The 60,948-nt window shown below is 49.1% G+C and overlaps 4 protein-coding genes across 5 annotated transcripts; 3 read left to right on the forward strand and 1 right to left on the reverse strand.

The window, feature by feature from the left end:
* Positions 1–23,430: 23,430 nt before the first annotated feature.
* Positions 23,431–26,356, reverse strand: LOC120686641 (signal peptidase complex subunit 3B-like). Of its 2 annotated transcripts, XR_005680290.1 has the most exons (7): positions 26,033–26,356; positions 25,794–25,841; positions 25,640–25,702; positions 25,190–25,243; positions 24,491–24,577; positions 23,645–23,943; positions 23,431–23,474 (listed from the first exon to the last, which is right to left on the reverse strand). XR_005680290.1 is itself a non-coding variant. In XM_039968852.1 (6 exons), exons 1-6 carry the CDS (start codon positions 26,156–26,158, stop codon positions 23,818–23,820), a joined length of 504 nt encoding a protein of 167 aa, XP_039824786.1. In that variant the 5' UTR covers positions 26,159–26,356; the 3' UTR covers positions 23,625–23,817. The 2 variants fall into 2 exon arrangements, 1 of the variants encoding a protein (XP_039824786.1); XM_039968852.1 differs by lacking the exon at positions 23,431–23,474 and having other exon boundaries at positions 23,625–23,943.
* A 2,761-nt stretch (positions 26,357–29,117) lies between these two features.
* LOC120686652 (protein PHOX1-like) lies at positions 29,118–33,992 on the forward strand. Its single transcript, XM_039968866.1, has 3 exons — positions 29,118–31,583; positions 32,012–32,228; positions 33,586–33,992. The coding sequence occupies exons 1-2, from the start codon at positions 29,660–29,662 to the stop codon at positions 32,158–32,160; spliced, it is 2,073 nt and encodes a 690-aa protein (XP_039824800.1). The 5' UTR covers positions 29,118–29,659; the 3' UTR covers positions 32,161–32,228; positions 33,586–33,992.
* Positions 33,993–49,659: 15,667 nt separating this feature from the next.
* LOC120686658 (bifunctional purine biosynthesis protein PurH-like) lies at positions 49,660–54,623 on the forward strand. The gene is made up of 12 exons (XM_039968876.1): positions 49,660–49,886; positions 49,957–50,047; positions 51,527–51,608; positions 51,802–51,898; positions 51,979–52,081; positions 52,206–52,336; positions 52,513–52,690; positions 52,771–52,928; positions 53,176–53,385; positions 53,468–53,815; positions 53,921–54,047; positions 54,140–54,623. The coding sequence occupies exons 1-10, from the start codon at positions 49,776–49,778 to the stop codon at positions 53,768–53,770; spliced, it is 1,464 nt and encodes a 487-aa protein (XP_039824810.1). The 5' UTR covers positions 49,660–49,775; the 3' UTR covers positions 53,771–53,815; positions 53,921–54,047; positions 54,140–54,623.
* A 393-nt stretch (positions 54,624–55,016) lies between these two features.
* Positions 55,017–56,800, forward strand: LOC120686666. The gene is made up of 3 exons (XM_039968882.1): positions 55,017–55,310; positions 55,461–55,565; positions 55,686–56,800. Exons 2-3 carry the CDS (start codon positions 55,469–55,471, stop codon positions 55,910–55,912), a joined length of 324 nt encoding a protein of 107 aa, XP_039824816.1. The 5' UTR covers positions 55,017–55,310; positions 55,461–55,468; the 3' UTR covers positions 55,913–56,800.
* Positions 56,801–60,948: the final 4,148 nt, after the last annotated feature.

Below are 60,948 nucleotides of genomic sequence, written 5' to 3' on the forward strand. Positions count from 1 at the left end.
GTCCACAGCTGCAGCAGCAGCAGCTCGTAGAGCCGAGGCCCTAGAGGCCGAGCGCGCTGTGTTCCGTATGGACACTGTTGTGCGTCTGGAGCCAGGTGTGCTGCTCCAGAACTTGACCAAGGCCAATGCGGCGAAGGTCAAGAGGCTCAGGTGGAGTGTTCAGGAGGAGGACTGGTTCCCCGTGACCCGTGACAGCCGAGTCGACCGTAGGTTCTGGACGCTTCTTCAGGCCAGTTTCTACGAGACCTACCAGAGGCGGGGTCACAGGATCTTCCCGCACAGAGTGCTTGACTGGGTGTCTCTGAGGACAGCCGCAGGGGGAGCAGATGTCAGAGAGCACTTCGCTCACTTCAGGGGCCTGCCCAGGTTACTCTAGATTGAGCAGAACAGATATATTGAGGACTGGGTCAGAATCTTCTATGCCACGGCCTGGATTGCTCCCGAGCGTCGAGCAGTACACTTTGTTTATGGAGGCCAGGTCTTTGGTTTGTCGAGAGCGACGATAGCAGGGATTCTCGGAGTTGACTTAGTTGACGTCTCCCTGCACGAGATGGTTTACGGAGATGCAGATCCACCGCGCAGAGCGATGATTGGCGGGATTGCACCTTCTCATGAGGCGATCTCTCAGTGTTTCCGCCAGCCGTTCCCTGCCTCCTACGCCAGAGTTCCCAGCCTGCTAACCCCAGAGGCATACGCAGTACACATGGCACTCCGGAGGACTTTGCTACCAAGGAGTGGCTACCCAGAGGGGTTTACAGGACTGCAGCAGCTCCTGCTTCTACACATCCTCACTCACGAGCCGTTTGACATAGTTGACTTTATTCTGGCTGAGATAGAGGATGTGATCACAGACGGGATGGGTGTGGTGCGACAGTTTCCCTTTGCACACTGGATCAGCTATATATGTTCTATGATTGTGCCAGCAGAGTCACCCATCAGCGCTCCCTACCGTCACGACGAGGCTCCCCGGTTCCCAGTTTACCGACCGACAGCTCCACAGGACCGGAGGAGGGGCAGACAGGCAGAGAGAGCTGCCATGGCACAGTTGTCACCAGAGGCACAGGCCCGTGTAGCACAGGAGGACGAGGCACTGCTTGCCGCCGAGGCACAGCTTCCCGGAGGAGAGGATGAGATACACTGGTCTGAGCTTGAGTCAGACTCCTCCGAGGACGTAGAGTACTTCCCTGCAGCAGCCCCAGCTAGTCACGACCACGAGGCAGGGGGGTCTAGAGAGCTAGCTCCAGAGTCACCAGCAGCTGCTACAGTCTCTGAGTCTCAGGTGACTCAGCCGTCCGAGCTCACTTCACTACTACAGCAGCTCGTGACCCAGCAGAGGGAGGACAGACTTGCTCAGGAGGAGGCCAGGAGAGCCCATGAGGCTCAGATTGCTGCTATTCAGAGAGAGGCAGCTCGAGAGCGTGCAGCGACAGAGGAGCGTTTTGTCGGTCTCATTGACAGAGTTTCACAGAGGACAGACGCTCAGTTCCAGCAGATGCAGCAGGGCATGATGGCGATGTTCGGGATGATCTCACAGCTTTACTCTCACACCGGACTCGCCCCGCAGCAGCCAGGACAGCCAGGCCTTCAGGGTGTTGGAGCACCTCAGCTTGCTGTCACACCAGCTCATCCTCCTCTAGCGCCTACTGCAGCCCCAGCTACTACAGCGACACCGGAGACCACGTTCTCGATGTCAGCACTCTTTGGGTCTGCCGGTCGTCCGCTCTTTTCACCACTGCCGGCGACCACACTCTTTCAGGACTCACCGTCAGCGGTTCAGTCGGTCGCCCTCCCTTCCTCACTTCAGGCAGCACCTTCAGGGGGAGGAGCAGTAGAGGAGTCCCTGCTTCCACAGTCGACGCAGCCGGCAGCCTCAGCAGTCACCTCTTCAGATATTGATACTTCTTCTGCTGACCCGGTTACGACTTCTACGGATCCTCTACCAGGCAGTGCCAGCACGAGAGCCTCCACGACAGTTACTCCCCCAGTGAGCTCAGACCCAGACCAGCAGCTTCCGTCTGTCACCGAGGGTGAGAGTTCTCCGTCCGACGACGACGACCCGGACCGCTTCGTCGCCGTACCACGACAGCACGACCCGTAGCTCGCCTTTTGGTGCTTTGATGCCAAAGGGGGAGAGGTGTTAGGGGGAGCACCAGAGTTAGGGGGAGGGTAGAGCTAGAGAGAGCTCGTAGTTATCAGGACTTTGATATTCTTTGTATCACATTTGGTGTTAGTTCATGGATATGTACATTTGTCGCTTGAGTATGCCGTGCTTTGAGACATATCTATGAATTTCGTTTGAGCCGTTGAGCTCTTTGGTCCTTCTTTTCGAGTTCGCTTGTGTTTATCCTGTTTTATCTCTCTCGCTCTCTCGTTATTTATGGTTATGTTGTCATCAATCACCAAAAAGGGGGAGATTGTAAGCATCTAGGCCCTCAAGGTATGTTTCGGTGATTAATGACAACCATTATTGTGACTAATGAGTTTGTGCAGCTTAATAGATCATTATCGCTCATTTGGTCATATGTCAAAAGAGGCCCCTCAATTTCATTATTCAAAAAGGCGATCTCGGTATTCAACTCAATTTTATGTCAAGACTAAGGATCTTTCTAGTCCTAAGTGTCATAAGGTTGAGAAGGACACTTAGGTTAGTATAGGTTTTATAGTTTTGTAGTGATCGCACTATTAAGAGGGGTTAAGGCTAAGTAACTTGAGCATGGACATGATCATTTGAAAATGGATGCACACTATGGTCACTCAGGTTTCTAGAAGTTCAAATAAGTGGTTCTCAAACTATATCTCAAGAATATTTGGATTTCATTCAAGACTCAAATCAGAAAAGACAAAATCAGAAAAAGTCTATACACCGGTTTAACCGACGCTCTCAATTTTCTATACGTCGGTTAAACGAAGTCAGCAGAGTCTGGACAAATTCAATACACCGGTTAAACCGACGTGTTTGAATTTAACGTCGGTGCATTGGTCCAGAGTTGGTTTTTCCAGGGAAATTCAAGTTCTATTCACCGGATTAACCGACGCTGTTTGAATCAAGACGTCGGTGCAATTGACCAGTGAGATGGTTTTTCAGAGGAATTTAAAAGTTGTACTCACCGGTTAAACCGACGATAGGTTTGAGTTAACGTCGGTACAGTTGTCCAGAGACTTGGTTTTTCAGCTGATCAGTGGACAACTACACTCACCGGTTAAACCGATGATACGTCGGTCAATCTGCCCAAGTTGTAACGGCTAGTTTTCAGAAGAGGCAGTTTACATTCACCGGTTAAACCGACGATGACAAATGGAGGGACGTCGGATTAACCGGCGCTACGCAGTTTTCTGGCAGCTTTTCTCCAACGGCTCTATTTGTGTGAGCTGCCTATATATACCCCTCCAATGGGTCATTTCGCCCACTCTTGACACCAGGCAACATCCATACACTCAATCTATAGTCAAGAGCCACATTGAGCTTCATCATTCACATACTTGTGCATTCAATCAATCAAGAAGCAAGATTAAGGACTTGAGTAGAGAGAAGCTAGTGTGCATCCGTTCTTGGTGATCGGTTCTTGCTCAAGTGAAGGCCTTAGCTTGTTACTCTTGGTGATTGGCATCACCTAGGCGATCTTGGTGATCGAGGTGTTTCTCGCGGAGCTTGCCAAGGATTGTGGGAGCCCGGAGAAGAAGATTGTACGTGGCTTGATCTCCACCACGCCGGGATGGTGAACGGAGACTCTTAGTGAGCGCCCTCGTCTCGGTGACTTGGGAGGTGACAATACTCTTTGTGAGTGTCACAACGTGGATTAGGGGTGTGTGCCAACACATCGATACCACGGGAAAAAATCCGGTTGTCTCTTGTCCATTCCTCTTATTCAAGCATTTTCTTTCATGCAATTTACTCATGTGCTTGACTTAGAGATCATAACTTAGCTCTACCTTGCTAGGCTTTACTTTGTTTTAGCTCTCTTAGCTTGTGTTAGAAGCTTAGTTATCCGGTTGGTGAATTGGTGCCCTACTAGCATTGCATAGGTTAAGGTTGCTTTACTTTGTTTTAGAATTTGAAAAAGGCCCAATTCACCCCCCCTCTTGGTCCATCGATCCTTACACCCCGCGAGCACAACTCAGCAGCAGATGATCTCTCTGCAAGAGTATCTACCTGGGTATCCGTGCCCGAGGGTGTCTTCGAAAGACGGCTGCTGAGACCTACCCCCTAGCCTGCCGAGCTGGGTGAAGGGGATCAAGCTAGCACCTCGAAGCCAGCGGTCCCGGCAGCACTCCACCTGTGGTGCCCAACCTGGGCCGTGTGCCCTGTTGAGGATCCTAGTGACCTCGCAGAGCCACCCCCACCTACTCAGGGAGCTCCCGATGCACGGATCTCCGAGATCCGGGACTACCTGAAAGATAACATCCTCCCTGATGACGATGTGTCCGCTGAGCGCATAGTCCGATTGGCTAAACGCTACGCGGTGGTAGAAGGGGATCTCTACTGCCGTGGTGCCAACGGTGTCCTCATACGGTGCATTTCCCAGGGAGAGGGCCGCGAGTTGCTCGCGGAGATCCATGGAGGCGAGTGCGGAAGTCATTCCTCCTCTCGCACGCTTGTTGGCAAGGCCTTTCGGCATGGTTTCTACTGGCCAACAGCACTCCAGGATGCGACTGAGCTGGTAAGGTCCTGCAAAGCATGCCAATTCCATGCAAAGCAAATACACACCCCGGCTCAAGCTCTGCAGATGATTCCGCCCTCATGGCCATTCGCTGTGTGGGGTGTGGATATCCTGGGGCCATTCACCCGGGCTGTCGGCGGGTACCGGTTCCTCTATGTCGCCATCGACAAGTTCACCAAGTGGCCGGAAGTTACCCCCTGTGGTGAATATCACTAATGAATCAGCAGTCGCATTCCTCAGGTCCATTGTGTGCAGATTTGGCGTCCCAAACCGCATCATCGCGGATAACGGGACCCAATTCAAAAGCAGACTCTTCCAAGAGTACTGTGAGGACATCGGCATCCAGCTATGCTTTGCGTCCATAGCACACCCCCGCAGCAATGGACAGGTTGAGAGAGCGAATGCAGAGATCCTCAGGGGACTCAAGACCCGCACCTACAACTGCTTGAAGAAGCATGGTGCCAAATGGGTTGACGAGCCTCCATGCGTACTATGGGGCAACCGGACCACACCCAGTCGAGCCACCGGGGAGACTCCATTCTTCCTGGTCTACGGGGCTGAAGCATGCCTTCCCCCAGAAATTCACCTGGGCTCACCACGGGTCCAGGCCTTTGACGAATCCATGCAGGAACAGCTGCGGCGTGACGACGTGGACTTCGTTGATGAGCGAAGGTGGCGAGCAGCAATCCGAAATGCACGCTACAACCAGTGCTCCGGCGCTATCATCAACAGTTCGTGCACAGTAGGGAGCTCCGAGCTGGCGACCTCGTCCTCAGACGGATCCTGAGCCGAGCAGGGCTCCACAAACTTTCCCCCAACTGGGAGGGGCCCTTCAGGGTTACAGAGGTATGTCGGCCCGGATGCGTTCGCCTCGCCACAGAAGATGGAGTGCCGCTGCCCAACCCATGGAACATAGAGCATCTGCGTAAGTTCTACACATAGGCAGAGCCGGAAAATAAACTTTTCCTTTGTAATAAGATAGAGTTACCGTGCGGCCCAGAGCGGTTGGGGGCCACCCTCGTAAACCCGACCTCTGGCATCCATCGCACCGTCGGCTAACGCGCGGCTCAGAACGGTAGAGGTCCGACCTCGTAAACCCGGCCTCTGGCATCCGTCACGCAAGCCATGTACATCAAGATTGCAAAGGAAATAATTTCTCCCAGTTCTGTCTTTGTGTCAAAATTTAAATTCGCATTCCGATTCTCAAGTTTTACTTTTCTAACCCCCACGGGGACCTCTACCCTTGTTGCTACAACTAAGATCTGAATTGAGTTGCTGGACTGCCGTACAGATCCGGACCCTCTTGCTGCTGGAGAGGAGTCCAGACCCCTAGGGACCTACTCTGGAGAGCGGGTGCTTGTTTCCTGGGGTGGTCCGGAGTCCTGTGTAGCCGCTTAGCTGGTTCCGTACCCAAAAGCCTACACACTCCACCACCCTGTAACGAGTACTCTAGTACCTGGAACCGGGTAATTAAGGGCCCAGACCCCGTTCCAGCTCAAGAGTTGGTTTCCTAAGTCCAACACGGCATGCCCAGTCCTATATCTCAAAGGATCGAGTACACCAAAGTGACCTTGCCCGCTGCTGCGAGAGGCCTGGGACGATGAAGCCAGGTCCGGGAAGATCGTGCTGTTTCCTGGAATGGTCCGGAGCCCTGTGTAGCGCCTTAGCCTGGTCCCGTACCCTAAGCCTACACACTCTACCACTCTGTAACAAGCACTGAGCAACCTGGACCTGCGCATCTAGAGCCCCGGACCTTGTACCAGCCTGGCACTAGTCAGGGATGAGTCCCGCGGGCCTGCTACTAAGCTGTAAATTTGAAGTGGTACACAGGTTAAGTCCTGACTGGTGGTAGCCAGCCTCAAACCATTGAGCCTACCTACCAGGGGGTCCTAGCATCCGCTTCAAACCCTTTATGCAGATCAAGGTCCAGTCTCAATGGTAGACAGACTCAAAACAACTGAGTCTATCTCCCAGGGGGCCCGGAGCATCCGCTTCGTCCCAGACATCATGAATGGATTCTACATGCGTCAAACAGCTAAGTTGCAGTATCATTACTACTGTATAAGTGAATTTGATTTTTCTCCCTGTAGTTCTGTATGCTACACAGGGAACAAGGCGCTTGCTCGTCTTACAAACTATGCAACCCTATGCCCAAGGAGGTCCGGAGTATCTTCTACGGCTCAGGTGGCAGACAGGTCCAAGCAACTGAACCTATCCGCCAGGGGGCCAGGGCGCCGGGGTGCTGCATACCGCAAATCAACAACTGACAAACAGCTAAGTTGAAGTTTCTTCTATTTCAAAAATTTCAACTAATACAGTGTTTGTTACATAGTGCAAAAAGAAAAAGATACAATGCCCAGCTCAAGGGTCCGCAGCTTCCCGTTTGAAGTAGGCGGCAACGAAGTCGACGACCTCTCGCACGCTGTCCCGAGCGGCGGCCTCCGTCTCCGCTACAGGGCCATTAACCACGGGCGCCAGCGACATGGCCGGGTCATGGCTCCGGAGGCAGGTCAGGATGTGCTCTGCCACCATCCAGATCAGCTCGCGACCCTCGGCTTCAAGCTGACCAGAGAGGACTGGCTCCAGACGATGGAGCCTATCCGAAGCAGAACTCAGCACTGGGAGGGCGTCAGCTATCGAAGCTGGCGGCTCCGCTACCTGGATTGGGCTCATCCCAAATGGCACCAGTGCGAGGCTCGCTTCGGCCGCCCAGTCAGCGATCCGCTGGGCTCCCGCGCGCTGGTCCTCCTGGTGCTTCCGGACCGCCTCCTGGACCGCCTCTCGCACCCGGGTGTCCAGAGCCGCCTTGGCCACCTCCACCTCGCGGGACCTTTCCTCGAGCCCGCAGGACCTCTCCTCGAGCTCGGCCTCCCTCTGCTCCGCCCGGTCCTTCAACTTCTTGAGCGAGTCTCGCTGGCGCCCAAGTTCCTTCTCTATGCCGGTGGCGTGGGCCTCCCGCTTGGCGAGGGATTTCCGGCCCTCCTCCAAAACCGCCTCATCAGCAGTCAGCTGGCTGGCTCTCTCCTGCAGTTGCTCACGCCATCCCTGCAGAGTCGCAGAGAAGACATCGAGCTCCTGCCTCCGGACCTCGAGGTCCTGGCTGCGAGTCTCCAGCTCGGACTGCTGAGCCGCGAGACGAGTCTCGAGGTCGGACCGCTGAGCCGCGAAGCCAACAACCTCCAGGGTGAAATCCTGCTCCCGCTGCACCAGGGATTTCTCTCAATTTGACACTGCGAACTCCCGGTCAAACACCTTCTTAAGGTTGGCTCAGTAGGCCTCTTGGTCCGCCTTGAGCTTCGACCGAGTTTCTGCAGCGCGGGAGGCTTCAGCCTTCGTGTGCGCTTCCAGGCGGGTGTGCCAGTCTGAGAGGCGCTGGCGCTCGCTCTCTAGAGCAGACCACTCCCGCCGGAAGGCCGTCTCGGCGGAGGAGGTTGCCACTTCGATCGACCGCCGGACCTGAAACATCACCTGGGGGAGGGGAGTCACATCCTCCTCCAGGAGTTGGAGCTGCAGGAGCCGCCTGCCAAAGACCACCTCCAACTCCTCCTCTACAACAGGACCGGAGCTGGAGGTGGGGGCTTCTGCTGCAGCACTTGTCTCCGCCGCCTCCGCTGCCGCCGCGTCAGATGCGGCTCTGCCCAGCACCGGCGCCTCTGCCGCCGACGCGTCGGGTGCGGCTGCGCCCAGCACCGGCGCCTCCGCCGCCGCCGCGTCGGGTGCGGCTGCGCCCAGCACCAGCGCCTCCGCCGCCGCCGCGTCGGGTGCAGCGGCGCCCAGCGCCGGCGCCTCCGCCGCCGCCTCGTCGGGTGCGGCTGCGGCCAGAACCGGCATCTCAGCCACCGCGGCGTCGGGTGCGGATGCCCCCAGCGCCTGCGCCTCAGCCATCGTTACGTCGGGTACGGCAGCACCCAGCATCGGCGCCCCCACCGCCGCTGTGTCTGCTGCCTCTGCCGCAGGTGCCTCCGCCGCCGCAGCGTTCTGTGCTGCTGAGTCTGGAAATAACGCACCTGTCAGCATCACGTCGCGCACCACCGGGCTGGTATAGGTCGCTGTACCTGAGGGTCCCGCACCCGCCGTCGCCGTTGCCGTCGATGCCGAGGCCGCGGACGCCTGGGTACCAGCCGACGAACCGGCGATGGTGGAAGAACTGCTGGGGCGACGACCCCTGGCAACAAAGTGGAGAAGCCTTTAGCAAAAAGCATAGCACCTGGCACAAGGGAATAGAGCAGGATAATACTAACCCAGAAGTACCGGGCACCCAGCGTCCTCGGAGGCCCGGCCTCTTCTCCTGCAGCTGCTGCTGTTGCTGCTGCTGCTCCTGCAGCTGCGATGCAGGCGCAACCCGGGCTTGCTCCTCCTGCTGCTGTCCCCGTGGCTGCGGCACGGGCGCGACCCAGGGTTGCACCTGTTGCTGCTGTGGCCGCTCCCGCGCCCGCTGCAGCTGCTCCTGCGGCTGCTGCTGCTGCTGCTGTTGCCGCTGGCGGGAGGAATTCCTCGGCGGCGATGGTGGTGGTGCAGTCGCCCCAGAGGACCCGCGAGGACCGGCAGCCCGGGAGCTACCCTAGCCCGCGCCCTCGGAGGTCCTCTGGCGCTTCGCGGCGGGCTCCGAGACCAGGTTCCCGTCGCCCCTGAGTAGCCTGCGCCGGCCTCCATCCCCCGACGGCGCACCAGAGCTGCTCTGTGCCTGGCTGGAACCGGCTGTGGCGGCGCTGCTGGCCGCGGCCTGCTTCCCCTTCGTGGTGGCGCCGGACCCCGCGGCGCTCAGTGTAGCTTGATCCCCGGACGCGCCAGGGATCCGGAGCCCGCGGTTCGAGTCGCCTCCGGTCTGGCGTGGGGCCAGTCCCCCATCGTCCAGAGTTGGCAGGGTAGCCAGCACCGCCACCCTCGCGGAGTCCTCACAGAGGGGGACTATTCTCTGAGGGAGGATCAGGTTCTCTGGGATGAAGGCGTCTCCCGTCACATTCCGCACCAGGACCTCCAAGGCTTCCTGGGTCAGGTCGCTCCCCTCCCCGCGGTGGGTCCTGCTGCAGTCGTTGAGGCCAGTGAAGTTCCACGCAGGATGCGGCCGCTGCTTCAGGGGAGCGATCCGGCGCTTCAGGAAATCTCCAAGCACGTGCCATGAGGTGAGGCCGCTCTCCGCCAGCGACCTGATCTTGCCCAGCACAGAGTCGAATTCCGGCTGCAGGGACGGCTTGGCCCTCCAGGTTGCGCGGTCGGAGGCGGGCCCCTCGGTCGGCAGGGCCAGGCGCTCGTTGGCTTCGGTGGTGGCGATCACCCAACCCCTGCGCCACTCCTCCCACTTTCCGCTAGCAAGGCCGGGAATGTAAGGAGTCAGCAGGTCACTCCTTATCTGGAAATAGTACCCCCCCCCCACTTCATCCTTGCTCTTTCCGGACCTCACCAGAATGAAGAAGTAGCGGAAGAGGATGACGCAGGGCCGCACTCCCACGAACATCTCGCACAAGTGCACGAAGATGGACGTCAGGAGGAGGGAGTGGGGCGTCAGGTGCTGAAGTTGGAGGCCGAAGTCTTCCAATAGCAGCAGCAGCAGGAACGAAGAAATCGGCAGTCCCACGCCGGTGGAGATGTGCGAGGTGAATAGCACAAACTCCCCGGCGCGGAGGTTGCCAAGGGGAATCGAGCCTGCTCGAACCCCCCAGCCGGTCTCCTGAGCACTCCATCCAAGCAGGCGGCGCACTGTGTTCAACTCTCCCTCGGTCTGGAAGCAGCGGGGATGAGAAGGGACGCCATCTCTCGGTGGAGTGAGGAGCAGCCTGCGTAGGGGAGAAAGGGGAAAGGAAAGATCGAAGGCAAAGGGGTGCAAAGGTTGGAAGGAAGAAGGCGAATGCGGGAAAGTAACCGCGGAATGCGGTTCGCCCCATTATAAAGCCTGACTCAACCGGCACACCCCGGAACCGTCGCCGGAACCCAAGCGACGCCCGCGCCTGGTGTTAACTGCCCAGTCCATGACATGGGGGCCCAGGCCCACCTGTCGGGGTGAGCGGGTAACCAACAAGGGTGCGAAAAGACGGGATCTGAACCGTCGCCCGCGCGCGCGGAGCGAGGCGGAAGCTGAGCTGACGTGCGCGTATTAAGCGCTGGCGTGGCCGAGCTTTTCGGGAACTGCGCCGGTGGTAAATGATCTGTTTACTCCGGCTGCAACAATGCCGAGCGTCGCGCGCGTGACTAGGTGAACCACTGTGCGTGGGGGCCATGAGTCAATAAGCCGTTGAGATGTGATGAGGCAGCAAACAACCCGATGGATGGTCAAAGCCGGTCAAGACCCCTGCAGTAAGAAGCTTCAAGCTATGCAGAGCCAAATTGCAGTAGTGGCCCCACCTACGAGTTCGTACCTCCCCCAAGGTGGGCCCGGGGGCCACTGTCGGTACCCTGTAGTAGGGATACCCACTCTTACTACAGCAAGGCAGGACCCGCGTAGTTATCCGTAACTGCGCGCAAAGGACGGAGTAGCCAGGCCCCACGGGTCAGGCTCTTTCCTCACCAGGCCTCTAAGGAAGGGAAGCTCCGAGCTGACAGCCGAGGCCTCGGACCCCCCATAGGGGTCCGGAGACGCCACGTGTCTCTAAGGAAGGGAAGCTCCGAGCTGACAGCCGAGGCCTCGGACCCCCCATAGGGGTCCGGGACCTCCTGCGTCCATCCGGACCCCCCTTACCGCGTGGGGGTCCGGAGCCGCCACGTGTCCCGGAGGCACGGGCGCGGACTCGTGTGCGAGTCCTCCGCTAGGAGACTCGCCCACCCACCGCATTTAATGCGGTGGTTAAGGCGTGCTCTATCGCCGCGGCACACGGGACAGCCTTTGTCAGGCCTCACTGTGCACCGCATATTACCAAGGTACACAGTGCAGCCGCCTGAGCCGCACCCGTGCAGAGCACGTCTGCAACATTAAATGGATACGACGGCACGACATTTTTCCATCATGCCGCCTACGCCGCAAGCTACACAGCCCGTTCAGCTACGTGGCAGGCGACGCCACTAGCTACGTCTGGCATCGTCCCGACAAGACAGCGCCTGGACATGATGAACGAGGGACTCCAGGAGCAGGCAAGGGATTCCAGGAGAGAGATCCCCGTTGCCTGCAACGCCATGATGTATGAACAGTATGTTATTTTATACTACATCGTTGGACCCACTTGTCGGGGACCCAACAACCATGTACGCGCCTCCCTTGAGATATAAAAGGGAGGCGCTCGCTGCGCACTACAGGCTCTCCAGACACACAAGCTCTCGCGAACTCTCTCACTCTCGTGGGAGGGCAATACAACACACAGTGGACGTAGGGTATTACGCTCCGGCGGCCCGAACCACTCTAAATCTTGCTGTGTTCATCGTGTTCTTGAGTGAGATCGAACTAAGACTAGCTAACCCCCGAGTTCACATCCTCTGGGCTAGGGCGGGTGCCTTCCGCCACCCGGCTGTGGTTTGCAGCACCACGACAGCTCTTTTGCAGGTGGGTATTTACAAACATACCATAGCTTGCAGGTGGTGGGTTTTGTCAATCTTTCGTACGTAGTGATAGTTGGAACTTGGAAGCTGCCAGACCAACTACGAAACACAACGTTAGAGCTGGTCTTTTAGACTCGAGTGTGGTCATAGTGTTGAAGGATTCTGTGACATCCGACCCAATTTGAATGGCTCAGTAGTGACCCATGAGTGCTGCATGCACATGCTTAGTACCACCTTACTAGTTGAGTAAGGGTGGAGCCAATTTATAAGCCTTTGTCCTCCAGTCATAGCACCTTTGGGTTAACCCTTTTACGCGAAGCGAGGACGAAAGCGTAAGTGAGGTGCTATGTGTAAGTGGGCTCGCCCCTCGGAAGAGCTGGGTTGTGCGGTGTTTGGGGGCGGGATGTTACAAATGGTATCAGAGCCGACTCTCGCGGTTGCGCGTACGGGTCATTGTGCAGGCATATGGCGCATGGCACATATGGCGTCGGCACTGGACGTGCGGGCATGCGTCACGGGGGAACATTTCTAGATATTTGCCCAGTGTGTGTGAGTTGGACCGATGAGGACGTCGGGTTCTTTGAGGGGGGGTGTGACATCCGGCCCAATTTGGATGGCTCAGTAGTGGCCCATGAGTGCTGCGTGCACATGTTTAGTACCACTTTACTAGTTGAGCAAGGGTGGAGCCAACTTATAAGCCTTTATCCTCCAGTCATAGCACCTTCGGATTAACCCTTTTACGCGAAGCGAGGACGAAAGCGTAAGTGAAGTGCTATGTGTAAGCGGGCTCGCCCCTCAGAAAGGCTGAGCTATGCGGTGTTGGGGGACGGGGTGTTACAGATTCAGGCTTGCCGCACAATGGGCATGTGGACCAATCATTCTGGAGTCGGATTGCGCTCGTGTGGTGGAGGCAATGAGGAAGAAGAAAGATAGCTCGAGTCTTAGCTTCATCTTCAAGGGAGCCTTGGAGCATGCTCAGTTGCTGGAAAAAATGGAGAGTACAAAAGGTAAAAAAGAGAGTGTAACCTCGTGGCACACGAATTAGCACAGTTAGCTAGACGTAATAGACACACAGCGGTGTGGTTGAGGCAAGCACCCGCATGTATTCATGACCTCATCGAATATGATTGTAATTCCCGGTCAGTCTAGCTAATAAAGCTCTTTTTACCCGCAAAAAAAATAGTGGCATTTTGTAATGACGTTGCGCGAAATCTGTCATATTTTTTAGAGCCATTTCAGTGCCTACATGTCACCGGTAGATTAATATATCATATTATCATGTAGTGTGCATAGACATTCATTCGCTTCACATGTGCTAGACCACCACCGTAACTAATTTAAACGTATTACTTTGTAAAATAAATAAAGTCCTTTATTTTTGACATCGACACTTGACATTTTGCTACCCATGCTGGATTGCCTGAATATATATACATCCACACGCATGTGATCGACACATCTCGATGATAGAGATGTCGAGAGCAGAAAAAAAGAGAGCTTAAGAGCAACGCAAAAGTGAGCTAGAGAACACAGCATCCATGTGACATAGTCTCTGTAGTCCAACAAGATTAAGATTCCTAGTAGATACTCCCCCGTTCTAAATTATAGGTCGTTTGACTTTTTTTATATTAAGTTTGGCAACTCGTCTTATTCAAAAAAATTATACGAACATAGTCAAATTTAAACCATTCTTCAAGAACTTGTATTAATAAAACAAGTCACAACAAAAAAGTGATGTTTTACACAAATTTTTGAATAAAACGAGTGGTTAAATTTGGGGTTGAAAAAGTCAAACGACCTACAATTTGGAACGGAAGAAGTAGTATTGTATAAAATCGTAGCCGGAGAGAGAATTATTTGATCAAAAGAGTTGGATATTGTATAAATAAACCAGCTCCTGTCACGAGGAAACAGTACGGAACAGCGACCACGTTGTCCCATGCATGCATGGCATCTCCTCATGAGAAGCCAAACGAAGTGAACAACAACAGAACAACAAGCACTGCAAATGGTATGCGGCAGCTTTTTGTTGAGAAATGCGTGCATGCGTACCTGTACAATAACTATCGACAGCCTGTTGCTGGGCTGGAGCTGCTGGGCCCATCCGCATACTCAGTAGTCCAGCGCCAGCCCCAGCCTCAGCCGCCGAACCGAACAGGGCTCTTCCATTCTAAAATCTATATATTTTTTATTACTTGATTTTAAATTAGTTTATTCCAAATCTGATGAGTTTATAGAAAGGAACAATAATGAGCACCATGAGCATCACAGGTGAATATACTATTTTCTATAAATTTGGTCAAACTAATGATAGATAGTTTCGGTTATGATAAAATTTTAAAAATATTTATCCACTGGGGACGAATATAGATAGGTCGTCCATATTAGTTTGTATGTGAATTGTTGATGACTTGTGACATGTGAGTAGCGCGCGCCAAGCTAGATAACCCATAGCCATGCAAGTGCTCCATTGATTGGCAGGCACGTATTTGTACGTATGCATGATGTGATCGGAATGAATGTGTTCGTTCCCATGAGGCACTAGTGAGCTGCTCCCTGGTGTATAAAACAATCATCATCAGTTTGTAATAGTTTATAAGACCGGTTCGTGAACGGTACGTACATATATAATAATCTGATATAAGATATATTAATCCTTTGCTTTGACTATAGATGATTCCATTTAGGGTGTGTGTTTAGTTGGTGAAAAGTTTGAATTTGGTACTGTAGCATATTTCGTTGTTATTTGACAAATAATATTCAATCATAGGCTAATTAGGTTTAAAAGATTCATCTTATACTAATCAATTAGACCATATAATTAGTTATTTTTTCAACTACATTTAATGTTCCATGCATATGTCCGAAGATTCGATGTGATGACGGATACCGTAGAATTTTTTTTGAGAACTAAACAGGGCCTAACATAGATCCTAGAATGTATCTTTGCCTGCATGACTGAATGGTGACTTGACTGGATTTTAATAGAGGTAGCCACGCTTCTATCCAAAATTTTAATATTCCGGGCTGGATTTCGTAGATTATATACTACTTGTGTTGAAGGCAATGCGCGTGCCCTGCATCGTGCATTCCTACATGAAGAAACTGGTCCTGCTTGACCGATGGATGCCTGCTAGCTGCTCTATCTCTTTAATTACCGGGTTGATTCGGATGGAAGCACCCGTGTCGTGCGTCCCCGTCCGTCCATACGCGTCGCCGTCATGGATTTGGACGTCCCGGCTCACCCGCGCATCTCATCAGCCGATCCAATCGCCGCCGTCGGGCGGCCGGACTGACCGTGCGCCAGCAGGCAGGGGCCGCGCGGAACGAGCGAGCAGGCAGGATGCGTGCCATGCCACGGCGCGTGCCATGCGCGGTGATGCTCCAGCAGGTACATGAACCAGCGAAGCGTGCTCGCCTCTTGTTACTACGGAGCATCACCGGCCGGCCGGTCGCGATGGATTGGCCGTGCAGCGTCCAAACGGGAAGGGCCAGAGAGACAAACGTGGCACGCGGGCGCCCTTCACGTACAACGCACCCGATCGATCGGTCCCGTGCGGGGGACGAGATCCGACCAGAGCGGAGAATATCGGGTGAGATCGAGATCGACACGTCTCGGTCCGGTCCGTTGTGCCGCCGGGGGCCGGCCGCTGTCGTCCAATAGTGGCATGCTGCTTGTTGCATTGGTACGCAGCTAGCGTTCGTGTACGACCTCTCTGGCGCGCACAAGTAGTGCTGAACTAACTGTTCGTCCGTGTCCAAGGCTGGCAGGGCCGGGCCCCGGCCTTATTTGTATGCCTTTTTGTGTCATCGTGTACGCAGTCGCTCCGTGTAACATTACAGACATGGAACGTGTGGAGATACAGAATACACAGGTACCATTGCATTTGGATCCAAGTGCTAGCTAGAGGTGAAAGTGCTGAAACTTTATTAGCACTAGCACATGTACATCCAAACAGGAATGCTCATAAAGTGTGTTAAAGTTTAGCCAAGAATAAAAAAGTTAGCAAAGATGTGTGTGTTAATAGGTGCTAATAAAATTTAGCACTCAACTTTAACCCCTCCAAACAGATCCATATTTTTTTGAAAATAAAAAAGAGGCCCATATACACGTAGTATATATACTTGTGGTCTGGGAATAATATACTCGCTGCACAGAGATAGCGAAAAAAAAAGTAGACACACGCGACGTCTTTGTCTGTGCCCCTGTGGGATGGATAATGAATATTCGCGCACAGAGAGCTAGCAGTAGTACATCCACGCAAACGCATGATGTTGGCGCCGACATATTCCGTGCGGGAAGGGGACCCGCCGCCCCGCCCGAGAGGATCTCGGAGGTCAAGTAGAAGCGACACAGCGCTAGAAGCCTAGAACCCATCGCTCTTGCCAGCCACAGGTGCACAGAAGCTACCTATAGCTAGCTAGCTATATACTACGCATTATTGACCCTTCAACAACATGCGCGTTGGCTGCTTGTGTACATTTGTACGCGACGCATGGTTGACGTTTCTTAACACACACACAATCTCTAGCAGTGTGCATACTCCCTCGATACTCAAAAAGAATATCGTTTTGGATAAAATTTGATCAAATATTGAGAATATAAATCATGAATAATTTTTAAGTTGTTGAGTTTCAAAGTATAAAAACTATATGAATATATTTGTCTTGAAAAATACTTTCATAAAAATATAAATATATAACTTCGCGATAAATATTTTTATAAAAATAAGAAGTCAAAGTTAAGTTTTGGAGATCGTGTCGTAGTTTAAAACGATATTTTTTTCGAGTATGAAGGGAGTATTTGTAGTTATGGATGTGACCTCAATGTGCAGTCAAAACGGCTAGGAAAAAAAAAGAACAGCACAGGTAGGAGACGACGGCCAAGCCGTATATATCATATATCCATGTCTCTCTCTATCGGCGAAGCTAATCAGTAAATCACTCAGAGGTAGAGCAGGCAAAACAAAAACAGGGAGTGCTGGCCCAACTAATTAAGTACCATAATAAATGTGTAAAGGGTGAGAGAAGATGATGGCAAGCTGATGATAACGATGCATGATTGAGCGCTCGATGATGCCGGCCGGGAAGAAGCCGCCAAAGGAAGACGACTAGCAGCCGTACTGAAAAAGGTGAGCAAGCAAAGGCCCACCAAACCCATGTTGTAGTAAGTAATCCATTGCAACTTTCCCGGCCGGCTAGCCCTCTAGTTCGATTATTTGACGATTTCCCTCACCAAAAACACACATGCATACGGCTCATACACACACATGTTCCTATGAACTACTGCTATATATGCCCAACGACACCACATCTATCAGTCCACCATGTTTGCGTGCTCCTAGGAACAAGTAGGAACTGGAACGGCCTGATGAATGATGGCTTGATGAGCTTGTGCTCTGCTGGAGTCGATCGCATGCTGTATGCTTGCATGCTAGCTAAAAGCGATGGCCCTTTTCTTACGCTTAAAAGTTACATGGGTCCATCGACTGGGGGTCATCGGATAGGATGTTCTCTTCTTCCTTTGCTGTCTCGCTTGGACGCGACCGCTTGGGCTCACCTGCTCGCCCCCCCACCCCGCTAGCTTTTCTCCGGTTTCTCTCTCTCTCTCTCTCTCTCTCTCTCTCTCTCTCTCTCTCTCTCTCTCTCTCTCTCTCTCTCTCTCTCTCTCTCTCTCACACACACACACACCCACACCGGAGCATGCATTCAATCAGATTCAGATTAGATGGTGTCCATTGAACTCTTTTATACAAATTAATTAAGGTATAGTGTATGTAACACACATAGAATTTTCTTTTATTTCTACTTTTCAGTTGAGACTGAGTTTTATGCACATATTAACCAACTTACATATCTTTTTTTAGAAAAAAAGGGTAAATTATATACCTTATATTCATTGAATTACAAACCTAGTGGTCGATTAAAAAACCAAAAAGGTCTTATTGATAATCAATGATTTGCCGAGCAAGAAATTGGGACCCACCATACCTTTTGTAGCCTCAAGGTTACTTGGGTGATTGACCCTAAAAGTCGCCCGACCGCCAGGCGATATTTAATTTGTCCAAGTACCACACTTTAGAAATCACAGACCTTTTCACGTAAACTTTTGATGAAAGTAATGTTTACATGAAAAATTTAGCTCTCGGTGTTGCAATGTTAAGCTAACACACGGAGAACAGACACATGGGAGAGAGTTGTGTAGTTCTTCTTGGGAGACTAACTTGTCAGCACCTTTTTTTTCTCTCACCATGCACATAAGTTTTTTTTCTTTGCCGTAATACAGTATTTCACAAGTACCAAATTGTACGTATAGATTACCATCAAGTAGCTCAAAACATACATTAAATGTAGAATTAATATATGACAGCTGTACGTACTCCAAACGTTCATTATACTTAGCTTCAATTGTGGATGCAGCGTGTTTTGGAAACAATTCGGACCATGCATACTGCAATCGTGGATGCAGTATGTTCTGTTAGACTGTTACTGAATAATGTAATCGTATGTAGATTATTTCAGTCTGGAATCTGAGGCATGCGAACACACGCCCTAGAACAGCAAGTGGGCCGGCGCCGATTGGCTAGGCCATAGATATAAAGCACGGCCTGCTTAAAGCCCTAACCAGGTCCTTAGCCAAAAGCCCGCAGAAATGACTGAAAAAGCCCATCGCTCAACATTTCGCACAAGTCCAGCAACAAAAGCCCATGACCGAAAAGGCATCGAGACCAGCACACTTCCGGCATCACCACACAGCTCTGCACGTCTTGTAATAAGATAAGAGAAGAAGGGGAAAAAAAAGAGCAACACTACTGCACGTCTGCACCAGGACCGCATGACGTTAAACAGGGCATTCGCTTCAAGCAAAAAGTCGTGCAGAGCTCGATTCCCCAATCTTAGTCATTTGTACTGTGTCTGTGTGGTCCGGTCGTTGCAGCGTCTTCCGCTCCGCCAGAAAATAAAGGCTCGAACTCTGAACTCCCTTCTGCGATCGCTGAAATCCCTGATCAATGGTGCCATACTTGCTGCATGCTGCAGAGATCTCATCTATCCTAGTATCCTACCACCCTGTACCTGACAATGCGGACCCACCTGGTAGCCAGAGATACCTTGTCATCGGCCAGTGCGTGGACATGCGGCCATGCCGAGCAGAAGCAAGGGACAGAGAGGTGCTGTCAGGGCACGCACATACACTCCAGCCAGACACCATCGCTCTCAACACCCGAACGGTGGCGGAGCCTCCGCGTTGAGCCCATCGCTCCCAACGCGATCCGTCGGAAGGACGCGCACACGCACGATCTTCCTGCCGCCGTCATAGTGGGCTGTGGCGCCAGCAGAACTTTCAGGGAAATTGTGCCATTTGCTGATGCCTCCTAACCCCAACCCAAGCTCTAGGTGAACACTGAACACGGAATGCATCTCATCAGCTGTGTTGTGCGGATCGGAGTGTGCACCATACAGTGCTATCTCTCGGTCTCTCCCAGCCGCTCCGCTTCATCTAGCAAACACTACTCCCTCCGTCCCAGAATATAAGCATTTGTTGATTTTTACTGATCACATTTGACAATTCGTCTTATTTAAAAAAATTATGAAAATATAAAAAACAATAATGATATACTTAAAATATATACGATGATAAAACATGTCATAACAAAATAAATAATATTTTCATAAATTTTTCGAATAAGACGAATGGTCAAACGTAAATCGCGGAAGTCGATAAATATTTATATTTTAGGACGGAGGGAGTACTGTTTATACAACACCGTCTTATCCCCCAAACTCAATGTTGCAGTAATGCCAGCAACAACCCAAGTAACTACACCCACCGAATTAAACCTCGTCCAGGTCACGGTGGATGTATATACATATATATATATCCTCTCCAATGCTCTGCTCTCGCGAGACTGAGATTCCTGATGGAACAATCCAAAAGTTGGAAGCAAAAACAGCTCAACAGAATACTTGCAACGCTTTTTTTTTTACTTTTTTCATTCTTTCAAACTTGGCAGTGAAATCTAAATGTAACTGGAGTGCAATCCTAACTGAGTTTGCACATATCACAAACATATGCAGAACCTAGTCCGATAACAAAGCACAGCTTCCTGCACCTTACAAATCAAATCTGACCAAAACAAGAACTAGTCACACGTTACTAATGGATTATACGACACATATAAACAACCGGGGATCGCCTAGGAGCATTTTTTTGGGGGGTGGGGTGGGGTGGGGGTGTTTGCTATTTCTTGAAGGCCAGCCGATCCCTGAAAGCTGCTTGCACCAGCCTGAACCCAGACATTGTCCTCCGAGAAAATGTCTGACAGCAGCTGGTTCAGTGTCTTCTCGGCATTGTTGAAGACCCTAGCGTTGCGCTGTTTCCATATCAGCCAAGAGACCATCATCACAGCGGAATCGAGTCTCTTCTTCTGATCTTTCAACAAACCTTGCGAAGAAGGTCCATTCTTCGCAAGAATAGACTTTGTATAAATAGCTTCACAACCGGGAAGCAGACTCTTTCAAGTATAAGCGACATCAACAAAATTCAGTAAGGGCAACACATAGGAGGATAAAATTTGCACAAGTTTAGTCAAATGATTAAATACAGTAACTTTATGAACAAAAATTGCAGTCATGATAACCTGACTACTTTGGATGCAGAGAAGAAGTAACTCGAAGCAAAATTACACATACCGTCATGATTGATGAAGATAGAAATTTAAAGCAGTCCCTGAGGACATAAATATCATCTGTCTTGAGTTGCAAAGATCATGGGCTCATGGCACAAACAATGACTTGTAGTCTGCTACTACAACAGCACAAAATTCTAGAAGGAACATCAAACTGGCGTAAAGCTCCACAAACCCACAACCTTTCAAGGCAATCTGTGCTGCTTCAAATAAACGGTGCTTGAATATACTTTAAAGGCCACCTTAAAAAACAAATTATCGACAGAGCTTACTCCAGTGGTAAAATTACTAGCCCAGGTTGAAGTCCCTCAAACAGATCGTGAAAAACTATACTACTGGTATAGTTTGCCTCACAAAATTATTTTACACAGCAGCAACCATGTCCAGTGAACACTTCATCGATTGATGATATTGTTTCGAACCGTGTAAAAAAATCGTCAAAAATTTTATATGCAGCGCAAAATTAAGTATAGCTTCAATAGTTCAGTTTCGAACTCGTCTTAAGATGTCAAGAAACAAAATAGACAGGTCAATCTGGACTGTTCACCATGTGCTGACAGCAAAACTTGTGCCTTCTCAATCTCAACACCGAAGTTAATTTAACTTTATGTACTGCACACATGATTCTTCTGATAACTTTTTCGAAACATGGAAGCATATGCTGGGCAAACTATATTTTGGCAAAAGAGGATGCCCGAACCCCAGGATACCAATGAATTTTTGTTCAATGAATGCACAGTCTGAAAGCAATGAAGTTCATATATCAAAACTGGAAACACAACTGAGGCTTGTGTTGCGGTGGGGACTCAAGAACCCTAGTGTTTTAATGTGCATATGAAATAGATCTAATGTATTAGAAGATAAACATGTAGTTATTGTACTCACCAAAAAGAGAAAATTGGCACTGATAAAAAAAATCCCCTTTTTTTAATGGAAACGCAGGGGGGAATCCCCACCAAGGTTATATTTCAGGGAGCTTTTGGCAGCTCATAAAACCATAGGTTCAGCAGGTTTACAAAGCTTATACAAGGGTGGAAACTGGGGACTACATACATATTTAAACAGAATGCTTGACACCAGGCCTCCGTGATCCCTTGCAGGGCGGGCGGAAGACGACAGCGCCACAGGCGTGCATCTTGCTTACAGGCAAGTAGCAGTCGTAGGAGGAATGGCTCCATGTTTCTGAAACGACATCATGTCGATGTTTCCATAGATGCCATGCACACAGCAGGAGGAAGGTGTGGTAGGAAGGTGCCGGGATGTGGTCTGGCCGTGGCAGCTCCTACAGGCAGGAGACCGATGCAGTAGTGGGGATGGAGAATCCCAATGTTGTCCAGGATTACACCGCGGTCGGGCAGAGGAGAATCAGGTGGTCAGGGGACTCGGCATCCATATGGCATAGCTCACACTCTGCGTCGTCGACTCGTCGACTGTTTGGTTTGAGCCTGCCATTTGCTGCCTGGGCCAGGCAGCACCTCTAGGCCGTCGATTTCATCAGCCTGGGGTTCAGATCGCTGCCTGGGAGCAGCTGCCTGGCTCAGGCCTCCAACCAACCCTGTCATTTGCTGATGCCTCCTAACCCCAACCGTGAATCCAAGCCTGGTGACCACAGGAGATGCAGTGCTGTGCGGATGTGTGTACCAGTGCTAGTGCTCTCTCCCACCCAGCCTCGCCTTATATGTGGCCTTGGCCGCCTCCGCTTCATCTAGTTTACGCAACACCGTCCTCCCTGCTGGCATGTGAACCCAAACTCAGTGTTGCAGTAACGCCAGCAACAACCCAATAAGTAACTACACCAATCGAATTAAACCTCGTCCAGACCACAGTGGTTGTATATACATACATACTCTAGAATGCTCTGCTCTCATGATAATTGAGATTCCTGATGGAACAATCCAAAGGTGTAAGCAGAAGCAGCTCAACATAACACTTGCAGGCACAGTGGGCAGCACTGTGAGGATTGAGGACGGCCAAGAGCCCAAGAGAGAGGCAGTACACCACCTCCACGCTCGCTTCGTATTTGCAGCTTACTAGCAGCATCGATTTGGAAGAACAGGTGTGAAAAAGATCCCGGGCTGATACAACTGGCGAGAATCAATCCCTAGTTGTCTGAATATTCAGATCACCGGGACACTCCGAACCTGTACATTGCGTTGGCGCCGAGGTAGAGTACTGCTCCCACGGAGATGCCTATTCCAGGCACCGTCAGCGGGGTGATCGGGGGTGTGTTTAGATCCCACAAACTTTCCAAACTTTCCATTACATCCCCTATCACATCAAAACATTAAATATAACAAATAACTCATGCATAAAGTATTAAATATAGTTAAATAAAAAAACTAATTGCATAGTTTTGATGTACGTTGCGAGACGAATCTTTTGAGTCTAGTTAGGTCATGGTAGGACAATATTTACCCCAAACAAACGAAAAATGTTACAGTATCCGATGCAACTTTTTTCCCCACATTTTCCCCCGTCTAAACACAGCCCGGGAGGAGAGAATGATCTTTCACATTACTGGCGGACCATGTCTTGTCCCTGTAAGGCTGTCACAACCTGACAATGCAACATACGCGTTCACAGAAGTAGACTACTATAAACAAGACTCCAAATTCAACAGGTTCAGGCGCAACTTTCGATAGACGAAGCAAAGTTGGAAAATACACAGGGAAGTACCCCGTAGGCTTCCCGTACTGTGCGGGGTCTGGGGAAGGGTTGTGCAAGCCTTACCCACACAAATGTGCAGAGGCTGGGGCTCGAACCCGGGACCTTCCGGTTACAGACAGTAGGCTCTACCGCTACACCAGGCCCGCCCTTCAAAAGTTCGAAAATACATATCTGCGCAAAAGTACAATTTTGTTTCGCTTGGTTTCAGCTAAAGTACAAGCTCATAAGATTACATGTTCGGCTTAGATTAGATGAAAAGGCTCAGTATCAGCTATGCCACTGCTACTAAAACTTCTTTCAGGTCTCTGCTCCCAGGTCTTTGCTGTTCAAGATCTATCAGACTATCTGTACTGCTCCGGGAGCCGATAACCTGTCATAACAAACTTATCTGTAAACATCTTGCCAGTCTTTGGCATAATGTGCCAGTGCATTGTCAAGTTGAATTCCTTGCCCTTTAGATTGCTACCCTGTAATGAAATAAAAAAAAGAGGGCATCAATCATCCATTCAATGCAATCACTGAAGGACCGTGCTTTGCAGTACAAAATATGTGATGTAGTACACATTTAAGTGATGAACGGAACATTGAATATAATACAGCTAAACAAAAGTTAAGGAAATTGAGACCAACCAAAAGATTTGATGTACATGTACAGTACATCAGCAGGGTCAACCACTCAATCTGTACTAGCTATCCAAAGTTAATGTCAAGACCAAAAGATGATCAGATGAAATGTGAGTGGGTTCAGGACCAACTAATGTGCTACTAGAATTTACTTAGATTCAGAATTTCTATTGGAAAACAAATATAGCCATGTAAATGCATGGTTCAGGCATCCTGTCTGATTATATGTGTAGGGCATTATATCAATTCTCAAATAAAATATGAAGAAAAGGAAAAAAGATCTTTATCCATTCAAATTTCAGAATAATCATACCAAAATCATCACCCAGTCACAGTAATAAAATTTCATAATTACATTTAATCAACATTCAATCTAAGTAACGTGCTTGCCTGATCAATAAATCTGTACTTGTTTGTAGTATGGATCAAAAACTTGGCATGCTCTTTTGCAGGTATAATTCCATCCCAAAGGGAAACCTGTCGCATAAACCAAATACAATCAGTTACAGCACTGTATAAGTGGAAAAAACTGAAATATAATGGAATATCAGCAGGCAATAAAATGATTTGATAGGGTAGGAATGAAAATCATACTGGTACTGGTCTACATTAAGTCATAAGATTGTATCCCATAAAAGTCTAGGCTCACGCCTCTTACCCAAGTTCGGGGAAACAGCATTAATCATGCAAATGATCAAGCTAACATCAAGTACACTATCGATCTGGAAGTAAAACGGTAATTTGGGCCAATTGCCATCAATCTAGAAATTTTACCAATTATTGATTTTTGTTTTGACCATGTTTAGCTCAGCTGGCTTTAGAAGGACATGCATTGATTAACCTAACAGTCCTGAATTTCCTCATAACATGAACTTCAAGTTCATCTAGGTAGTGGACAAAATATATAACATCATTATTGCAATCCAGAAGCAAATGGCAACTGCATGAAATTGCACTACTGTCCCCAGCAGAAAACTCACGCCTTTGTGGGCTGTTGTTGCAGGCTAATAGTAACTAATAGTAGTATGAACACCAGTAATGCCCCACAGGAATGGGTATCAACTCAGTATAACCATCAACAGGACTTACTTGATTCAAAGCATTCTGTGGAGTTTCATACTCAGCCGCCACAAAGACAAACACCTACAATCATCCAACAAAAGTGAAGTTAAGCAACAGAAGCAGAAGAGCATTCTTAAGTTCTGTTTGGACAGGATTAAGATCAAGTGAGTTTCTACTTCAACAACACATAGGTATACTATGCTGGAAATTTATGATGGCAAATTTCCCTTATACTTTCCACAGTATCATTCCATGAGAACAGAGAACTAATATAAATTACAATTACCCCAAAATTCAGAGACACAAATTCTCACTTGATCTTGGACACTAAAGAGACAACTTTCTATGCTTGAGGATTTGTATTCCCGTTACAAGTTCATACCATACTTTCTAATAATATAAAATAAAATTTAAAAATTGCACGGAAACAGTGAACACTGAGGGGAAAGGGAATGAAGAGCCCCAAATACACATTACCTGTTTTGTGTTCCACGTGAACAGAGACGAAAGGTCTGCCGAGATGTTCAGCGTCATGCTAACCTGAAAACAACAAAGACACACCAGTTTATGTTCAATTTCTCGCTGGTTTCGGTCAATTTGCAGAACACAAAAGGGTGCGGAGATCAGTTACCTCGTCGTTGCCGTTTGCCTCCTTCTGGAACCAGTTTATGTTCAAGATCTGCGCAGTTGAAACGAACGGCGTCGCGTCAGCACAACAAATGAATTCGCGCGAGGGCGGCCGGCGGACGAGCTAATCGGCTAGAGTCCGCAGGGCAGATCGAGCAGCACACGCCCGTAGCCACAAATCAAGTGAGACTCCGCGCGCGCACAAGGCGGGTGGGACGGAATCGAGGGAGGCTGGGTCGATACCTTGACGGAGGCGGTGGGGGCGGGGGTGTTGAAGTTGTCGGAGAAGGAGGCGGCGAAGCACATCGCGGCCAGTATGGTGACCGCGAACGTCGCCACCGCGTTCGCGCGGTGCCCGAACGAGTGCATCCTGCCGCGCCTCCGCTTCCTCCCTCACCGCGGCGCCGCCGCAGCTGAGATCGCCGGGCCCCGCTGCCGCTGCTGCTCCCCCCTGTCGCGGCGGCGCCGGCGACTTCACTGCAGCTTCCTCTCTCTCCTCTTTTCTTTTCGCAGTCAGTTTATGGAAGAGAGAGAGGTGGAAGCCGTGCGGATTCTCGGGACGAATGGGACCCACCCATCGGTGAGCGCGGCGAGCCTGACATGGCGCGCACCGATTGGTCGCGGCACGTCACGGAGAGGGGGGCGCAGTCACGGCGCAAGTGGGCCAATATGGGCCTAACCCGGCCCATTCGTTACACGAGTCAGGCAGGCCGAAATGCGCGGCCCGGCCCGGCCCGGTTGGAAAGGAGGAGAGTGAACGCGAAGCAACCGAGGCGGGAAACCCTAACCTAATCCGCGCGGGGCGGCGGCGGGCTTAGCGCGCGCTTAACTTTCACCGAACCGAATCACGGGTGATGCCGCACGCGGGAAGCGACCCCGTTTGGGTGTGGGCGACGTCGCGATCGGCTTCCGGCGCCAACCACCGCCCTCCATTGTTACTTTGCTTCCCCACCACCACACGCACCCGCAACGCCGCCCAGCCCAGCGCATCGGCCGGCTGGCGGTGGCGCCCATGTCCTCGCTGTCACCACCAGGGTTTTAATTTCCGACCGGACCGGCCAAACCGTCGGCCTCCGGTACCGGTATACTGGTCCGGTTTGGCCGGTTACCGGTCGGAACCGAGGGAATTCAAATTTGAATTCAACTTGCGCCGTTCAACCGGTTCGCACCGGTATACCGGCCGGTTTGGCCGGTATACCGGTGATTTGAGAATAGCTCTATACTGGCTAGTTAGACCGGTATACCGGCCAGTTTGGCCGGTATACCGGTGAGTTAAAAAAAATTTCTGACGATTACAAAATAGATCCTCGGTGTGAAATAAAAGAAAATTTCGGCATGAGCTATGCAAATATTAATATAAATAACCACACCAAAGCAACAATTTATAATTATACATACAAATACAATAGTAATAAGCGTGCATACAAATACGGAGTCATACATTTATACACATGAAATAAAAGTTCAACGTAGATATGGGAAGACCCCCATTTGTGACGCGGTTTGGTATTCGGCGGTGGACATCAAAGCGATACCTCGCACTCTAAGAAGGTCAGCCTTATAGTGTTGCCAAGTTTGGCCCGTCCACGCCGATGTTGTCTGCCATTCCAGAACTAATGTACCTCGACTTCAAGCCTTGCTCGTTCTGATCAGGGTACTCGCCATCAATATCCCGTCCAGTGGGTGATGCGATACCTTCACCTACAACCATATGAAAATCATGAGATACAAGAATGTAAGCTCATAGGTATCATTCCAATGAAAAGGAGACTTACTCCACTTCTATGTCTCCCTGACCGCGCTGACAAAGTATAGACTGTCAGCCTGTCTTCCATGTACTCCTGTAATATGGAAAAACTTTGACCAATCTTTACCAATAGCTTCATTTGCATTCTTACCCTTCTGTGTCTAGGAGCCTATATCAATTCTTGGTTGCGTCATTCCTCTTCTCCCACCAGCTGCCAAGTTATAGTCCTCCACCACAGGACTCTCCCTCTGCGAAGTGGACCTTCGAAACATCCTCTGCATAATATTTCCCCTCGTCGAACCACTACCCCCTCCACGCTCATATGCACCTCCTCTCTGTTCCACCCCCGTCGGAACTCTGCTTCCGCTCTCGATAGATCCATGGCACGCTGCACATGAGCCTCCTCATCTTCTTCATCACCGGGATAGTTTCCCTCCGCTGCAGCCTTCTCCTGTCTCAACCTCTCTCGGGCCCGGCCAGCAGTTGCCTTCTTTGCCCTATCCAACTCACGCTGAAAGAAGTCCCGCACATCAGGTGGCACATTCCTGCAATGGACCACCTCTGCCCCGCGCCCAGCCAAATGTTGTTTCAATCTAGTTGCACCACCTCATCCTTTCTGCGTACGACAATAGTTGCATCGTCATCCGGGATAAAGATTTTCACCGTGTTCCCATACAACATCTCTGCCTGCCATTGTCTATCTGCATACATAGACAATGAATACATATCATCTAATATTCTAACTCCTAAGTCATAGTGTCAAAAATCATCTAATACACCTAAATCAAATCTACCTAAAACCTACTACATAGTGCAAAAAATCATGTAATACAAATAAATCTTACCTACATTCTAAATATACCTAAGTCATACACCTAAATCATAAAACAAATCATCTAAATACACCTAAATCCTAGGGCAAAAAAAAACCTTACCTGCCCGCGGCTTACCGCCTCTCCGGGCCGGTAAACCGACCTACCCGGGCGGTTAATCGGCCGGGACCGGTAGATCTGCTACCGGTCCGGCTTACCGGTGGATCTGACCGGTTAGCCGAGCTCCGCGGGCGGCTGGCTGGGGTCGGGCGGCGGACAGCGCTTTCTGGTGACGAACAGGAGTGAATGAGGGGGGAGCGGATGAGGGAGGCGCGACTGAGGCTGCGGGTGTCTGGGGGCGAGGTAAAAAGCGCGCTGCCGCGCGATGGGTGGCCGTCGCTTTTTTTCTTTTTCTTTTTTGATTTGACTTCTAAATTCCGCAAACCATACTAAATGAACGATTTTTTTGAGATAATTTGACACTATTAGATTCGTCGCACCTTGAAGTATTTTTAGAAATTTTTTGAGAATTTTTCATTTTTTAAATTTAAATTTGAATTTTGAATATGAGCCGGTTTGATACCGGACCGGTTTGGTGAACCCCGGTCACCACACGCCCGCCCGCCCGCCGACGCCGACCAGGTCCGTACACCCGCGGCCGTTCGCCCCGCAGGCCAACCACACACGCTAACCGAAAAAGATTAGCGGCAGCGCCGCACTGCCCGACCGTTCCTTTTTTTTCCTCTTTTCTTTTGCAATTAGCATTAGCACCTGCTCCACGCGACCACACCGCTGAAAAGAAAAAAGGATCAGGAGCAGGAGTAGGCCGGAAGCTTAAGCCCAGCGACGGGGTATTGCCGTCTCTCTCGGCCGTTCTTTGCTTAAGCGCGCCCGCAGCCTCGCAGTTTGTTCGTTTATTCCGTTCCACGCATCCCAACAATTCGCCCATTCCCACCGCGACAGAGAGGGAGATTCCGACCGTGTCTTCGTTGGCTTGCGGCCTGTCCTTGGCCAGCTTTGACTTGGGCAGTTGGGTTTCCTCTTCTTTCCTCCTCTTCGTCCACCTTTGCTGGGGATTTGGTTGGCTCTTCTTGGGTTTTGAGACCAGCGACGGCCTCGAATTCTCGCTTTGAGTTGCTCCGTCTGGGCGGGTTTGCCGGGAGAGAGGCGGGATTTCTGTCGAATTCCGCCCTGGTTCCGTCGAATTCGGGAGCTTTCTTGAGGAATCGAGGAGGCGGCGTGCGGTCATTTCAAGAGGGGGGAAAGGAGCCTCCTTTTTGCTGTAGATTCGTTGGCGGAGAAGAAAGCGAGATGGGCAAGCCGTCGCTGAAGAAGAAGAGGGCCTCCGGCGGCGGCGGCGGCGAGCACGGGGGCAAGCCGGCGTCGCTCGAGCGGTCCGGCTCCAAGGTCCTCGACGGCGACGAGACCATCTTCACGGAAATGGCGCAGGAGCACAAGGAGGAGGGCAACAAGCTCTTCCAGCGCCGGGACTACGACCGCGCGCTGCTCAACTACGACAAGGCCATCAAGCTGCTGCCCCGGGCGCACCCCGACGTCGCCTACCTCCACAGCAACATCGCCGCCTGCTACATGCAGATGAGCCCACCCGACTACTACCGCGCCATCAACGAGTGCAACGTCGCACTCGAGGCCACGCCCAAGTACACCAAGGCGCTGCTCAAGCGGGCGCGCTGTTTCGAGGCGCTGGGCAGGCTCGACCTCGCCTGCAGGGACGTCAACAAGGTGCTCTCCCTGGAGCCCAACAACCTCACCGCGCTGGATGTGGCCGACAGGGTCAAGAAGGCCATGGAGGAGAAGGGGATTGTGCTGGACGACAAGGAGATCATGCCCACTCCGGAGGAGGTGGTGGCTGCTGCACCCAAGCAGAAGCCGCGCAAGAAGAGGGGAGGACGGAAGGCCGCTGCCAAGGCCGCAGCGGTGGCTGTGGAGGAGGTCGAGGAGCAGAAGATAGCGGAAGCTGTCAAGGAAGAGGATGTGGAGGAGCCGCCGAGGCAGGTGAAACTTGTGTTTGGGGAGGACATAAGGTGGGCTCAGGTGCCGGCAAGCTGCAGCATGGCACAGCTGCGTGAGGCCGTCCGGAGCAAGTTTCCAGGGCTGAAGGCTGTTCTTGTCAAGTACAAGGACAAGGAGGGTGATCTTGTGACAATTACCAACCAGGATGAGCTGAAATGGGCTGAGCAGCTGGCTGATCCTGGGAGCTCACTTCGGCTGTATGTCACTGAGGTCAATCCAGAGCATGAACCTTATATTGATGATTCCAATAGTGGGCCAATGGAGAGAAATGTGAACAGCGCTTCAGACAATGGAAGTATCAGAAGCAATAGGCAGGATGAGGATAGGAGCACAGTGACTTGCATTGATGATTGGATTGTGCAATTCGCTAGGCTTTTCAAGAACCATGTCGGTGTTAGCTCTGATGAGTATCTGGACCTCCATGAGGTTAGTATGAAGCTCTACACAGAGGCAATCGAGGACACTATTACTACTGAGGAAGCCCAGGAGGTGTTTCAAATTGCCGAGCGAAACTTTCAAGAGATGGCAGCGCTTGCATTTTTCCACTGGGGTAATGTTCATATGTCCCGGGCCAGGAAAAGGTTGTTATTATCAGGAGATGCCCCAAGAGAATTGGTGCTTGAGCAAGTGAAGGAAGCATATGAATGGGCAAGGGAAGAGTACAATAAGGCTGGAAAGACATATGAAGAAGCTGTGAAGGCCAAGCCGAACTTTTTTGAGGGTTTCCTTGCACTTGCGCATCAGCAGTTTGAGCAAGCGAAACTGTCATGGTACTATGCAGTTGGTAGTAACGTGGATTTGGAAACATGTTCAACTGAAATCTTGGAGCTCTTCAATAAAGCTGAGGATAATATTGAGAAGGGTATAGAAATGTGGGAGGAAATGGAAGAACAGCGTCTGAAGAATCGATCTAAACCTAGTCAGGAGAATGTTGTGCTAGAGAAGATGGGCTTGGAGGAGTACATCAAGGATGTATCCACTGATGACGCGGCTGAACAGGCTTCCAATTTGAGGTCTCAGATAAACATTTTATGGGGTATGCTCCTCTATGAGCGTTCAGTTGTGGAATTTAAATTAGGTCTTCCAATGTGGGAAGATTGTCTGATGGCAGCTATTGAAAAATTTAAACTTGGGGGAGCTTCAGCTACAGATATTGCTGTGCTGGTGAAAAACCACTGCGCCAATGAAACTGCCCAAGATGGTAAGAGAAATTTAATGTTTTTGGACTATTTTTTTTGCCGCACTGTTGATTTTGCTGGAGAATACAAGAACTATACAGGCATTATGCAAAGTGTTCATTCAATTGTGCTGATTGCCATTTGCTTTGTGAAGCCTTTATATTAATCACACTGAGTTTGTTAAATTGATTATAGGACCTTGACTTTTGGGAGTTCACCTATTATCAATGTTTAAAATATTATCGTGTAGCAGATCCATTATGCTTTAGATCACTTTGAACTTATTTTCTGTGCCTTAATTTGCATTTGTGACACTAGAACTGTGAGGCTATCATTGGCAAATGCTGAATGTTTTGTAAATCCTACCCTTATTACTCAAATCATCCTTGAACGTGCAAAAACAGTTGAGACTTGGGAGCTTGTTTCTAAGATTGTCCAATTTGCTCTGTAGGTTTGGTCTTCAAGATCGAAGAAATTGTGCAAGCCTGGAATGAAATGTATGACATTAAACGGTGGCTGCGTGGTGTTCCATCCTTCCGCCTTGAGCCACTATTTAGGAGGAGAGTTCCACAATTGCATACTGCACTGGAACATATATAGTGCTCATGGAGTTGCTAGCATATTGAATTTCAAGGCTTTTTTTTATCAGTGCCAATTTTCTCTTTTTGGTGAGTACAATAACAGTATGTTTATCTTCTAATAGATTAGAACTATTTCATATGCACTTGATATTCATTGTTCTTTTGCGTTACCTACATCCTTGCACTTACTGTTGTTAATTGTTTTGGGCTACGGATCTTTTTCGTGCCATGGGGTTTCAAGGGGGCAGTTTATGTACTTTGCTTTGAGGATAGTTGTAGTAGTTGTCTGAGTGTGGTGGCTCAAGGTTGTTGTGTTCTCCAACCAGAGATTTCTTAACACACTAAAGCACTAGGGTTCTTGAGTCCCCAGGACAAGCCTCTGTTGTGTTTCCAGTTTCGATATATGAAGTTCATTGCTTTCTGACTGAGCATTCACTGAACAAAAATTCATTGGTGTCCTGGGGCTCGGGCATCATTACCTAACATGCTGCAATGTTTTGAAAAAAGTTATCAGAAAATCATGTATGCAGTATACACGAAGTTAAATTAAACCTCAAAATTCAATATTAGACTCATCTTTGGTGTTGAGATTGAAAATACACTAGTTTTGCTGTCAGCACATGGTGAACACTTCCAGATTAACTTCGTGTCTATTTTGTTTCTTGACATCTTAGGACGAATTTGAAACTGAATTATTGCAGCTATACTTAATTTTGCACTGCACACAAATTTTTTGACGAATTTTTTGAAAAGGTTCAACATGATAAATTCACTAATGGGGGTGCCCAAACCCTGGGGTACAAAATTCATTGGTGTCCTGGGGTTTGGGTGCCCCCTTTAAACAAAACATGGTTAGGGTAGCATGCTGCAATACAGTATCGTCAATCCATAAAATGTTCTTTTAAAAAAAATCCATAAAATGTTCAGATGGATAGGGTTGCTGCTGTGTAGAATAATTTTGTGGCGCAACTATACCAGTAGTACAGTTTTTCACGATCTGATTTGAGGAACTTCAACCTAGGCTAGTAATCGTACCACTGGTGTAAGCTCTGTCAATAAATTCGTTTTAAGGTGGCCTTTAAAGTAAATGCAAGCACCGTTTATTTGAAGCAGCACAGATTAGGTGCTCCTTTGGTAGAGTTTTGTACTGCTTTACTAACAGACTACAAGTCATTGTTTGTGCCATGAGCCCATGATCTTTGCAATTCAAGACAGATGATATATATGTCCTTAGGAAATGCTTTAAATTTTCTATCTTCATCAATCATGATGATATTTTTTAATATTGCTTTGAGTTGCTTCTTCTCTGCATCCAAAGTAGCCAGGTTATCATGACCGCAATTTTGTTCATAAAGTTACTCTATTTAATCATGTGACCAAACTTGTGCAACTTTTATTGTCCTATGTGTTGCACTTACTGAATTTTGTTGATGTCGCTCTGCAGGTCAATTGCTGCATGGAATACATTACATGGATTTGTTCTGTTTTTCTTTTATACTTGAAAGAGTCTGCTTCCCAGTTGTGAAGCTATTCATACAAAGCCTATTCTTTTCACAAGGCTGGTAGACCTCTGCGATCTGCATACACTAGTTCTTGTTTTGGTCAGATTTGATTTGTAAGGTGCAGGAAACTGTGCTTTGTTATTGGACTAGGTTCTGCGTATGTTGTTGACATGGTTGTAGTCCATTGTTGGAGGATGGGATTGGTGCCACCCTCCCTTCGCTTCCTGGTATTTTATCTGGTCCTGCAATGTGCAAGCTCAGTTAGGATTGTACTCCAGTTACATTTAGATTTCATTGTCAAGTTTGAAAGAATGGAAAAATAAAAAAAGCATTCCAAGTGTTCTGTTGAGCTGCTTTTGCTTCCAACTTTTGGATTGTTCCATCAGGAATCTCATTCTCATGAGAGCAGAGCATTCGAGAGTATGTATGTATATACAGCCACTGTGGTCTGGACGAGGTTTAATTCAGTGGGTGTAGTTACTTGGGTTGTTTTGGACTGACAATGTCATCAGGGAGGACGGTGCTGCATAAATACTACTCCCTCCGTCCCTTTATATTAGTCGCTCGGGAAGCGGAGGCGGCCAATGCCACATATATGGGAGACTGGGAGAGAGCACTGGTGCACATCCGATGTGCGCCAGCACAGATAAGAATATGAGATGTATTCCGTGGCCACTAGGGATGGCAACAGAGTGATGGCAACAGGTAAAAATCCGTCGGGTAGTTCTATTCTATACCTGTACCCGCGAAAATTATTTGTACCCGTGAAAATACCCATACCCGCTCACGGGTATGAAATTCTACCCGTACCCGCGCAGGTAAAAAAACCCATCGGGTAACCCGCACCCGATATAACACTCTCTTTAAAGCACTAATTATTGAGTATATGACATAATAAAAACCACAAATTACCTCAAATATAATTAAGTAAAAGAAAGACAATAAAAATAATATACTAACAACAAATCTTAGTATTATTTTGTGTAAATATATATTTATATAGGTTTAATTGAATATGACCTAGTATAGATAATGCGGGTGCGATGCGGGTAAAAATTACCCACGGGTCTATGGGTATACCCGTACTCGTACCCGTCTACCCGTCGGGTATAAAATTTTACCCATTAACGTACCCACGGGTAGAGAAATCATCCCATACCCGCGATTGTATCGGATAAAACCCGTCGGGTACTCGGGTATTGGGTACCCATTGCCATCTCTAGTGGCCACATAGCTAGCTTGGGATTGACGGTTGCCGGTTGGGGTTAGGAGGCATCAGGCAATTGTAGCGATGGCATACTCGCTCTTGAAGTTGCGCCAGATGGCATACTCGCTCTGAAAGTTGCGCAGGCATACAAATTATTAGGGTGTGGCCCTTTTCTTTCAAAAAAAAACAAATTGTTAGGCCCGTCTTCATGAGATTGTACTCGTTCAGGTCTTGTTTGAGCCGAATTTAAGCACTGAGAACTCATGCACACTAGATCTTTGCTCAGACGAATTTTGGATCGACAGTACACGTCCAGCGCCAGTTTAGGATGAAAACATAGTTAGGTCCGTTAATCACTGCACTGCACGACGGAGATTAGGATGAAAACGTAGTTAGGTCCGTTAATCTCTGCGCTGCACGACAGAGTGCGTGGTGGAGCTCAGGCCGGCGGTGCCAAGCAATTCACTTATCCGGTTAGCTCCCGATTGAACAAGAGTTGGTCTCTATTACTTTTTTCCCCAAATAATGACATGTCCTATTTTTTAAAAAATATATTTTTCAAACTCATGACAGATGTTCTTCATCATCTCCTAAAATTTGAATTTGAAACTAAACTTAAACTTAGGGAGACGAAAAGTTAAAATCTCAATAGGGATAGATTAGACCAATTGATATATATAGACCAGGGAGTAAGCAGAGCCATAATTTTATTATGAAAGTCAAAAGGAAAATGTGAATTTTTGGGGTAGTGAAATGGTTTTTTTTCCTATTATTTGCTTGCACAAGGGAAAACCAAGAGGCCGCTGGTCACATATATAGGAGAGGCAACACTCAGGGGCGAAGCTAGAAATTTTCCGTACCGGGGTCGACGTGTAGTAATCTTGATTTTCTATGGAGTTATTTGTTATAAACAACAGTGATTTAAAAGGGATTTGCTGGTGGTCGTCGGGGTCGGCGGACCCCGACAGCTGGCTGCAGCTCCGCCCCTGGCAACACTAATGCACATCTGCACCGCTGAGACAGGAGTCACCACAGTGTCACCAAACCAAGCAGCACACTTTTAAACTGTGGGACTATGGAACTTCAGAGTTGGAGCTTATTAGGTTGGCCGGTTTGCGGGTTTGGTGGTATTAGGACTAGGAGGTACCAGCGAATTGCAGGGGTCACGGAAGTGTTCTGCACCTTTCGTGTCATCCGCATATGTCCGTGCTGACTCTTGACGGGTCCGAGCTCCCATTCAGCAAACAGCTGAGGGACCTGGAGCTCCACGCGCCTCTGTTGCATGTACAAGTGTTGACGAGGATCTGAGCTCCACCCGGTCGTCGGATGAGTCTCCTCTGTAGTACTGCACGGAGACTCTACCACTGACATGTGGCCTCCTGCACCATGGGGCACGCAGGTCAGTAACACCGAGTCCCTCTGCAGTATTGCAGAAGAACCAGTTCCTCTCCACAGACTCTAGTAGACCCATGTTTCTCGCCTCTCTTGGACTGCAGATATGTGGTTCAAAATGTGCGCTTGTTCGATCAGGAGTTGCTGGAGAACGGAGCAGCTCCACTCGTGAAGTGAAAACTGTTCCAGAGAACACACACAGCTATAGCCGCAGTTGCCTATCACTTAGCTTAGTCTAGACAAAGTTTAGTGAATTTTTCAGATAAAGCTTAGCTTGATGGGCGGCGTGTCTTGGGTTGGCTTGTATAGTTGTGTATCGAGTGGCATTGATGGAGAATAGAATTGGATTCAATGTGGTTGATTGGTTTTATGATTGACATCTGAATTGACGTAAATGTTGCCCGCATTACTTCATTGACGCCGGATGTACATTGTGTCATGACACGAGAGGAGAGGAGAGGCCGTGCATATCTGGAGTGGTAGCTGCACTGACACATCATCCTAAACATGTGCTATTTCCCCCCTAGGTGATACGCATACATGAGTAAAGATCGGGTCGAAGAAACATGCAGTAACACACTTAAATTGAAGAAGCAAGCCCTTGGAAATTCTTTTAGCTTTGGGCAGGTGAGATTGGGAGGCACCTGGAAATTTGTTTGGGAGACCGATGGCGATGCTCTAGCATATGTCCTATCTGATTGATGTTTCCTCGGCTTCCAAATAAGTGGATCCTGCATCGTCGTGAATCGCGAAGGTGAGGGATCAAGCGAGATTGTGGGGCGCCGTATTAAGCATCTGATAGGATATTTTAGCATGAGAAAAGTCTGTTACACTCTCGAACTCGAACTATCATAATTCTAATTTTCAGGCTTCAACTGCAAAACCGGATAACTTAGTCTATCCAACTGTAGGGAGCGGAGCAAAAATCAATCTGAGCGACTCCTAGAGTTTCTACAGCTATAGCAGCTGTTTGGTCAACACGTCTGATTGGTCAGAGGTCGAAACGACGTGACCCTCCTGATTGGTCAACGCTTTCACGGGCTCGGACGTATCATTGTCGCCAGATCAATTCACTGGGCGCAGTTACGAGTTTGGGTTCACGTGCCATAGCAGGGAGGACGACGTACGGTATGCCACTGGAATTCGGGTTCCTATTCCACAGAGTCATGCCAATGCAATGGCTGTAACCAGGATAATTATTTTGTCTGCATTTCAGCGCTATTCATGATGCAAAAGGGGCATGCCGGATTGGCTAGATATGTTCAGACCTGTTGGAGTAACATATAATCATATATAGACGATTTATTATCTTTTCTGTCTAATTAGATTGTTTTTTTTTCACTCGTCACGGTTCAGACCTGTTGCAGCCGCTGCTCGGCTGCAGAGCCATGTTTAGTTTCAGAGCATAGTCAGAGCTGATATGAATGTGTCAGGAACATGATCCCATTTAGAGTATTGTTTGTGATTTTGGTAATTGTATGACAATGTAATCAATGGGACTAACAAGTTTATCAAGTGAATCTTTCTAGGTCCCAAAAATCTATTAAAAAGGATTAGCAAAGCAAAACATGCAGAAAGAACTCAAAGAAACGCTGAATTAGATGAGTTATGCAAAAATCAGTAGCACCGGTTCTTCCTATGACCCTGCACCGGTCTATCCGACAAGCATCGATTAAACTGACGCCCAAAACTTATTCAAATAAGATGGACTTCAGTAGAATCTTGTAGAGAATTTCACAAGCTTTCCATAGAGTACAAGATCATCGAAATTGGAGTTCAGAGTAAAAAATTATGGTCAAAATACGAAGAAGCTGATTTCTGAGTAGCACCGGTTAAACCGATGCCTATCATCGGTTATTCCGATGCTCAAAATTTAGTTAAATGAGATGGACTTTAGCAGAATCTTATAGAGAATTTCATAAGCTTTCCAAAGAGTACAAGATCATCCAAATCGAAGTTTAGAGCAAAAAGTTATGGCCAAAATACAAAGCACCTTGAAGCTAATTCCCATAAGCACCGGAAATTCCGATGCTACTAAAAAAAGTATCGGTGCAATGCACCGTACTATTGTCCAGAGAACATGTTTTTAGCCTCAGAAAGTTCCTTTATTGCCGGATAAACCGATGCTACCACCGGATATTCCGATGATACCATATTTCAGCTGCAGAACTCGTTAGAAAAGGCCAACGACTATCAAGCTATTAGTGACCGGTTAAACCGATGACTAGGCACCGGTTAGATCGATGCTTACGCAGAAATGCCCCCAACGGGTACAAACGGCTACTTCGAGTTTGTGGGCTATATATATGGCACCCCCCTTCCATTTTGGTGTTGATGGAGTTACAAGGCACCACATATACACCAAAGAACATCTCCAAGCCATCCAAGAGCTTAGTGATCAAATTTTTAGTCCTTAGCACAAGTTTTGTGAGTGTTAGTGCTAGGTTAACTCCTAAGTGAGTGAGAGAGCAAGATGTTGTTGTCTTGTATTTTGGTTCTAGAGTGAACCACACTTGTATCTCAGTGCGCCGGCCCCTTGGAGCATTGGTGGCTCGCCGGCATGTCAACGACCCTCCGGCTTGGTGTGGAGAGGCGTCGACAACATTGTGCGGGGGACGGAGACCCCTCCTTCGTGGGCAAGCCCCCTTAATGGAAAGCGGGATCAAGGTGTTTGTGATTGTGTTCATGGAAGAATCTTGATTGCCGGAAAGCAATTCTCTTCGTGAGTGCTTCAACAACGTGGATGTAGGGGCGTCTTTGTGGCAATCCGAACCACGAGATAAATCCTCGTGTCGAGAGTTTGCTTTCTCTCATCCCTCCTTTTTAAACTTTCGCTTTTCATATTGCAACTTGTGTGTCTTTACTGTCTTAATGTAGTATCTTATTAGAATTGGCTATAGATTGCAAAACTCTTTTGGGATGAGGGTTTCACACTAGACGAACCATAATTGCACATCTAGATAGTATGTAATAGTTTAATTTTATGTGCAAAAACTAGTTGGAGCCATATGTTAAGATATTAAGTTGTCTAATTCACCTCCTCCCCCTCTTAGGCTAGAGCACCCGATTACTTTTCAGAATGGTATTGTAGTTTATTGGATGGATTTGTGATGGATTAAGGATTGGAGATGGATAGAAACAGGGACTATAAAGAACACCGAATGGGAAAATTTTGGATCGGTGTCTCTCTCGATCTTTCTCTAGTCATATCTATTTGGGATTAAACTTTACATTTTAGTCCCTATGAAACATCTATTTTATAAATATACACCAACACTCCCTCTTAAGACGAGGCAAAAACATCATACAGACACATCTTGCTACAAAATACAGAAAATATTTTTTCATGCAATCCTTTGGTCAGTACATGAGCTACCTGACTACACTTGGCGGTTAAACATCGATACTAAACTTGCACATAGAGAAATGTAAAAGGCAAATCTTAATAGAGGATAGGTTGGACCAATTGATATAGTTCGTGTAGTAAATTGAGTTGAAATTTTGTTTGGGGACATAAACAGACAACGTGGATTATTCAAATAAATAATGAAATGGACAGTTTCCTATATATTATTTGCTAGCATGAAGGGAGACCAAGGCCGCTGGCCACATATATAGGAGAGGCAACACTGATAATAAACACCCGCACCGCTCAGAAAAGAGTTATCTCACATTTTCACCAAACCAAGCAGCACACTTTCAGATTGGGACTTTGGAAGTCCGGAGTTGGAGCTTAGTTTGGCCGTTGGGGGGCTAGGACTAGGAGGTATCAGCGAATTGCAGCGGCGATGGAAGTATTTTTCACCTTTTGTGGATGTCATCCGAATATGTCTATCCTGAGAGTGTGTAGCATCGGAGAGCGCCGAGGGATCTGGAGCTCCATCCGTGGCTCTTGCACGTAGAGTTGTCGACGAGGAACTCCACCCGTCAGGTACTCAGGTTTTGTGCGCCTGATGGAGAACGCTGGTTGCGAGGGGGGCCACGGCGAAGGTAGACGCCTATTTCTCTTCCTTCTCTCTTCAGTTGTAGCTCCCAAGGAAGAATTTCGCAATAACATTATTGTTCTGGTGCAAATTGTGCGATTGTTCGGTCAGGAATTGCTTGAGAACAGAGCATCTTTACTAGTCAAGTCAAAAAACTGTCCCAAAGAACACACGCGCAGCTACAGCAGTTGCCTATCTCTTAGCTTAGTCTAGATAAAGTCCAACGATTTTTTGAGATAAAGCTAATTAGCTTTGATGGGCGGAGTGTCTTCGGTTGTTGACTTGTATTGAGTGACATTGAAGGAGAATAGAATTGGTTTTAATTGATGTGGTTGGTTTGGTTTTATAATTAAGTGACATCTTAATAGACATAAATGTTGCTCGCATTACTTCATCGACGTTGGATGTACACCGTGGCATGACACGAGAGGAGAGGACAGTATATATATATACAGAATTTCGACGTGTTATCGCATACACATAGGAGGCCATGCATATCTGGACTCTGCCACTCTGGAGTGGTAGCTGCACTGGCACATCATCCTAAAGACACATGCTATTTTCAGCCCTCTAGGTGATACGCATACATGAGTCGAGATCGGGTCGAAGAAACATGTAGTGCACATTTAAATTGAAGAGAAGCAGGCTCTTGGAAATTCTTTTAGCTTTGGGCAGATGAGATTGGGAGGCACCTGGAAATTTATCTGGGAGACCGATGGCGATGCTCCGCCGTATCTCCAACCTGATTGATCTCAAGTTGTATCGTTTGCTTGTTCCCGTGCGGCTCTGGTGTCGTGGTGGTGCCGGGACGTCGGAACTGACTCTGGGCAGGAGGCGCTCCATAAGGTAACCGTTGCCGGTTGTCCGAAACTCGAGACTCCCGAACTAGATCATGTATCTAGCCGGGAACGGATCTGACACGCCCATTGGAAATGGGTTTGGTCTGCCCGCCATCCGGAGATCAGCTGGGAAACATAAAAGAGTTGTCACGCAACGTGCCCCTACCTGGCGCGCCAACTGTTGGTGTCCTGACCCCGCGGTCTAACACCAACTAATGAATATGCTGCGTGTCCCGGTCCCTAGATGATTGATGCAAGAGGAAACACAATGACACCGGGTTTATCCTGGTTCCGGCCGACGAGGCCGTACGTCCAGCAGAGGAGTGTGCACTGTATTGCTTGCACCGAAGTGCTCGTAGTAGGGGGTACAAGCTGAGGCGAGAGAGGGAGAAAAGCTCCCTGGTCTCTAGGTGTACTAGGAGTGATTGAGGCGAGTGCCAATATCGGTGGAGAGAGTACGTGTGTTCTCGTTGTTCTCCCTATCCCCCTCTCCCCTTTTATAGGCTCAAAGAGGAAGGGTTACATGCATGGGGGATCAGTGAGGTCGTCTACTTCCCCCCACCCCCCGTACCGCCCCGCCCCCCTCCCCCTTGGTCCGGGGGAGAACAGTTGGTCTTCCCTGTCGCCGAGCGCTGTGGGGCATGGCGTAAGTCATGGTCATCGTCCTTACGAATCCTTTCGCCCATGCCCGGAGTGCGTCCTTGTCCTGTGGCGCCAGTCAACGGCGTGGTGATAGCTGTAGAAGTGCGCAGAGCCCCGCGTCAGATGGGGTGGGGCGTCGAGGGTGTTGAAGGCGCCGGCCTTGCTTCGGTCGAGGCTCGTACTGTGTCCGAGGGTCGCCACCCACGCCCGCCGGGGGTCCTGCAAGGGGAAAAGTACACAAGGTGGGCGGCACAGTGGCGGATGGTGACAGTGTAAGCATCTAGGCCCTCTAGATATGTTTTGGTGATTAATGACAATCATTATTGTGACTAATAAGTTTGGGCAGCTTAATAAAACATTATCGCTCATTTGGTCATTTGTTAAAGAGGCCCCTCAATTTCATTATTCAAAAAGGCGATCTCGGTATTCAACTCAAATATATATATCAAGACTAAGGATCTTTCTAGTCCTAAGTGTCGTAAGGTTGAAAAGGACACTTAGGTTATTATAGGTTTTATAGTTTTGTAGTGATCGCACTATTAAGAGGGGTTAAGGCCAAGTAACTTGAGCATGGACATGGTCAATTAAAAATGGATGCACACTATGGTCACTCAGGTTCTAAGAAGTTCAAATGAGTAGTTTTCAACTTATATCTCAAGAATATTTGGATTTCATTCAAGACTCAAATCAGAAAAAGAAAAATCAAAAAAAGTCTATACACCGGTTTAACCGACGACTCCATTTTTCTATACGTCGGTTAAACACAGTTAGCAGAGTCTGGACAGGTACATACACCGGTTAAACCGACGATGTTTGAAATTAACGTCGGTGCAGTTGTCCAGAAGGTTGGTTTTCCAGGGTGTTTCAAGGTTATATACACCGGTTAAACCGACGATATTTGAAATTAACATCGGTGCATTTGTCCAGTGAGTTGGTTTTTCCAGGGATTTCAGAAGTTATACTCACCGGTTAAACCGACGATGGATTTGAGTTAACGTCGGTGCAGTTGTCCAGAGGGTTGGTTTTTCAGTTGATCAGTGGACAACTACACTCACCGGTTAAACCGATGATACGTCGGTTAATCTGCCCGAGTTGTAACGGCTAGTTTCCAAAAGGGGCAGTTTGCATTCATCGGTTAAACCGACGATGACAATTGGAGGACCGTCGGATTAACCGGCGTTAAGTACTTTTCTGGCAGATTTTCTCCAACGGCTCTATTCGTGTGAGCTGCCTATATATACCCCTCCAATGAGTCATTTTGCTCTCTCTTGACACCAGGAAACATTCATTACACTCATACTATTGTTGAGAGCCACCTTGAGCTTCATCTTCCACACATTTGTTCATTCAATCATTCAAGAAGCAAGACTAAGGACTTGAGTAGAGAGAAGCTTGTGTGCATCCGTTCTTGGTGATCGGTTCTTGCTCAAGTGAAGGCCCTAGCTTGTTACTCTTGGTGATTGGCAGCACCTAGGCGATCTTGGTGATTGAAGGTGTTTCTTCCGGAGCTTGCCAAGGATTGTGGGAGCCCGAAGAAGTTTGTACGTGGCTTGAGCTCCACCACGCTGGGATGGTGAACAGAGACTCTTAGTGAGCGCCCACGTCTCGGTGACATGGGAGGTGACAAGACTCTTAGTGAGTATCACAACGTGGATTATGGGTGTGTGCCAACACATCGACACCACGGGAAAAAATCCGGTTGTCTCTTGCCCACTCTGTCATTTAAAGCACTTACTTTCATGCAATTATTCATGTGCTTGACCTTAGAGATCATAACTTAGCTCTACCTTGCTTAGTTTCATATCTTGCTATATCTTTGATAGCTTGTGTAGTTTGCTTAGTTAGCCGGTTGGTGAATTGAGCCTTACTAGCATTGCATAGGTTAAGGTTGTTTTAATTGTTTTAGAAATTTGAAAAAGGCCCAATTCACCCCCCTCTTGGTCCATCGATCCTTACAGACAGGCAAGTCCGTACTGTGCGTCGCAGACCTGCCCTGCGCCGGGAATAGCGGCACAGTGGCGGGTGCAGGTTGAGGAGACGCCGGCCACGTCCGCTGTGTGGCATGGTGGCTGACGCCAGCTGACGCCGCCTGACACCGCCCGACTCCCGCCCCATGCCCTGTAGTAGTTGGCGAGTAAACGCGCCCGTCCCGTCGGGTGGTTGGGCCGCCGCTCCAGCCCGCCGAGGGCGGTCTCGAACGAGGCGGAGATTTCTCCTGCGCCGAGGCCTCGTAGGGGGCTTGGCTGAGGGAGGCTCGAGCGAGGCGGAGTCCGTCCTCGCATCGAGGGGGCCCGACGGGCGATCCTCGAGCGAGTCGGAGATTACCTTTGCTTCGAGGGTCCTCGGCAGGGAGCCCTCGAGCGAGGCGGAGATTGCTTCCACGGTCAGTGAGGCCTTATGGGGGCCGTATCGTGGTGTTGGGCCGTGGGCCGAGTGTGACTTGGGCTTTTCGTACCTGAAGAGGCTTCGGGCGTCTGAGTTTGGGAAGGATCCGGCTTGGGTGCCGCATCCTGTTTTGCGCGTGTTGAGGGTGCTTTAGCCCAGGATTAGGGTGCCCCATAGTTATGGTACCTGACAGTAGCCCCTGAGCCTTTGGTTAAGTCAGGGGACTCGGCCAGAGGGTATTTTGGTGATTTTACTACTTGATGTGATCGATCGACGTAGTGCTCCCGCTGGGCGCGTCTGGGCGCTTGCCTGCTGGATGTGACAACTCACGCGCCGGGGTAGTGCACTTGCAGAAAAAACACTCCGAGGCGCATGCCCCTTCTTGTTTTGTTTTGGTGACGAGACGCGTCAGCGCGCTGAGCGGGTCAGGGCCATGATGGCGCCTGCTGCTCCGCAGCCAGTGCTAACGCCGCGTTGTCCCGCGTGCAAGGTCTCAGCTCTTCCTTCCCTCATTGCCTCACGACGCGCCGTTCGAGGGTAGTCGGCCAGCGCGGATGCTGTGCCGCTCAGCGTCTAGGGGTTTTGGCTTTGCCTTGTTCGGTCATGCCTCGGCACGGTCACCGAGGGCACCTTTCGCTTGTGAGGCGTAGTGCCTTCACGGGTGCTACAGACCTTGCCCACGCTGTTGGGCTAAGGCTTTAGCGTCCGATGGGGCTATAAATAGGGGCCCAGGGACTCCCTTGCCGCTCCAGCTTCCCTGCTCTTGCTCCTAACCTCCCTTTAACTTGCAATGTTTCCTTCTATTTCCTATGGCCGACCCCCGGACTGGGTGGCCCAAAGTCCTTAGCTTTGAGGCTAGAAGAATGCTTGCGAGTGGTGGGCGAGTGCTGGAGAGGGCGTGCTTACCATCCCTCAGCTTAAGTGGAATCAACAGAAGAACATCGGGCCCATGGAGGGTCGGCTTCTGTGATATCCCCCAGCCTGTAGTGATGGCGAAGTGTCTCGGGCGCAGGGGCGGTGTCAGGTTTCGCCGCTGTTCTGCGCACTGTCCTCATCGGCGAGGAGACGGCTCTCGAAGAGGTGGCGTCCGAGGGTGCTGTCCGCCAGCTTGACCTCCCGCAAGGTCTTCGGTGGAGGAGAAGCCAGAAGAAAGCTTGCGAGAAGGGTATCCCTTCGGACCCGTGCGGTCTGGAGATTGTTTCTCGTGCTTTTCTCGTAGTCTGTCCGAAATGTCGGCCAAACACTTGGTGTCCTTTATAGGCGGCCGCTCCTCCCCAAGATAGAAAAGATTGCCACGTAGGTGGCAATGCGTTTGTACCTTTCGACGGCTTCGAGCCGGTGACTCTTTGTAATCTTTGTTTGCAAAAGCAATGAAGCCTTTATTTCTCTTGCGCGGTTTGCTTTTTGCCTATTTACTCAGAGTTTTGTCCTTCAAGTTTTGTGAAGTTCTTTTCGTGGGGGCGCGTCAGGGCACCCGCGGGTGTAGCCCCCGAGGCCTTGGAGGAGTGGGAACACTCGTCCAGGGGCTATGAGCATCGTGACTTGGGCTTTCCGTACCTGAAGAGGCTTCGGGTGTCCGAGTTTGGGAAGGATCCAGCCTGGGTGCCGAATCCTGTTTTGCACGTGTTGAGGGTGCTTTAGATCAGGGTTAGGGTGCCCCATAGTTATGGTACCCGACACCTGTGGACATGTGCCAATCTGCTCTACTGCCAATATGGCCATTGCTTAGATGAGTGGAATAGCTCTCAGCTCCCCCTTACCTCTTCCATGGTATGCCATGCTTTGTTGACAGATGGAGAAACATGGGACGAATTTTTTAGCACAGGCATTAGAAAGCAAGCTGTATGTACAGGAAGCTACAAATCATTGTGAAGCTCTAGGTATCTAGTAGATTACAAAAATGGCTTGCATGCCTCTGTGCACGCCGATCACGATGTAGTCGATTACTCTGTCGTTGTATACTGCACCAGCTTGAAATCCGTTGTATCTTGTCGGATCACACTTGCTAATTGTTGTGGCTGCATTTAACTTATTATCAAATACCCTCTTGCAGCGCTCCTTCTAGAGATTCCAAGCAGGAGATGATCATTTCAATATTAGGATTAGAGTTAAATACACCAATGTAACACCGTACCTTGCGGACAGTCCGCTTGGGACGGCGGACGGTCCGCGACGCGCTCTGTTTCACCTGCTCCGTGACCGAGGATCGTCGGTCGCCGCCACGTGCTGGCCATCGAGCCTTCCCTGGCCATCCCATACGCCGAATTGAATGCGAGCACATCCCTTCCACCCACCCCGCGCCCACTATCTCGCTCTCTCTCTCCCTCAGTGCACTCCCCCTCTCTCCCGACGCCATGGACGGCGCGTGAGCGCCACCCGTTCGCTGGCCGAATCCGCAAGGCCCCCTCCATGGATTTCAAATCCACCGCACCCAAAGCTCAACTACCTCCTTAGCTTCCTCCTCAGCCCCTCAAACCACAGCCACGATCCCCACCTCACCGGGAATCCCGGATTCCCCGGCCGCCAGTTCGAGTTTCGCCCAAACTCGACCTCGCAGTGGAACTCCATCTCCCGGCCACCATTTCTTTCGTCCAAGGGCTCGAATTGATTGTAAGTAATCCGTTAATGCTCGTGCTCCACTCGTTCCTCCACGTACACGTTGTTTCCACGCACGTTCTCGGCAAAGTCATTTTTACCTCCACGGGCCGCACGTCGCCGACTAGGTTAGGCTTGATTTCTTCGCGTGCATCACCCATGCCCGTGTGCGCCTCGTCCAGTAGATGGTGTAGTGCTAGCCTCGCCGTCGGTCGGGCCACCGTCGGCGGGAACGGCGCGTCACGGCGCCGCGCCAGCCTCACTGGTGGCGGCGCGCGGTGTCAAAAGATAGGAATCGCGGACGGTCCGCCTAGGAGGGCCGGACAGTCCGCAGGTCAGGTTAGAAGTTGTCCAGAGACGTGGTTGTCTCTGATGGTTTCGCAGAATTGAACTGCGGACAATCCTCTATTGGAGAGCGGACAGTCCGCCGTAGAGTTCGAAATTTGTCCAGAGACGATGCTGTCTCTGGTGGGTTTCGCAGGGTTGAACTGCGGACGGTCCGCTATTGGAGAGAGGACAGTTCGCCGTAGAGTCTATAATTTTGTCCAGAGACGTCGTCGTCTCTAGTGGATGGGCAGAGTGAACTGCGGACGGTCCGCCAAGGAGGGCCGGACAGTCCGCCGTAGAGTTTAAAATTTGTCCAGAGGCGTCGTTGCCTCTGGTGGTTTTGCGGAGTTGAACCGCGGACGGTCCGCTATTTTGGAGCAGACAGTCTGCCCTATAGTTTTGAAGTTTGTCCAGAAACGTAGTTGGTTCTGGTGGGTCTGCGGAATTGTACTGCAGACGGTCCGCCAATTGGGCACGGACAGTCCGCAAGACATTTCTTTTTAAAGTATAGTGGTTGTATAGTGTGAGTTGCACTCAATCATTTCATATGCATTCATGTAGCATCCACAGTTGAGGGCGCCGTATATGAAGTGATTGTGGCACCGCAGGAGCAACTAGATCAAGCCCAAGAAGAAAGGCGTGAGAACCCTAGGCCCGTCTGACCCTAGCTCTGAGCAGCAGCCCGAAGTCAAGCCCCGGTGCATAAACCTTATTTCAAATTATGCAACATTGTATATATATATATATATATATTCTTGTGCATTAAAGTCATAGGAGTTGAATGGAACCTTAGATGCATAATCCTTAGGTATCATGAGTTCTATACTAGTATAGGTCAGACGATAGATGTGCTATGCTAGATAGAGTTCGTTAGAAGTCGAGTAATTTCCAGTTACTCGCGAGATATAGGTTATTTTATGTTTCTATATATATGAGTTACTAATCTTGAAAGGAAAGGAAAAAATAGAAGTTGAGATCGGGCGGAGAAAAGTGTAGCTCCGTCTGTGTCGGTTAAGGACCGTACCATTGTCGGCCCTGCTGATCATGTTCGAATTGTACTAACCGCATACCGGGAGTAGGAGGTAGTCGAAACCGGTAAGTCGAGTACTGCTTTGCTTCGAAAGTACAGGAACCCGCACCCAACTCCTAGGGCGATTCGAGTGGCCATGGAGAAAAGGGGTCCCATATGTTTATTTTTGGTGGTCTTACGTAGGGCTCGGCTGACTATATGTCGTTGGGCTGATTCCTGTAGTTCGAGGCGGGGAGGGGAAAGGTTGGTGTGTGGGGTCCGACGGGGCCTTTGCGTGCCATGTTGGTTAGGTCCACCTTACAAGGTTAAATCGAATCGATTCGCCGTCAGTCGCTCTCGGACATGGGCACCTTGATCACCGAGTCACATTGTAGTATTATGAAGTGGAACATAGAATATAATATATGTGTTGATTCTATTTTGAATTGTGAATAATGTTCTACCATGTTTGTTCTAGATGGTCTATGCAAATATTAGATTATGGTTAATCTATATAGAACTTGGAGCAATAATATTGAAAATAAGGATTCACTTTTAAACGCTTTTCTGCAAAATAAACCACCAGCCAAAAGCTTTGCATGTCTAGATACGTGGGCTATGTATACCCCTAGTCGGGTAAGTCTTGCTGAGTATTAGTTGCTCAGGACTTTTGTTGAAACATTATTTCAGGACACTTGGACGTAGACTTATGTCCCTGCTGCGTTAAATTCATCCGCCGGGACGCGGAGGAATGGGAGGTTGTGGAGCCAGACGCTTAGTTAGGGATCTCCGTAGGGTACACTTTTGGTAGTTGTAGGCCATTTCCTCTATTCGAACCTTAATTTCGGTATTATAAAGTTTATAAACTATGTATGCATTCAAACTTGATTTGTAAAAATTAAGATAGAGTCTTATGTATATTGCTGTATTTTCAAATATATGTCGTGCTTGTACCATCTGCGCTCACCTTCGCGTGAGACTATCGGTGTTGTTTCGATCGGGACGTGGACTGAGAAAGGACTGTTAAATTAAACAATTAAGCTAATGCGTCCGATATATTCAAATGACGGTCATTACGTTTAATTTAGAGTTTTAATTTGGCGGTTCCGTCACAACCAGCAGCCCTCAAACTTGTCCCTAGGTGTCACTTAGGTTCACGAACTCACAAAATCGAAATCTGACACCATGCATTTAACTCTTAGAATTAATTGTATTTTCTTCAAATGCTTCTTTTTCTTGTGCCGTGAGGAATGTCGTCATGCTCGTGAGAAGAGAGCAGCATGTGTTCCTGCGGTGAGGCCGAGGGTATGTTTGGCCAGGGTATGTTTGGCCAGGGTATGTTTGCATGAAATGAAATAAATTGTGAATCATTTTTACGCGCGCTGCGACTCACACAGCTCGGGCCTTGGGCCTTGTCTCGCTGCTGCCACTCCACGCCTCCGGCCCAAACACGGCGTCGCGACTACTACTGCGACGGGGCGGCACCGGCACGAGCACGAGCATAGCGCACCGGACTAGTACACGAAAGGAAGCGAGACGGAATTTGATTTGCCGATATTTTGGTATTTTTCTAAAAAATTGATATCTTTGGTAAAATTTAATTTAAACACCGTTGGATTTCGAGATCAACTTGCTCAAACCCTTTTAAAGGCAGCCGCTCTTTTCCTGTACGGGCTGTACCCTCCCCTCCTGCTTTTCCACCCGTTTTCCCTCGGTGCGCCGCCGCGGCCTCCCAGCAGACAGCGCCGCCGCCATGCCGCTCCACCTGCTCTCGTCTCCCGCCGCCGCCGCCAAGCTCGTCGCGGGCTTGCGCGCGGTCCCTCTCCGCCGCTGCCACAGCTTCGCCCCGGCTCCCCACCACCCGGTACACCCACGCCTTCCTTCCTTTGGGATTCCTTAACTCTGTAGTAAACTTGCTGCTTGATTTCTTGCAGGACCGCGCGTCCCTGGCGACTTCCTTGTCAGCGGCCGCGGCGGCGCGGTCTGCTGGGCCGGTCGTGGCAGCGGCGCAGACCAAGCAGAGCGGTAAGCGTCCTTTCCTTTCGTTCTTCACTTTATTCGCGTGTTTCCTTTTTTTTTTTTGGAAATTGGTCTGTGCCACATCCTCAAATGGTGATTTTGTGCACAGCACACTCCACTCTTTGAAATTATTCACAACACACTCCATTCTTTGATTTTTGTCTCCAACACACCACAATAACAACAACATAGCCTTTTGTCTCAAACACACCGCAGCACATAAAAGGTCTTCTTTGCCCTTACAAAAACTGGGCCCACCCATCAGCTCTCTCCCTCTCCCCGGTCAGCACACTCCCTGATCTCTGGCCACCAGATCCGAGCCGCGACGCGTCGCCGGGGAGCTCGAGCCCAGGGCGGATCCGCGCCGAGCTCGGCACCGAAGGAGCCGCCGGCAGGGCGGAGCTGCTGCTGCCCGCGCCACCAGGCTGCCCCTGCTCCGGGCACGGCAGAGCAGCCGAGGCGGCTCCGTCCAACGCCGCCGCCCGCGGATCCACGCCGCCGGCCACTGCGCGCAAGCTGCAACTCCGGCGGCCGACGCGCGAGGGAGCGGAAGGGCGAGGCGCTCGTGGCCATGCGCTCGCCGGCGCCGCAGACAGGGGGCCCTGCAAGCCGGGGAGGACGAGGAGCTCGCGGGGCCCCTGCACGCCGCGCCAAGCTCTGCCGACGCCCCGGGCGGCCATCCGCTGCTGGCGAGGGAGAGGATGGAGGGGGCGCCGTCCGTCCACCCGCTGCCCCCGCCCCACTCGCTACCCCGGCGAGCTCCAAGGCCGGCGCGCCTCGCGGGGAGAGGGAGCAGAGGAAGGGTGGCGCGGCCCTGCGGCTCGCTGGAGGCCGTCAGGGGCCTGCCTCGCCGAGCGCCGCGCCTGCCTCGCCGCGAGCCGCGCCTGCCGAAGCACGCGCCGGACTGTGACGCCGGAGCTCAGGTGCCTGTGCCGCCCGTGCCTTCCCCGACGGCCTGCTGCAGCCACATCGGCCTTGGAGGCGCCGCCGCCGGCCTTGAGCGCGCGCCGGCCTTGCTGACGGGGAGAGGGAGAGAGCTGACGGGTGGGCCCGGTTTTTGCAAGTGCAAAGAAGACCTTTTATGTGCTGTGGTGTGTTAGAGATAAAAATCAAAGAATGGAGTGTGTTGTGCACAATTTCAAAGAGTGGAGTGTGCTATGCACAAAATCACCATTTGGGGATGTGCCACAGACCAATTTCCTTTTTTTTTGTGGAGTTGTAGGAGCAAAAGATTGCATTTTGTATACTTTTTTTGTATGGATGAATAAAGTTTCATCCTATTTCGATGATTTACGTCTACTCGCCCATGTAACATTATGCTAGATTTGATGCTTCTCACGGCTTATTCACTTTCCCCCGAATAATTGGATTCAGTAGTTTTCATGAATATAAAATCGTGCGCATGTTCTTCCATACCACCTTTCTCAAACCATCAAGGAGCTCAGATTACTTCCAGTTAACTAACAGATGGTTGAATCCTATCAGTGTCAGGAAAGAAACAAGTGTTGATATCATTGTCAGACAAAACGGACTTGACTTACCTTGGCAACGGTCTTCAGGGTCTGGGGTAAGTGGCATCCTGTCTTTATCACTTGTTTAGTGAATTTGCCAGCAAGGGTGTTGGTAGAACATGTGAGTGTGGGACATATCTTGCATAAATTTGTACTTGCAGATGATGTATATTAAAAAAAGAATAAAAGCTCAACTAGAAAAGTATAACACAGGCATGAAGCATCTTATTGACATTTTTTCTTTTGTAGGTACTCTATTGTCTCCACTGGTGGAACAGCATCCAGCCTGGAAGCAGCAGGAGTCAATGTAACAAAAGTTGAAGAAATCACACATTTTCCTGAAATGGTACGAAGTCCTAACGAATGTTGTAAATGGTGGTGAGTGTAATTCTTTGTTCACATTCACATACTGTCTGGTTCTTTCAGCTTGATGGAAGAGTGAAAACATTGCACCCAAGTATACATGGTGGCATTCTTGCCCGGAGAGACCAGGAACATCATTTGAAGGCACTAAAGGATCATGGCATTGGTGAGTTTCTATAACTCCACCGTTTAAGGATGCTTACGGCTTTTAATTTTGATCTCCATCTTTGTAGTAACTTTGTTGGCACTGAACCATATATGAACTTCAATTTTATTTGTTGGGGGCACAGGGACATTTGATGTGGTTGTGGTGAATTTGTATCCTTTCTATGACAAAGTCACCTCTGGTACCATTTCTTTTGAGGATGGCATTGAAAATATTGATATTGGTGGGCCTACAATGATCAGAGCTGCAGCCAAGGTAAATAACTATTGTTTGTTTTTTTGGAACTATTTACTGAGCAACTCCTACGACAGGATTGCAACTTATATACACATTTGCGACATAAACTGCAGGGCTGATATTAGCATGTTAAATGGTTGGGATACTTTAATTCCGGAAAGTTCTGTTAAATTTGTTGCTCTGTGTTTTGACAGAACCATAAGGATGTCCTTATTGTAGTGGATCATAACGATTACCCAGCTTTACTGGAGTATCTTAAAGGAAATCAAGAGGACCAGCAGTTCCACAGGATGTTGGCATGGAAAGCCTTCCAGCATGTTGCCTCTTATGATGCTGCTGTCTCAGAATGGTTGTGGAAGCAATCCAACAAAGGTATTCATCAGTAACAGACTGACTGGATAACTGTATTGCTTATTTGGAGATTTGACTGCATGCATGTTATGTTTTGGTAGGGGAGATGTTTCCCCCAAGTTTTACTGTGCCACTGGAGCTGAAGTCTACACTTCGGTATGGCGAAAATCCTCACCAGAATGCTGCATTTTATGCTGACAAGAGCCTTTCTCTAGTTGGTGCTGGTGGTATCGCAACTGCTATTCAACACCATGGAAAGGTGAGATTTTGTTATGTCTAATTGACTACCTTGATTTATTCAAGCAAGAAATTTAGACCAGCTAAGCTGATACTGAACTTAATTTGCCTAACTTGCTAACCACACTTCCTAGTTCTAACTTAGTCCAGTTGCATACCATTTAACTGTCATGCACTCTGTATGCTACAGAATATCCTGTTATACCATATAGCCTGTATTGTACCAATGCATCTTGATGAAGAGCTTTAAACAAAATATTCCTTTACAGGAAATGTCTTACAACAACTACTTGGACGCGGATGCTGCATGGAACTGTGTATCTGAGTTTGATAGTCCTACTTGTGTTGTGGTGAAGCACACAAATCCATGTGGCGTTGCTTCACGACAGGACATTCTTGAAGCTTACAGGTTAGCTGTAAAGGGGGATCCTGTCAGTGCATTTGGTGGGATAGTTGCATTCAACACGATAATTGACGAGGTATTCAGTAGGCCGCATCTTCCTAACTCACTAGTTACTTCCATCATTAGCTGCTTGTATTTATATCCTATTATATGTTCAGGATCTTGCGAAGGAAATTCGTGAGTTCAGGAGTCCTACAGATGGCCAGACACGGATGTTCTATGAGATAGTGGTTGCGCCTGGCTACACAGAGAAGGGTCTTGAGATTCTCCAAGGCAAGTCAAAGACGCTGAGGATACTCGAGGCAAAGAGAAGTGGAAAAGGGATGCTTTCACTGAGGCAGGTCAATGGTGGGTGGTTGGCCCAAGAGTCTGATGATCTAACCCCTGAAGATATCACCTTTACCACAGGATCTGAGAGGGCTCCACAGGAGAATGAGGTGGCGGATGCCAAATTTGCCTAGCTTTGCGCGAAGCATGTCAAGAGCAATGCCATTGTGATAGCCAAGGTTTGTGACTTCCTTTCTGCAGTCGTAGTAAATTCACAAGTTAATATGCAGTACTTGTTTAATAACCGAAGCCACTTAATGGCGCACTTGATGCTGTGTCTGTAGAACAACTGCATGCTGGGAATGGGCAGTGGCCAGCCAAACAGACGAGAGAGCCTTAGAATCGCCTTCAGGAAGGCAGGAGAAGAGGCCAAGGGGGCTGCATTGGCAAGTGACGCCTTCTTCCCCTTTGGTGAGGAACAGCACGATCTTTTTCCCTCCCATCCCGTTAAACTGTTTAGTTCTGGTTGTTTTGGCGAGTGACTTGGCTATCAATTTCTGCAGCCTGGAATGACGCCGTTGAGGAGGCGTGCCAGAACGGCATCGGAATCATCGCTCAACCAGGAGGCAGTATCAGGGATGAGGACGCCGTCGCGTGCTGCAACAAGTACGGGGTGTCTCTCGTCTTCACCGGCGTTAGGCACTTCAGGCATTAGCACGGTGGCATGTCTATGACTGCTCGTCTTAGCCTAAGAAGAAATGAATAAGAGTGCAAGCTTCGAATTCAGAGGCTGCAGCCTGCGGGTTGGGTGTAACGGTACTACGAAGTTTGCATTCAGGCTGTGACGGTATTTCTGATGAGAGGGCTTTTGTTCGGTGAGCTGAATAAGCTGATGTATCGTTGGTGCCAATTCTCCCAACCTAAAACTCTTGCAAGTTGCAATAGCAGCATCTAATTACTGAATAGTACTCGTGTAGAAATTTCCAAATGCCTCTGTTGTGCATAGGACTGAAATTTTTTGAGTTCCTTGCAAACAAAACCAAATCATTCCTGATCCTGAACTGAGAAATATTTTGCGAAACGTGTGTTGCTACGCATTACTTCGCCCTGGTGAAAAGGCTTTGCTTCTGTCAGAACAAGAAAAAAAAATTGACAGTACCGGCGCCGGGTATACAGAAACTGACGAGTGGCCGTGCCTCTCGTCTCTATCGTCCGCTGAACTCGACGCCGGCGGGCATGCCGCCGTCGCCGCGTCCATCAATGCCGACGGGGGCCCCACGTGTCAGCGAGGAATCTCTTGGATCTCTTCTGCTCTTCGGCTGGGCGGGTAAAATTGCAACTCGGCCATTGTCAAGCCGATCGGACGGCCCAGATTGCAACAGACGGGCCGTTTCTCCTACTTTTGGCCCATCCGAAGTCGGCCTTTGAGCTTGCAGTCTAGTCTCCTTCCGGCTCCACTCTGTGTCCCCTCCCGGGTCTCGTCTCCTCGCTTCCTCCGTCTCCCGTGCCGGAGTCGAATCGACGAATCCCCTCCGGCCACCGAGCACACCCTACTCCTTTGCAAGGAAAAGCGCCGCCTGGAAGGAATACCTCCAGTGTTGGAGCCGTCGCTGCCCTGCCCTCTGCTGGACCGGCGTCTAGCGGAGATCCAGCTCGGGAACTGAACTGACCCTGTGTTTCGCGGGATCCCTTCGTTGCCGCGAGTGATCTAATCCAAATCTTTCATGTTGAGATGTACAATCGTATCCATCCATACACCTTTCTGCGGATTTGCTTGCTATATGTGTGCCCGTGCACTAAATCAGTTCTACTATTTCCTAACTTTTTTTGTGGAGTTCCAGCTGAACTGCGTTATCTGTATGTTGATTTCATCATTCACATCAGGACAGGCAATGTCAGGGGTGGTCACAAAGTTCGCTGTTACATCCATGGTGATGTGGATGGCCCCAGTTGCGATCATGTATGGGTTCTACTACCAGGTGTTTCCAGGTTAGCCTTCTGTAGTTCTGTTCCTGTTCTCATTGCTGCATGGAGTATTCCATCTCTTGTGTTGAAATGAAGTACTGCATAAATTTGTATTTGGTGATGATGTTTCCTCTCCTTGCTCAGGGGCGAGCCAGATGTCATCCTCCGCTCAGACACTCGCTAGTGGATTCCTTGCCATCATATCAGTCAATCTCGTGATCGGCCTTTTCATATTCATGGCGATGAAGGAGGCTCCACACCAGGAGCCACTGCCAGATCCCACCTTTCTGACGAACGCCAAAGCGAGTATCAACCAGCCACCATCTTCTCAAGTGAGTGATGATTCCAAGGGGAAGGGGAAGGTTGAGTAAGCTGTAGCGCATGTTGGCACAGGTCTTGTGAATGTTAGCACATCTTTTTCAGGATGGATAGTACTGCTATGTGCCTATGCCATCACACAATGCCTGTCTTTGGCCCATTTGTAGCACCCCATGGAGAGAAGGTGAATTGCCATCATACGATGCCTGCCTCTCAGAATGGGATCTCCTGAAGATTGGATTTGTAGATAGATAGATAAAATAGAGTTCCAGGGACAAAATGTGCCCCCGTTTATTCTGTGTTGCATTAGGACCAAGCCACCATTCAGTTTACACCAGATTTCACCGTTTCAGCGTACAGGAAAGACATCTGCCCTAGACACCCAACAGCAGCTAGAGCAGGATACAGACTAATGATCGTACAGAGCACACCTCCTGCTTGTTCTTGCCCAGGATACATACGATCATATCCAGAACTACACAAACTCGAAGATAGATGTTTGTTGTGATTAATCTTGTCATGTAGGGTATATATGGAGCAACCCTATACCATGTTTAATGCGCATTTCAGATGAATCTTAGTTTTATGGTCGCATCTTGTGTTGTGTTGTAGTGGGTGAAGCAGGGAGAAGACATGTCATTGTTGCTCAGTGTCGTGCAGTGTGCAGCTGCATATTTGCACGATGAGAAGGCCATATATTGGATGGAGTAGATAGTGCTTGAGCAGTGGTACTGGTACATCACCTCCACAAACGCTACGCACTGGAATCGTCAGGTCGAGCTTTGGTGGGATTTCGAGGTATTGGGAAATATAGCTACACATGTTGCAACTAACTGTTATGATGCTGGTACACTGGATGTACTGGATTTCGAGGAGGTACTGCACCGTGCTGCTGTGCTTCGGACATGTACCTCGTCAATGGTAGACACAGTATTCATGCTTGGTTGATATGTGAGCAGAAGTGGGATAGATAGATGGTACTCCCTCCGTTCCAAATTATAAGTCGCTCCAAGAATTTTGGAGAGTCAAACCATCTCAAAGTTTGACCAAAATTATAGAGAGAAATATAAAGATTTATGACATCAAATAGGTGCAATATGAAAATATAGCTAACAAAGAATCTAATGATACTTAATTGATATCATAAATGTATTATCTTGTCATAAATTTGGTCAAACTTGAAAAACTTTGACTCTCCAAGATTCTTGAAATGACTTATAATTTGGAACGTAGGGAATATTTGAATTGTTTTTGCTTCATTTTTTTTCTTGTCATAAGAGGAATGTTGTGAGACTAGATGTCCAGAGCAGACTAATTGGAACATGTAGATTGCATGATTTCTTGCCTACAAGAGATCTTCTCTTGGCGAAGTCTGTCCTGATCTCCTCAAACCCAGGAGGGTCGATCTGCACCACGCAGCCCCGGGCTTCGTCCTCGCCAAGGCAGCTAGCTAGTAACCTAGCACACTGCTCCGACCAGCCATATTTCCTCGATCAGGGATAGTAAAGACCAGGCACACTGATTAAAATAAAAACAGGCACATGGGCTCTGCACCAAGGGAAGGAGACTAGATGATCCAAGCCAACCTGCAAAAACTTGATCGTGTGACATCTTTGAAAAAATGATAACTTTGTATGCTTTTTCAGGTGATATAGCTCACACACAAATCAATTATTTCAAGATGGAAATGTTGCACGAACCTTACGATACATTGCAACTACAAATTTCTAAAACCATACAAATCTGACTAGGTGCGTGCAAAAGTTGTTGTTTATATATGTCCCCAGAGTTATTCCTAAAAATCCAAAGTAAAGTTTTCATTACTTTCATTGAAAATTTAGCTATCCCTTTATGTGTTGTCATCTGCTGTTTCGCTGGGCACACAGATCAATAGAATCAAGTGCTGCTAGCCTCACGAAATTGCAGAGGCAAATAAGCTCAATTAAAGCATTGCTTAAGTGGTGGTGGTTTTACTTGTACTATTTGCGCATCAATTCTCGATTCTTGTTCCATTACGAATTTCATGACAACTGAGCAGCTTTTTTGAAGAAACAAAAACTTGGTTCAAACAATAATATTGGCCGCGGCATTTATTTGCCTGTTCCATTGTCTGGACCAAGTTTCATAGACAATTTAGGTGAAGCTTGGTTCACTGGCCCTGTCATGGGTTGTTGTAGTGGGTGTCATATAAGCACTGCTAGTCGTGACATTGGCGTTCAATGTACAATGTGACTGAGGGAATATATATGCAGCTCACAGGTTTGCTGTGTCATCTATGGGTTCCATGCATAAGTAGACCATCTATACCAGAGGCACGGACACTTGTATTCTTAAACATGCATCATGCCGTCGTCCATCCTTTGTTGAAGGCATCTGTGGAGACTAGACATGGAAGCAAACCCAGGACGAGCTTTTGGATGGGACTAGGAGGTGTCATGAAATTTAGGTGGACGGTACCAGGAAACAGAAAAAAAAACATGATTAATTTGTCGGTGCCATCCATCAGTTACACGCTGTTTAGTTATTGTGTGCGGCCTCTTGTCAATTCGGTCTAGCCATCTCCAAAGCCACAACAGGAAGAAAAAAAAAAGGAATTTCAAGCAAGCAATTAATCCAAATCACACACCCCAAAGGCAGTACCGGCGGGGACTCCACCCAGGCAAGGGTTCCATGTCCAAGAACACGAAGCAAACACACTTCTTTAATTAATTCCTTTAGGCAAGTTTTGATCAGTGCACCATGTGACGGATAGAGACCACAGTGTACCATGCATATGTTACTGGAAAATAGCAAAGAGGGGCCTTTACCTAGCCCAATTGTTCAATTTTCATTAATGTCGTTGCAAATTTTGTTATCCTTTTATAAGTTGCCATTATATTATTCGTCGCATCATCGAGAGTTGCTAGCTTCATGATCGAGGCAAATATGCCAAATTAACTAAAGCATTGCGTGGTTGGTGGTTGTTTAACTTGCAGCACTATTTTCACTTAGCTTGAATTAATCCCAATTCTTGTTCCATTTGAAATCTCACGACAATTTTTTTTTGAAAAGAGAAACTTTATTTATTTTAAGAAGAATACATCGAGGTGATACATCGTCTTGAAAAAAATCTCACGACAATAGAGCAGCTTTATTGAAGAAATAAAAAAATGTTCCAGAGACGATATGTTCAATAGCTACAGCATTTGCATGTCCCATATAGCTAGTAGTCGATCTGGAGTTCTGGACCATTTGTTTCGTGGACATTCACTACGGGAGACAGGGGCCGGGTTTGCTGTGTGCCTGTTGCACACGGCAAAGCCCGATAAACACACGGCAAACTCTTTACCATGTGTAACACACGGCAAAAGACTCACGGCGTACAAACGTCAACAAAGAGCTCCTTTGCCGTGTGACTTTTATCGGGCACACGGCAAAGGGTTTGCCGTGTATTTAAGTGGCACTCGGCAAACAATTTTGGAATAAATAAAAAAACCACCATATCCGCCGCCGCCACCACCACGCCGCCGCCGCCGCCGCCACCACCACCGGCCATCGCCATTGTCCCGCACCGCCGGCCTAGCTCGTCCAGCACTGCCGGCTGAGCCCGCCCACCACCACCGCACCGCCGCCGCGACCGCCACCGGCCGCCGCCACTGCCCCGCACCGCCAGCCTAGCTCGCCCACCACCACCGCCGGCGGAGCCACCTCTCTAGACCTCTACCCTCGCCGGATCTGGAGGGGAGGACCCGGGAGGCCGCCGCGCCGCCGATGGCCTAGCAACAGAGGAATAGAGGGGGGAGCTCGAGGGACTCACCAGATATGGTGCTCCAAGGGCGTGCCATTGCCGCCGCGCCGCTGGATCTACTCACGCTCAAGTCACCGCCGCGCCATGGCCGTCCTCCACCGCACCTATCCCCCCGCTCGAGTCGCCGCCGCATCTCGCCCCGCACGCCGCCGCTCCTCACAAGCAGAGGAGGGGCAAGCGGAGGGGGGAGGAGAGGGGCAACAACGGGAGGGGTGGAGAGAGGGTGGGGCGCAGCCTGTGCCGCGCCGGAGGGAGGGAGGAGCGCCGCATCGGCCGCGCCGGAGGGCGGGAGGGACGCGCGGCCGGCGGGGATGGAGGGGTGGCGGCCGGCGTGTGGGGTGGGGGTTGTGTGCGGCGCACGGTCGGTGTGAGGAGACCGGAGAGGATAAGTACCAAGACTGACCGGTTTGCGTGTGTTATAGATCCGGCACACGGCAAAAATGTTGCCGTGTGTTTTTGTTTTTGCCGTGTGTTTAGCAGGCGGCACACGGAAAAAAGATCGGCAAACTACCATCTTCCGGCAGTGATTTTAGACGAAGTTTGGCTTATTTGCCGGTCGTTTCTAGCTAGTGTTTATGTAGTGAGTGACATAAACGTTGGTCCCATCATATGGCAACATTAACTGACGTGCCATATATATATATATATATATATATATATATATATATATATATATATATATATATATATAATATATATGGCCTAGATAAGTAGACCATATATACGAGACAACGACACTTGCACTAGTACACATCGTAAGCTTTGCTACACCATAGTGTTTTTATGAAGGGGTCGTCTGTAGAGACTAGACATATATAGAAGCAGCAGGCCCAGCATGACTGCATGAGCTTGGATGGGACTCGGAGGCGTCATGAAATTTAGGTGCAGAATGACAACGACGGTGACACCACTCAAAACATGACTGGTTTATCTCGGTGCCATCCAAATATGGGTGTCGACATGCCGCTTTGGAAAGTGCTGCTACCCAAGGGTGTTTTTTAACAAATTAGTGTCGTGTGTGTCTACGAAAGCTGGTGTGTATGTTCCACGTGGGGTCTTCAAGGTGGAGTCATATCTGTGTCACTGTGTGCATGTCTATTTCTTTAATTTACATGTTAGTAGAAGTATGAAGAGAAGACAGGATTATTATGAATTTATGATTGATGATTCAGTTGAACCATTTTCGATTGAAATTTCATACATATTCCGTAAGAGATGGTGGGAAACAAGCAATCCACTGTAAGAGAGTTAAGACGTACTCTGGTTTTAAAGGAAACTATTTTTTTTTACTAGGAAACATAG

The sequence above is a fragment of the Panicum virgatum genome, chromosome 2K, assembly GCF_016808335.1.
Source record: "Panicum virgatum strain AP13 chromosome 2K, P.virgatum_v5, whole genome shotgun sequence".
Taxonomy (NCBI): Eukaryota; Viridiplantae; Streptophyta; class Magnoliopsida; order Poales; family Poaceae; genus Panicum; species Panicum virgatum.

Coding starts and splice junctions, on each gene's coding strand:
- LOC120686641 (XM_039968852.1), bottom strand. CDS start 26,158: ATGCACTCGTTCGGGCACCGCGCGAACGCGGTGGCGACGTTCGCGGTC. Junction 25,842..26,032: donor CCCCCACCGCCTCCGTCAAG/GTATCGACCCAG, acceptor TCAACTGCGCAG/ATCTTGAACATAAACTGGTT. Junction 25,703..25,793: donor AGGCAAACGGCAACGACGAG/GTAACTGATCTC, acceptor TGTTGTTTTCAG/GTTAGCATGACGCTGAACAT.
- LOC120686652 (XM_039968866.1), top strand. CDS start 29,660: ATGGGCAAGCCGTCGCTGAAGAAGAAGAGGGCCTCCGGCGGCGGCGGC. Junction 31,584..32,011: donor CAATGAAACTGCCCAAGATG/GTAAGAGAAATT, acceptor TTTGCTCTGTAG/GTTTGGTCTTCAAGATCGAA.
- LOC120686658 (XM_039968876.1), top strand. CDS start 49,776: ATGCCGCTCCACCTGCTCTCGTCTCCCGCCGCCGCCGCCAAGCTCGTC. Junction 51,609..51,801: donor AACGGTCTTCAGGGTCTGGG/GTAAGTGGCATC, acceptor TTTCTTTTGTAG/GTACTCTATTGTCTCCACTG. Junction 51,899..51,978: donor TCACACATTTTCCTGAAATG/GTACGAAGTCCT, acceptor TGGTTCTTTCAG/CTTGATGGAAGAGTGAAAAC.
- LOC120686666 (XM_039968882.1), top strand. CDS start 55,469: ATGTCAGGGGTGGTCACAAAGTTCGCTGTTACATCCATGGTGATGTGG. Junction 55,566..55,685: donor CTACTACCAGGTGTTTCCAG/GTTAGCCTTCTG, acceptor CTCCTTGCTCAG/GGGCGAGCCAGATGTCATCC.